Here is a 68,267-nt window from a genome sequence, read left to right on the forward strand (position 1 = left end):
TTGTGACGCGAGAGGGGGCGTGACGAGGGCCCAAAGGCAGGCAAGCGGTGGGGCGTGGCGAGGCCGCCCAGAAGCAAAGAGAGTAGGAAGCTGCGAGCATGCGTCGCGTTGGGGGGGCGCGGGTGCGCCGCCGGGCATCTTCGTAAGGGAGGGTTCCAGCCAATAGGCGACGGTTGCTCTGTCGCTGGGGGCGTGGCCATGCAGATAAGGCGCGGGTGGGCGGCCCAATGGGCGGGCGCCTATGCAGATGAGACGGTGACAGCCGGGCCAGCGGGCGGGCGGGCAGGCGGGCTGTTGGGGCGGGGAGGTGGGACCCGGAGAGGGGTGGCCGTGGGGCCCGGCCGGGCTGGGGTGGGGGGCCGCAGCCATGATCCGGGCCTTCTCGTTCCCGGTGAGCCCCGAGCGGGGCCGGCTGCGGGGCTGGCTGGAGGGCAGCCTGGCCGGGCTCTGCGAGTTGCACTGGCTCCGGGAGAGACAGGAGTACCGCGTGCAGCAGGCGCTGCGGCTGGCCCAGCCCGGAATGGGGGGCGCCGAGGCCGAGGACGAGGAGGACGCCGATGAGGACGAAGATGCCGCGGCGGCGCGCCGGGCCGCAGCGGCCCTGGAGGAGCAGCTGGTGAGGGGCCGCCTGTCCGTCCATCCCTCCGCCCCCGTCTGTGTCTGTCTGTCTGTCTGTCTCGGTTGGATGCTCAGACACCCGTTCCGGTGGGGGAGGGGGAATGGACAGGGGGTGGGGCTGGAGACCCAGGAGTATGGGCGGCGGGCGGGATCTGGTCTGCTCACCCCCGAACTGGGGAAGGGGAACCGCATCGCTTCCGCTGGAGCCTAGTGAAATGCACAGGCCCCTTCCCCAAAGAAGATTCTTCTGGGCGCTAAGTATGTGTCAAGCCTGGGCCGAGTATTTGGCATGCGTTGTCTTCTCGCAGCTTGCGGGGAGAAGGGGGTGATAGTCCCCATTTTACAGAGCAAGAAGCTGAGGCTCAGAGATGGCAAGTGACTCACCCAAGGTCACACAGCCGGGATCCAAACATGCCACCCCCCCCCCCCCCCCCCCCCGGCCCCGCCACCAGGGCTCCATCTTCCCTAAGTCCCGGTGTGCTTGGAGATCTCTGGAGGGGGCGGGGTGGGGGGAGGGGATCCTCAGGCCTCCTGAGGGAGGGATCACTGCTGAGAGGAAGCTTGCAGTCCTTGAGGACCCCGCGGTGATCTTTACTCTGCCGTGACACTTTCCCTCCTTTCCTAGCTGGTCCCAGCCTTGGTGGACCCCAGAAGAGGCAGGTCGAGGCAGCATGGGGGTCTGCCTTCTGAACTCCCTGAGTGCTCTGATGGTAGAAAATGAGGCAGAGGTCTCCAGAATGACTTCAAGAGCACCACCCCTCTCTCCTTCTCTGTCATTCTTTGATTCTCCTCTTCCTGGATTTCTCTCACTCTATCTCCCTATTGCCACATCTCTGACTTTCGGCGTCTGTTTCTGTCTTTCTTAATCCTCCCTCTCTCTGTGTCTCTCTATGTCCGTCTCCCTGGCCTTCTCTTGCCTTTCTGCACCTCTCTCTCTTCCCGCCCCACGTCCCTGTCCCTATCTCTCTTTTCCCCTCCCCCCAGCCTGCCAGGCCCCAGACCCTGGCTTCCCTTGCAGATCCCATCCCCAAGCCTGTGTGTGGTCAGAGCTTCCCGTTTGGGGAAACCTGAGCCATGGCGGCGGGGGAGGGGGCTCTCCCTGCTGCTGACCTCCACTGCCCCCTCCCCAGATGGGGAATGGGGAGGAGGACTGACGCCAGACTCCGGGGCTGCACGCACAGCCCCTCCCCCGACCGGGAGTGGGACCCTGCACATTCTTCTCTGGAAACAGAAACAGCTGTGGGAGGCCCCACCCCCTCCCAAAGTTAGAGACGCGTTGTGGGGGCCTTCACCAGCTCCCCCCCCCCACCCAAGCTGGCTGGGCTGGGGAAGGTACCTCCCACCCCACGTACGAGGAGAGGGAGAGAGCCTGGGGATGGGCGAGCTGTGTCCTTCCTTCCTGTCCCTCAGTCCCTCTGTCTGCCTCAGTCTCCCCTCTCTGCCCTTCAGCTTCCTTATCCCTGCCGCTGAGTCTCCCCCTTCTCTGCCCCTCTGTCTACCCCGCCCCCCAGGAGGTGGTAGTGGAGAGGCCTCATCCCCCCCACACTCTCCAGGCAAAGCTCCGTCCCAGCGTCAGGGAGGAGGCGGTGGCAGGCAGCGGGAGGAAGGCAGCGGCGCGGAGGGGAGGAACAGAGAAGCGCTAAATATAAACTCCTCTGCGGTTGGGGGTTCCTGGGTCCTTCTGAAGAGGGTGTGGGTCCCTCCTCTGATCCCTGAGCCTCTGTCTCATGATGCTAACCCCTCCCGCCCCGCAACCCCCTACCAAGGAATACACTCCCTTTGGAGCCGGACTTGATTCGTTCCTAATAGGAGTAGTGGGGACGCAGGTAAAGACCAGGGACATCTCAGAGAAAAGAGGTGAGAATCCTGGATGGGGGTAGGAGTTCTGTTCTCTCCCACCGAGAAAAAGGGTCCCCTTCCAGCAAGAAGGACTTAAGTTAGACTTGCAGAAGGACTTCCAAATAGCGATAAAGGGAACTGGATACAGACTAGGGGCATGTGAGCAGCGGGGAACAAAGGTCTGGAAAAGTTTGGGCCAAGGGGTCTCCAGGGGTCTTAATCACACGCATGTTAAACCTGCTTGAAAAAAAAAAAAAAATACCTGCTTGAACTGGACGGCCAGAGACGGCCGGCAGAAGGGCTTGCAAAAAAAAGGGGCGGGGGACTGAGGGGCATTGTGGGTACATAGGGAGCAGGATTCAGACCAAGGTCCTTCTGGTCTTTTTTTTTTTTAATAGAGATTTAATTAAATTAATTAATTAATTAATTAATTTGACAGAGAAAGAGAGAGGGAACACAAGCAGGGGGGGTGGGAGAGGGAGAAGCAGGCTCCCCACTGAGCAAGGAGCCCGACCTGGGACCCGATGCAGGACCCCATGCGGGGCTCCATCCCAGGACCCAATACGGGATCACGACCTGAGTCGAAGGCAGACGCTTAAGGACTGAGCCACCCAGGCACCCATCGCTTTGCTCCTGGAAGGGAGGGGGTCAAACTTACAAACAATGGGAGTGTGTAGACTTGGGGTGGTGTTGGAGGGCCCAGGCATGGGGGAAGAGGAGCCCTCTCCTCTCTGTCCCCCTAAGTCCTCCTCTTCCCTACAGAGCAAAAACTGAAATTAGGCCTGCAGAACTTACCCCCGGAATCCATCCTTTTATATTTATTTTTAATTACACAAGTAAAACATGACTTTATATTTTCCTTGTTAAGAAATTCATAGCTTTCATGTAATAATAAAAGCTAGCAATTATTAAGAGCTTAAAGGGAACTGCTGTTTTAAATCATATAATCCTCACAACACCCTGTAAGGGAGGGAGTTGAATGACGCCATGTTACAGACGAGGAAACCAGGGCCCAGGGAGGGGGAGTAACCTGCTAAAGATCACACAGGATCTCCTCTGAGATCACCACCACTGTCACCTTGGCGTGAGTCCCTCCAGACCTCTTACCAATGCATCTACTTGTAGGACGAGCTTACATGCCAAGAAACGTAGAGTTTTGCTTTGCTTCTTGCAAATTCCCGTCTCTTGGTTGAGGTCCCAGAGATAATGCCAGTGGTTCTTAAAGTGTGGCCGCTGGACTAAGCAGCATACCATGGAACTTGTAAGCTATGCAGATTCTTGGGCTCCAGACTGGAATCAGAAGCTCTGGAGGTGGGACCCAGGCCCTTCAGGTAAATCTGACTCCGGCTCATACTCTGCACTTTTCTTTTTCTGCTCAATGCTGTATCTTAGTGATGATTCTTTTTTTTTTTTTTTTTTTTTAAGATTTTATTCATTTGAGAGAGAGAGCGAGCAAGAGAGAGCAGGGTGAGGGGTAGAGGGAGAAGTAGACTCCCCGCTGAGCAGGGAGCCCCATGCGGGGCTCGATCCCGGGACAAGTGATCGTGATCTGAGCTGAAGGCAGACGCTTAACCCACTGAGCCACCCAGGCGCCCCCTCTTAGTGATGATTCTGTGTAGAAATGGCCTCCTTCCATTTTGACAGCTGTATAGTATTCCGCTATAGACATTCATTTTCATCAGCCATTTCCTGAGCACCTGCTTTGTGCTGGGCACTGTGCTATGCACTGGGGGGTGGGGAAGGAAGCTGAAATGAACAGAGCAGACAAAAAAATCTCTGCCTTCCAGGGATGACATTTAGCAAGACGGACAATAACCCAAGGACAACCTGATGCATCGTTTTGAGCCAGGAGGTCATTACTGCTATGTTGCAGGGAAGGGAAAAAAAGCAGGTCAACGGGTGCAAAATGACAGGGGAGCTATTTTGGAAAGACCGGTCAGAGGAGGGATCATGTAAGCAAAGATCTGAATGAAGCCAGGGAGGGAGCCAGGAAGAAATGCAGGGGGAACACGTCCTTACTGAGGTAGGAGCACCACACAGCACGGCACGTCCAGGGAGCGTGGCTAGAGCAGAGTGAGCAAGGGGGTGATTAGTGGGGGACATGACATGGGGTACATGGCTGGTCTGCCACATTTTTTTTAGCCACCGCTGACGCTGCACAATTCGGCTGCTTTCCTGGGTTCTGCTCCAAGATGAGGCCACCCTGAGCATCTCTGCACACCCAGGGCAGGAGCCCAACATGGAATGATTTGTTGACTTTCCTCCCATAAACAAGCCCAGATGGGGGCTTCTGTTGGGGGGGTGAGGGGTGAGGACGGGGGCCCAGGAGAGCAGCCACAGGAGTAGGAAGCTGGGGGAGGGGAGGGGACTGCGGGGGAGCCGACCAGTCTTTCTGCCCTAAATAGGCAGGGCTGGGCGCCTGGCCTCCCGGCTCCTCCCCCCTCCTTCCCTCCCTCCCGCCGTCCAGACAAGCTGCTTTTGTCTGAGGGTCAACCGTCAGCCCTCGGCGGCTGCCACCTCTAGCCTCGCCCAGACCCATGTGAGACTCTTCCTGGATCTGGCCCTGTTTTTCCAAAATGGGGTTAGGTCCTAGTGTCTCGGAGGCCCCATCTGCGTTGTGTTAGCCCCTAGCCCCGTCCCTGGTCACTGCCGCTCCCCTAAAAGGGTTTTCACCTTCATTTATTCGCACCTGATAAGAAATGGTCATTTCCTGCAGCAAGAAGGATCCAGGATAGACTCAACCGAACTTTCTCATGGGGATGAGGCGCAGCGGGCAGACAGTGGAGGCTTCTGGGTGGGAAGGAAGCAAGGGCAGGAGGAAGGTGTGGTTCCCTGGGGCAAGGGAACCTGCTGGGGCTCACTACTGTAATATTGCTACAGGCTAGACTCACAGAAGGACTTTCCAGTAGGCATTGTGGGGGGGGGGGTTCTTCCTGAGGGAAGGAGCAAAGGCTTATATGAGTCGTGGTCAGCCTGTTTTATCCATATGAGGGAAAGAATCGGTCTGCAGCAGGAAGGACTTAAGGAAGACTTGCAAAAGGGCTTTCTGCTGACGATAAGGGGCAGTGGGGGAAGATGGGAGCATCTGAGAAGAGAAGGTCAAGGACTGGGAGGAGGCAGACCAATGGATAAGGGATCTGCTAAGTCCTGGATACCAACTTTTAGCAGCGAACTGCCCTTACAGCGAGACCATCTGAACGGAGACTCCAAGAGGGACGTTCTAATAGGGGTTAAGGGGCTATGAGCACAAGTGGAGGGAACACTTGACAGAGAGGGGGCAAGGGATGGGTTCTTCTGAAGCTTATCCCACCTAAGAAAGGATGATGTAGCTGCAGCATGAAGGACTCGAGTTAGACAATCAGCAGGACTTCTAATGGGATGAAGGGACAGAGATCTTGAGGGGGATCCTGGGACTTGGGTACTGCTTTTATACTTTTGAAATCAGAGCCTCATTGTCAAAGTGAAACTCTGCCCATTGGCGGGTGGGGGGAGCGCCGGGGGGGGGGGGGGGGTGGGGGGACCAGGCGGAAGAGGATTGGGGACATTCTGACCATCCTGCTCTCCTTATGCCCTCAGGAGGCCTTGCCTGGGCTCATCTGGGACCTGGGCCAGCAACTGGGAGACCTGAGCCTGGAGTCTGGGGGTCTGGAACAGGAGAGCGGGCGCAGCTCAGGTGAGTATGCTTGGAGGGAGCAGGGTCTGCTTGAAACACCCCTATCTTTCCTACTGCCCCCTACCTCGCAGGTTTCCCTGTCTCTGCCTCTTGGTCTCTTCCTCTCCCCACCCCTGGTTTCCCCATCCAGGCCCCTGATTGTCTCTCCTCCTCTCCCTGGAATCCAGGCTTCTATGAAGACCCCAGCTCCACAGGAGGTCCAGACTCACCACCCTCTACCTTCTGTGGGGACAGTGGCTTCTCTGGATCTGGCTCCTATGGACGCCTGGGTCCCTCTGAACCCCGGGGCATCTATGCCAGCGAGAGGCCCAAGTCCCTAGGTAAGGTGGGTGGGGTTGGGGCCCCGAGAACCAGGGAATGGGCAGTAAGAGAATGGTTTTGAGCACAAGCTTCTGAGTCAGACTGACCTGGATTCAAACTCTAGCTGTGACCCTCCCTCCTCATGTGATTTTGAGCATGTTGCTTCTTTCTGGGCCTCTGTTTCTCCATCTGTTAAAATGGGATTCATAACAGCACCTACCTCATAGGGAAGTTTCGCATATTCAGTGAGCCTCAGCCCTAACTGCCATTCGACTTGGTACTTGGTAGCCACTTGTAAACAGCAACTGCTGTTGTTCATTTATGCAAGTAAGTCTCTGAGCCCCTGCTCTGTGCCAGCTCAGCTCTGTTTCAGTGGTGAGGGATACGACAGTGAAAAAAAAAAATCCCTGTCCTCATAAAGCTGACTTTCCAGTGGGAGAAACAGATAATATATGAGATAAATAAGATATAGACATATAAGATGAGAAGAAAGGGAAGGGGGCTAGGGAGGGCATCCCCTTTTGAGTTGGGGAGGAAGTTGCAATTTTAGGAGACATGGCTAGGGAGGGTGTCACTGAGACTCTGACATTTGAGTGGCGCCCTAAAGTAAGTGAGGGAGTGGGCCAAGCGGATATCCTCAGGGAAGCGTGTTCCAGGTAGCACGAACAGCAAGTGCAAAGGCCCTGGGGCTGGAACGTGACTGGCGTGTGCTTCCAGGAGGTCAGTGGAGCTGGAGACCTAGAATTATAGAAGAGAGGGGTTAGAGATGGAGGTCCGAGAGGCAGAGGCAGGGCAGTGAAGATTCAGGGTCTTGTGAAGATTTTGTTATGAACCCGGTACGAGGGGAAGGGTTTTTGATGACAGCGGAAGAGGACGGGGTAGGCAACTTGCCCCACCTAGACTCACTGAGCAAGGGCTTCGAGGGTCCCTCCACTCTCTTCCTTTTTTTTTTTTTTTTGCCTCCCTCCGTAGGAGACGCCAGTCCCAGCGCTCCAGAGGCGGTGAGCGCTCGGGCGGCCGTGCCGCGATCCTACTCGGCGCCCTACCCGACGGCAGCGGGCTCTGCGGGCCCGGAGGCCTGCTCCTCCGCCGAGCGGCGGGCCCGCGCCGGGCCCTTCCTGACGCCCAGCCCCCTGCACGCCGTGGCGCTGCGCAGCCCGCGGCCCTGCGGCCGGCCTCCCGCAGACTCGCCCGACGCCTCGGGTGCGGGGCGGCCCCTGGACGGCTACATCTCGGCGCTCCTGCGCAGGCGCCGCCGCCGGGGGGCGGGCCAGCCCCGGACCAGTCCCGGGGGCGCGGACGGGGGCCCGCGGCGCCAGAACAGCGTGCGCCAGAGGCCGCCCGACGTGTCCCCGCCCCCCGGAGGCGCGCGGCCCGCGCCCGAGCCCCCGGTGGAGCGCGCGGGGGGCCGTCCCGCCAGCCCGGCCGCCTTAGGCCGCGCCTGGGCCTCGCCGTGGGAGTCGGAGACGGCGCCCGAGCCCGCCGCGCCGCCCGCCGCTCCCTCGCCCCCCGACAGCCCGGCCGAGGGTCGCCTGGTGAAGGCACAGTACATCCCGGGCGCGCAGGCCGCCAGCCGCGGCCTCCCCGGCCGCGCGGCGCGCCGCAAAGCGCCACCACTGACCCGCGGCCGCAGCGTGGAGCAGTCCCCGCCCCGGGAGCGTCCCCGGGCCGCCGGCCGCCGCGGACGCATGACGGAGGCCTCGGGCCGCCGGGGCTCGCCCAGGGCCCGCAAGGCCGCGCGCTCCCAGTCCGAGACCAGTCTGTTGGGCCGCGCGGCCGCCGTTCCTCCGGGGCCCCCCAAGTACCCCACGGCCGAACGGGAGGAGCCTCGGCCGCCGAGGCCCCGCCGCGGCCCCGCGCCCACGCTCGCGGCTCAGGCCGCGGGGTCCTGCCGCCGCTGGCGCTCCACGGCCGAGATCGACGCTGCGGACGGGCGCCGCGGCCGCCCCCGAGCCCCGGCGGCCCGCGGCCCGGGGCCCGGCCCATCGCCGTCCGCTCCTCAGCGCCGCCTTCTCTACGGCTGCGCGGGCAGCGACTCGGAGTGCTCGGCCGGGCGCCTGGGGCCCCTTGGACGCCGGGGGCCCGCAGGCGGCGTTGGCGGCGGCTATGGGGAGAGTGAATCGAGCGCCAGCGAGGGCGAGTCGCCGGCCTTCAGCTCCGCATCCAGCGACTCAGACGGCAGCGGTGGCCTGGTGTGGCCGCAGCAGCTGGTGGCGGCCACCGCAGCCTCTGGGGCGGGGGGTGGTGCGGGTGGAGGGGCGCCCGCGGGCCCCGCCAAGGTCTTTGTGAAGATCAAGGCTTCCCACGCACTCAAGAAAAAGATACTGCGTTTCCGTTCGGGTTCTCTCAAGGTCATGACTACCGTGTGAGTTTGGGAGTTTGCTCGGGCTCCCCCTTCATGGCCTCTGCACCACCACACTCCCAATCACCGACCCTTCCATACCTCCCTTCCAAAGACCACCATTTTCTCTGCTTCCAAAGACCCTTCCTCACTGCCCCCCATCCACTGCAAGTCTTGGTTGAAAAGGCTCCCCCTCCACCGTAGGGAGGAATGGGGGAGGAGCCCTGTTTGACCCAGTTCAGCTGCTGGCTCTGCAGCCTATGGGCAAGAAAGTTCCCTTTGTCTGGGCCTCACTTTCCTCATCTGTACTATGGGTGTACTATGGTATGCAGAAGGGGTAATTCAGTTTGAATTTCCCCATTTTAGTTTAGACACTTAGTCCGTTTGTTCCCGTTCACTTCTGTCACTGAACCCTCTTACTCCTCCTTTCCATGCCCAGATACGGTGTCCCTCCCCACCCCCCATTCACAAAGTGCCCCCGTCCATGTCCCTGGATTCTTAGGATATCCCCTTGGCACCATGGTCAGAGATTCTGTGTCTGACCCAGGTGGTGCTTGCAGAGTGCCCTGGGAAAGGAAGGAGCACTGACTCTGGGGTTTTGAGGGTCAAGTAGGAGGTGGTAACACCTGGAAAGAAACACTCTTTCACCTCTATCCCTGGACAATTATGGTGGATTAGGAGGTAGAAGAGGGGAAGGAAGATGGCTTCTATCTCGTGCCCCCTTTCTCCCCAGCTGAGGGAGTTCAGGGAGCCCAGGAAGACCCTCAACTGTTCCAATCCAGTATTTTTTTCTTTTTTTAAAATTACTGTATTTATTATGACGATGGTGACTCCCCAGTGCACAGGGGGGCCAGACTGTGTGTTTCTCTAACCTCTTTGTAAATAAATGCACAATGTTACATATGTGGTGGACTCTTCTTCTGTGGTAAAATGGGACACATGATTTTCTTTTGGACTAACATTTAGTGAGCGACTACTGTTTGCTTTGAATATAGTAATGTCCAGAACCAGATGGCAGATCTCAGGGTGGGTCTCAACCTAATTTTCCTATCATCAGCTATTTTACTACAAGGAATCTGACCTCTGATTGAGTTGTGTTTGGGCATAAACATTGTTTCATAAAAACATAGGTAAAGGGACAACCCCAAATCCCTTCTCTCAGAAGTTATCATAATCAGTTTGATGTGTATCCTTGCATGTTTTCCTTTATGCATTTGCATACATATATTAATCTAAGTAATTATACAAATACATAACTATTATATACATATAGTTATATTATATATATTTACATATATATACATATATAAATTGAGCTTTATATTTGCCCTGTTTATCACTGTTTTTTTGGTGGTCTTAAGTCATCTGTGTCCAGAGATTTCTTTATGGGAAGGATTTCAATTAAGAATTGATTTCTTTAGGGGTGTCTTGGTGGCTTAGTTGGTTAAGCATCCGACTGTTGATTTCAGCACAGGTCATAATCTCAGTGTTGTGGAATTGAGCTCCGTGTTGGGCTCCACACTGGGCATGGAGCCTGCTTAAGATTCTCTCCCTCTGCCCCTCTCCCCCCATCCCTGCTCCTGTTCTCTGGCTCTTAAAAAAAAAAAGGATTTCTTTGATGGTTATGGTACTATTTAGCTTTTCTATTTCTTCCTGTGTCTGTTTTATTAAGTTGTATTTTTCTAGGAATTTGTCCATTTCATCTAAATTTAGATGACATGTTTTCCTGTCACTATATTATTATTTTTTAAAGATTTTATTTTTAAGTAATCTCTACGCCCAACTGGGGCCTGAACTCACAGCCCTGAGATCAAGAGTCTCATGCTCTACCGATTGAGCCAGCCAGGTGCCCCCATCACTGTATTATCAATAGCTGCATAAGAGGCCACTTTGGGATTGTCAGCTCTGCCAATTCTTGTGCTATTAGGAACTTCGCTGCAGCAATGTCCTTGCACCTACCTCTGTGCATATATGTATGTATTTCCAGAGGCCCCACTCCTAGAAATAGAATTGCTTGGTCATTATAGTATGCTCATTTAAAAACTTTTAATTGACATTGCCACACTTCCTTCCACTAAGCGTGCGCTCAATTGACATTTCCAACAGCAATTTCTGAGATGCCCATTTTTCCACCTGTTCACCGAATATTTTTGCCAATCTTCCGAGGGAAAACTGTGTTCTGTTTTATTTTTTTATTTTTTTAAAGATTTTATTTATTTATTTGACAGAGACAGACACAGTGAGAGAGGGAACACAAGCAGTGGGAGTGAGAGAGGGAGAAGCAGGCTTCCCGCGGAGCATGGAGCCCGATGTGGGGCTCGATCCCAGGACCCCGGGATCATGACCTGAGCCGAAGGCAGACGCTTAAGTGTTCTGTTTTAATTAGCATGTCTCCCTCCCTGTTTCCTTGAGGCACCACATACTTTTCTATGTTTGTTGGACCACTTTTAATTCTATGAGTTGCCTGTTCACACCCTTTGCCCATATTTCTATTGGGTAAGTTCGGTAATCATATCGATTTCATGGGTGGGTAAGTAGAAGTTTGGGGAGGGGCTGTTGCTAACCCTGATCGCACAGCAAGAAGGTGGGAGCTAAGGCTAGGACCCAACCCCCACCTGACTCCACAGTCTGAAGAATGGTATTTATTCTGCTTTGACTTTTGTGTCTTTACATGGGTGGGTCCACCTCTCTGTAGCTTTGAAGTCTGAGAGAGCAGAGACCAGACCTGCTACGCTCACCTGCATGCCCAGTGCCCACTGAGGCGGTGGGGAAATGGCAAGGAACAAAGCAGGGGGAAAAAAAAGTTCCTTCCTGCGGAGCTTCCTTCCGTTGTAGAAGGTGGGAGGGCAGTGTGTGTGTATGGATAAACACGTATTTCGTTTAGAGTACCAATAAATACAAGTCAGTTTTGAAAGTTAGCCAGGAAAAGCCATTGCTTGTCAGGCCTTTGGGAATATTTGCCCCATCTCCATTGAGTCAAACAGGTAACTATACTTGGGGGAAGGGACTTGTCAAAGGCTACACAGGCCACTTGGTGGTCATATGTCAAGGTCATATGGATGGCCTTCCTTCTTTTTAAAGATTTTAGTGCTTACTCATTAAAAAAAAATAATAATAAAATAATAACAGCGGGACGCCTGGCTGGCTCAGTTGGTAAAGCACGCGACTCTTAATCTCAGGGTGGTGAATTCAACTCCTGTATTGGGCATGAAGCCTACTTAAAAAAACAAAACAAATTAAAAAACAACAGCTAACAATAAATTGAGCATTTATTGCATGCCAGACTCTCGGTGACTCATTTAATGCTCAGAACTCGAGAGCCTATTAGATAGATATATAGATACTATTATGCCCATTTTACAGATGGAGAAACTGAGGCACAGATGTTAAGTAACTTGCCTGGAGTAAGTTAATAAGCAGCAAAGCCAGATTTAAGTTCAGGCTGCCTAAGAGTCCATGCTCTTAAGCACTGCCCTACATAGCCTATTTGCTATATGGATTATTTCTAGAAGGGTGCAAAAGGAACTGCTTACAGGGGTGGGAGCCAGGGAGGGGGGCAAGGGTGTTGACATAATAAGTAAATAAATTCTATAATTTGTTAAAAGTGATAGGGCCTATGGGGAAAAACTGAGCAGAGATATGAGGGAATTGGGTGGGATGGGGGAGCAGAGGAGTTTGTGATTTTAAGTAGAGTGATCAGGATGGTCTAGTTGAGAAGGTGACATTTGAACAGAGATCTGAAGGAGGTGGGGGAGTGAGGCTTGTGAATGTCTTGGCAGGATGGACAACAGTGGTGGGAGTAGCCAGGGTGGGGGGCAGAGAATGGTAGGGCCCACTACATTGCGTGGGGCATCATGGGCCTTAATGACGATTTTGGTTTTTACTTTGAGGGAGGTGGGAGCCATGGGAGAATTCTGAGCACAAGAGGGACTTGGGTTTTTTGGGGGGCAGAAGGGAGGTGAAAGGATTAACAGCTCTATTGAGATATAATTCACCTACCATAAAATTCACCCCTATAAGTACAGAGTTCAGTGGCGTTTAGTATATTCACAGAGTTGTGTCACTATCACCATAACCAGTTTAAGAATATCCATCCCAATAAGAAATTTTGCACCCTTAGCTGTCATCCTCCACTATCCCCCGCCCCTGGAAACTCCTAATCTGACTCACTCTCTGTCCCTATATATTGGCCTATTCTGGACATTTCCTGTCAGTGGAATTATGCAATATGTGGCCTTTTGGGACCGACTTCTTTCACTCAGCCTGATGTTTTCAAAGTTCAGTCCATGGCAGCATGTGAAAGTACTCTGGTTCTTTTTATTGACAAATGATATCCCACGGTCTGGACAGACCACATTTAGTTTTTCCACTCATCAGTTGATATTTGGGTCATTTCCACTTGGGGGCTATTATGAATCATGCTGCTATGAACGTTCATGTACAAGTTTTTGTATGGATGGGTGTTTTTGGGTTTAGGTAGATACCTAGGAGTGGAATTGCTGGGTCATATGGTGACCTTAACCTTTTGAAGAACGGCCATACTGTTATCTATGGTGGCTGGAACATTTTACTTCCCACCACAAGTGTGTGAGGGTTCCAATTTCGCCACCCCCTCGCTAACATTTGCTATTATCTGGGGACTTCGTCTCAAACAGGGTCCCTTCTGGCTGCTCTCTGGGGACCAGGATGAGGGAAGCCAGTGAGGAATGGTGGCTGGACCGGAGTGTGGGCGGCAGAGGAGGTGAGAAGTGACTGCACACTGGGGACAGCCGGAAGCCGGAGTTAATGGCATTTGTTACTAAGATCAGTTGTGAGGTGAGAGAGAGGGAGGGAAATCAAGAATGACCCCAAAGAGTTACTATCAGATGGTTGAGACTGCATTAGGAGAGGGTTTGGCGGGTGGAATCCAGAGCTCAGTGTCGGATGGCTGAGTGGGATACCCAGCAGACGTCCAGCTGGGAACATACAATAGGCGATGGGGTATTCGACCCTAGAGTTACTGTTGGCGTTCATTGCACATTTCTTGAATAATTAAAGCCAGAACTGAAGCCGAATCCAGGGTCTCAGTTTCCCCCTCCAAAAAATGGGCACAATAATACCACTGACTCCTAGGCTGTCACGAGGCTGGGGCGATTCCTTTGCAGCACAGGACAGCATTGCATACCTGGAAACTAAAGTTATGCGTCGGTGTTAAGACGGCTGAGGTCTGCAGCTCCGGCGAGAACTGGAGGTTATGTACGGTTCAAGCAGCGTCGGTCAGTCCGTCTCCCCCGCCCCCCAGCGTCTGGCTGCCGTCAGGGAGGGGGGATAGGAGACTGGGTCGTCACCCTGTCTTCCCCCACTCTAAGCTGGGTTTCCTCCTTAGGGGCGGCCCGGGCCAAGACCGCTGATGGAAACCAGCTGCGGGAGGCGCAGAGGCTCGGCGCAAGCCCAGGCCCCTCCCCGGCGCCGGCAGACCCCGCTAAGGGGGAGGACGAGGGCGCCCTAGCTCCCCTCCCCCCTTCCGCAGCCGGGCCCGGGGCCCTGGCACGTCCGGCGCGCCTGATGCTTTCCAGATGTGAGCCCTGTTCCCCTCCCCCACCTGGCCCCGTTGCTCCTGTGGGGTTGGGGCGCGGGGAGTCAGGGTCCGATACCCTCATATGAAATCGCTACCAGGCACCTGGGCCGGTGTCCCCTCCCGGCCGGTCTCGCTTCCCCATCCAGTCGGTAAAAACCGGATTGGGATGCGCTGACTGGCGGAGACGCTCCTTCCAGGACCTCCACCTCTCCCCAACACCCGCCCCTCCGGGCACGACTCCGCCAGCCCACGCCCCTAATGGTCCGCCCCGGGACGGGCCCCTTCGGAACCCCGCCCCTAACCCCGCCCCTTCGACCGCCCCGGGCCACGCCCCTGGGGCGCGCCCTGCAGGCCCCGCCTCCGCCACCATCCCCTGTGGGCCGCTCGGTGTGCGAGTTCGTCTGTCTGTTCGCTTCTGTGTCTCTGGGTGTCTGCGTTTCTCGGTCCCTGTCTCCGACTCTCTACATTTCTGTCTGTGTGTCTCTCCTATACCCTGCATGTCTCTGTCTCTGCAGTCCTCTGCCTGTCTCTGTTGCACCTAGTCCCTAGGTCTCTATCTCCCCAAATTTCTGTCTCTGCCTCTCTCTCTGCCACTCTGCATCTCTCTGCATCTCTCTGCATCTCTCTCCCCGCCTCTTTGAATCTCTCTTGTCCCAGTCCATCTTCAGTTCTCTCCCTCTGGCCTCCAGCCCCCTCCACCTTCTGTGTCCGGGTCTCCCTCCCGGGTCTGCACCCCCCGCCCGCCCACCCGGGCGCCTTGCCCTCCCAATTTCCACCTCCGCCTACGGCTTCGGCGTCGGCGGGCCGCGGGCGCCCCCGTGTGGCCACCAGGGGGCTGTCGCGAGAGGCCCGAGGGCTGAGTGTGGGCGCCCGCCCGGGGCGTGCCGAGGGCGGGAGAGACACCGTGGCTGCCCCTGGGTGACACCGGGGAATGGCGTGTGACGCCAACAGGCTGTGTTAGTGCGTACTACCGTGAGATTGCGCGTGACGCCAGGGGTTGGTGTGTGGCTGTGAGATTTTGTGACCACCAGACACAGGGTGTGACGGTGAAACCATGTGTTACACGCAGAGGTTGTGTGCGACTGTGTTGTGGGATGAGAGATGACATGCAGGTGACTGCGTGGGACCCCGTGAGGTTGGGTGTGCCTGAGACACTATTCGGGGAACTGGTTGTGACATCAAGAGACTATGTGAGAGCGAGAGATTGTGTGGCACAGTGTGCAACAGGGGGCGGACACGAGCGCTGTGCGTGTCACACGGGCAGACGATGTGTGACAGAGGGTGAGACCGGATGAGTGGGACGCACTCAGGTGGCGTGAGAAGGCGTTGTGACAGGCCCCGCGGGGAGTGGGGGTGACAGAGGGACCATGTGAGTGTGACAGTGTATGTCAGCCACACTGACGGACTGTGAGAAACTGTGTGACTCTGTGTGACACAGATCAGATCGTGTGGGATAGTGAGAGACTGTCACGGTGTCGTGACAGCGCGTGAGGGCGCGTGTCACTGTGCGGGGCACTCGGAGATGAGAGGATGAGCGAGATCTTGTGCCCGTCAGCACGTGGGCCACTAGAGACTGCGGGGTGAGGGCGGGGACGGCTGTGTGTGGCGTGCACTGCGCAAAGCTCAGCAGGAGCTTGTGTGCATGACAGCGTGTGGGGGGGACAGTCTGTGAGGGACTGTGTAAGGCTGTGTGTGACACCGGGAGACTGTGCAAGAGCGAGTATGACTGTATGTGGGGGTCACTGGACGTGTGACCCCACGGAATGTCGTGTGACAGCGCTCAACAAAGACGTCGTGTGAGTAACTCCATGTCACCGTGTGAGACCCTGACAAAGTGTGGGTGAAGTTGCTGTCGGGGGCGAGACAGAAGTTTCAGCTCCTCGTGAATGTGTGTGAGGGACGTCTTGAGAGATTGCGTGTGACACTGGGTGAAACTCTGCACACGGGACACTCTGCGATAGGATATCTGTGCTTGTGCGAGGTGGCATTGGCGACGATGTGCCACCCTCTGAGAGATTGTGAGGGACCGTGTGTGGCGTTTTGAGGGGTCCCGCGGCTGTGTGTGCAGCGCGCCGGACGGTCGTGAGACAGTGAGGTAGTGTGCACCTCTGTGTGAGGGGCTGGGGTGGGGTGAAACAGGGGCAGGTGTGACGGGGGAAGAGCACGTGTGATGGAGTGACAGGCTGTGCGGGACTCACAGGAGAGATCTGTGCGACCGTGGAGTAAGGGCGGGGTGTGGGGCGCGCCAGGAGAGCCTTCCCGCGTGTGTGTGTGTGTGTGTTTCAGAGGGACAGAGACAGAGGCAGGGGCAGAGACTGAGAGGGGAGACTGGGAGAGAGAAAGGGGGAGGACAAGAGACACAGAACAGGAGCGACAGAGACACAGAAACAGAAAGACAAAGAAGGGGACGGACATAGAGAGGGGACCCACAGAGACAGACCCAAGGCGGCCAGGGCGCAGGGGCCGGCCGCGGTGGCAGCAGGAGGAGGCGGGCCCTCAGGGGCTGCTCCCCGGGGGAGGGGGCGGGGCGGGACTGGCGGGGGGGGGGGGGGCCCAGACGCGGTCTCCCAGCCTCCGCCACCTGCCCGCCATCCCAGCCCGGAGCAGCAACAGGTAGGGGGCTCGGGTCTCCACCCCACAGCCGCGGTCTGTCCGCCTGGGAATGAATGAATGAATGAATGAATGAGCGAATGAATGACTTTCTACTTCTGCGTCTCCATCAGCCTGTCTCTCCCCCAGCCCCTCCAATGGCTCCCTCTCTCTGTCCCCCTGTCCCTTCTCTCCTCTGTCCCTTTATCCCCGCTGTGCCTCTCTCTGCCCCTTCCTTTGTCCCTCTCTCTCTCCTTTCCCACTCCCTCACTCCCCTTCCCAGTCACCCTCACCTTCCCAGTCCCCGCTCTGTCCCTTTGTCCCTTCTGTGCCTCTGTCCCCCTGGATCACTCTGTCCCTCTATCTGTCCTCCCCTCCCTCTACTCCTTCCCTTGCTTCATCCCTCCATCTCTCTCTCCCCCGCCCCAGTCTCTTTATTTCTTCCGGGCCTCAGTCTTTCCCTCTGTCACTTTGTCACTCCCTCTGCCCCTCCATTTGTCCTTCCATCCTCTCTGCCCCTCTCCCAGTTGTGCCTGGGTTACCCGCCCCCCCCCAGCCCTCTCTCTGGCTGCTAATGAGCAGAGGAGCCTTTGAGGTGGCCAGGGCTGGGGTGGGGGAGCTCCCCAAGGGGGCCGGAGGGGGCAGCTGCTGCCAAGGCCCTAATGAGGCCCCCTCTGCGCCTTTCCCGCCGCGATCTTAATTCCTTGTTCTCCCCGGAGTCACCGCTAATTGGCCTGGGGAGGGCCCCCCTCCTGGCTCCTGCTCTATCCCCAGGGGCTGAGGACACCTGGATCCTGATCCAGCACCTGTGGCCCTGTTCTTTGGTTCCCCCCTCCACCTGCCTCTAGGTCCCCCATCCTAGGCACCCCTCCACCATCTCCCCTTGCCCCTCTCCTCCCTGTTCCTCTGTCCCTCCTTTGGCCTGCCTCTTGGTCCCCCATCTGTACGTCTCTTCGTTCCTCTTTTTTTCTGTTTTCCTGTCCCTCCCTCCACCTCTGGGCACCCCCTTCGTATGCTCTTCCATCCACAACCCTGTCGCCGGGTCCCACGACCACTGCCACCCTTACCTGGGGACCCAGACTTGCCCTAGCCCAACCCTCTCGGCCCCCCCCCTCCCGCCCGGCTTTTAAACTCTTCCCCGCCCTCAGCCATGTCCAACAACATGGCCAAGATCGCGGAGGCCCGCAAGACGGTGGAACAGCTGAAGCTGGAGGTGAACATCGACCGCATGAAGGTGCGGGGTGCGGGTGGGGAGGAAGGCGGGGGCTCCGGGGCTGGGGTCTGGACCCGGCGCTGTTGGGAGTGGAGCCCGTGGGAAGATTCCCTTCGGAACGGGGCCGGGGCTCGGACAGGGGGCGTGGTCACAAGGGGGCGGGCCGGATCCGGGGAGGGGCTGGGGGCGGGCCCGGGCAAGAGGCGGGGCCTTGGGCGGAGGACGGTCATCACGCGGGCGCCCGCAGGTGTCGCAGGCGGCGGCCGAGCTCCTGGCCTTTTGCGAGACGCACGCCAAAGACGACCCGCTGGTGACGCCGGTACCCGCCACAGAGAACCCCTTCCGCGACAAGCGCCTCTTTTGCGTCCTGCTCTGAGTCTTCCCGACCGCTTGCCCTCCCCTGCCAAAGTATGGATCCAATAAACGTGGCGATTGTGGTGGTACCTGTGCTTTTGGGGAAACTGAGGCACGCCCAGAGCTTGGGGCCATCATGGGGGAACCTGTGTCCCTTCTCATCCCTTCTGAGTGTGTGTGGAGTGTGTTGGGGGGTGAGGATGTGCGGGGTGTGTGGGGCGTGGTGTGTGGATGCAGAGGCTTGTGCAGGAGGAAATGAGCAGTCTGGGCTCTGACCTCCACTGAGCACTCCACGATCCTGAATTTATTTATTCATTCCAAGAGCCCCAGAAGGCAGCTGGCTGATTGTAGAGTATCCATTTTGCAGATGAGGAAACTGAGCCAAAGGAGGTCCCTTACTCCAAGTCACACAGCTAGGAGGTAATGAGGTGAAGACTGTGGCCTCCAGTGCCGAACCCCCGAACCCCTGAGCTGGCCTCTCTCCTCTCTTGGGTTGTAGATTTTTAGGAGCCCCTGTGCCCATTGCACCTTCCTCACCCCCTGGATGATTCCACCCCCTGCCACAAGCTTACCTCACCTCTGTCCTTAGCACTGATCTCTGTTGTTCATTCATTCCTGTGGTACCTGCTCTGTGACCAGCCCCGTGCTGGGTGAAGCTGGGAACATGGTTGTGACTGAGACAGCCCTGGCCTTGCCCTCTTGGGGCTCAGAATCCAGTGGGAGAGACAGACCTGTCCCCAGAAAATGATGACCCAGAGTGGGCAGGGCTGGGGTGGGGGAGCCCAGAGGGTATACTTGACTCAGCTTAGGGATCAGGGAAGGCTTCCTGGAGGAGGGGACATCTGAGCTGAGACAGGGTGGTAATAAAACTTGGGGACCAGGAGGAGAGAGAAACGTGGCTAGAGGGAGAGGAGACAATTTAATGTGTACCATTCTTTCCTTCAACAGTTATTTCTTTGTTCCGGGGACACAGGGGTGACTCTAACAGCTCTGGCTCCTGCCCTGTGTTTCCCACTTCGCACATGGCTGGCCCACAGGACATTTATAGCCTGCAGTTCTATTTATGTTATGTTGTCTTTTATTTATTCACTTATTTTGGGTTCTCTACATAATGTTTAAAAATGTTTTTGACTTGGTTGCCAAATTGAAAAATAGGAGTCTTTCACTTAAAAGTCCTTATTTCCAGCTTCTCCCAAATTGGATGTTCGGGTGACCTCAGACCCATATACCCCTCAGGGTGACCCTAGGCTGGGAGGTGGGATCTGGGCTTTCCAGCTCACCGAAGTCTCCACCATGCCCTAATGTCTCCTGCTTAAGAAGGCTGAGTGCCAGGTGTTATTTATCAGGGGCTTCTTCCAGTGGAATGTGTTATGTCTTGAATGTCTGTTGAAAATGAGATGCAGGGGACGCCTGGGTGGCTCAGTTGCTTGGGCATCTGCCTTCAGCTCAGGTTATGATCCTGGGGTCCTGGGATCGAGTCCCACGTCAGGCTCCCTGCTCAGTGGGGAGCCTGCTTCTCCCTCTGCCTGCCGCTCCCCCTGCTTGTGCTCTCTCTCTCTCTCAAATAAACACATAAAAAATCTTAAGAGAAATTGAGATGCAGATTGGGTGAGCTGTGGGTCTGGTCAATCATTTTACCAGGTTGGCTGGAGGGCCACAGAGTTTCTAGAGACCCCTCTCCAGTCCCCTCACCCCCACTTCCTCTTTTCTCCCGACTAACACCTGTGCTCCCCAGCTTGGGGCAACGGGGGCTAGACCCCTGGATCTGGATGGAGCCAGCTCACCGGGCCATGTGTGTTTCTGGTGAGTGCTCCATTATTCACATTGGATTAGGGTCCCCTGGGCCCCAACTCTGAGCTTCCTGTTGGGTTGAGGCAGGACAAGCTGTAATTACATCTCCCTCCTGCCTCCCACCCCTCTCAGCTGGCTCCAGCCTAGTTGCATCATGTCTGTGGGAGCCCCTGGGGACACCGGGGACAGACAGAGCCAAGGATGAGCTGGGGGGGGGGTGGGGCTGGGGAGGAGGGATGCTGGGAGGGAAGTTGCCAGAGGATTCTGGAATTTCTCAGACCCAGCATCCTTGCATGTTAGAACCTGAAATGCAGAGGACTCTAGAATCGCAGGACCTCAGAGGGCTGGAATTCTGGAGTCTTTCGACCCTGTGGGGCTAGACTCCTGTTCCTTTGTCCGGCTAGGACCCAGAGCTCTGCACTTCAGGAGTGTAAGGATTTCTTGAGGCTCGACTGTTGGGATTTAGACCCTTTTAGCCCTGAAATCTTGGGGCTGTGTAGTGTGGATCCTCCCTCCTTCACATTCCTGGTCTTGGGGAATGGAAGTCAGGAGAAGCAAGGGGGCTGGCTGACCCAGTGTGGGGAGGGGAGGGTGGGCAGGAAGGAGGTCTACCTGGAGGAGGTGTGGGAGGGAGGCTGGGGGTGTGGAGGGTGCCAGATGAGCTAGACAGGGCAGGTCCTGGGTGAGCAGCATCCACGCATGCAAACCTGGGTAATCTTGTTAGCGGGTATGACTCGGTAGTACCAGCTTCTGGTTACCCGCTGCTCTGCTCTTTCCGGCCAGCCTCGCTGTGAGCTCAGCCCTGGGGTCAGAGCCAGGCCAAGAGGCAGAGAGGGGACCACCTGGGGAAGTGCCTGCTGCTATCGGTCCCCTTCCACTTCACCCCAAACCCTGAGGGGTGCCAGGCTGCCCCTCCCAGGCTGTCTGCCCTTTGCATCCCACATGCTCTGAGCGGTGCTTGGCTCTGCTGAGGGGATTTGGGGGAGGGGTGGCCCTGAGCCACAGCTATGACCATCACATATTGGAATCCCGTTTCTGAAGCCCCACCTCACTTAATTCTCCGATGACCCCCCAAAGGACTCTGTTTATCCCCATTTTATAGACATGGAGTCAGGCACAGCGAAGTGACATCACCTGGCCAGTTGGGGCTTGAGGTTGGAGTGGGCACCAATGGGTGAGGGTTCAGGAGGGGCTGGAGGTGTTGTGGGGGGCTTGAAGGACAGAACGGGGGTATCCCAGGGGAGGGGCCCAGGCCCAGGCAAAGGCAGGGCAGGGGTGGCAGGAGGAGAGCCCCCTGGAGCAGGGACGAGAAGCAGAGACTGGTAGGTAGGCAAGGGCCCATTTGGGGTGCAGGAAAGGGTGGTGGGCAGAGACAAATGGCCTGTGTCTGAAAGTGTTGGCACCTGCCAATGAAGGACAAGTCAGGATGGACACGCAGCAACTTCTTGCAGCCACGGGAGGGCACAGGTGGACAGGTAGGCTTGGCAGGTGTGAGCGGCTGATGGGGTGCGCGTGCACGTGCGTGTGTGTGCGTGTGCGTGTGGGGCCAACCTCTGCCCAGGGCAGGGCCAGGACACCAGGGAGTCAGGAGAAGGTCAGGCCCCGGGCAAGCAGGGTCTTAGCTCGGGGGCAGGTCCGGATGCGTGGGCAGGCAGCTGGAGGCACTGGTCCCCAAGCAGGTGTGGGAGAGACCCAGGGCTGCGGATGACTCAGCAGAGGACCTGCGTGCCCAGGCTCCCCTTCTGACCTTCCCCGCCACTTGGGAACATGCGTCCGTCGGATGGTGCCCCCCCAGCCCCGCTGCGTCCCCCTCCCTCGGCCCCCAGTAAGTGGGTGACAGTTTGTTGAATGAATAATAACAACGCCAGCAGCTGTTTGAGGGCTTCCTGGAGGCAGGAAGGGGGAACCCGGTCTCTAATCTTCACACCACACCCCAACAAGGGCAAGGCAGCCATGTGAGGAAGAACATCAAGGCTGAGCCAGGGGAAGTCATTTTCCAGGGTCACACAGCAAGTGACTGGTGAGGGGTGGAGGGGCGCTTCCAAAGCCACTCTCTTCCCCCTGCGCCAGGCAGCCCGTCCGCAAGCAAACATACACACACACACACACACACACACACACACAGGGAGACAGAGCCATAAAGCAGCGCAGGGGTCCACAATAAACACACAGGCGCAGACCCACAACGAGTGCATGAAGGGACACAGATGTACAAATAGGCTGTCGAGAAAAATCATGCCCACTCACCGCCACAGTGCACACAAGCACACGCACTCGCGGTGCGGCTAAAATGCTCCCGTAGGGGGCGCCTGGGTGGCTCAGTCAGTTGGGCGTCTGACTCTTGGTTTCTGCTCGGGTCATGATCTCGGGGGTCGTGGGATTGAGCCCCACGTTGGGTTCCACACTCAGCGGGGAGTCTGCTTGTCCTCCTCCCTCTGCTCCCCGCCCCATAAATAAATAAATTTTAAAAAATGCTCACTTCAGTTCCACAGGCCCCACTAATATCACACAGACCGACGCCTGAAGTTCACGTGTCTGCGACAGCCCCTTGCACGTCCCCTCCCCTGGTATGGTGCTGGCCATTCCCTGTTGTCTCTGGGGCTGTCCTCCCTCCTCTGCCCCTGTCCATGGTCCTTCTGGGGATGCCTGAGTCCTGTTCAAGCTGTGGGAGGGGAGGGAGGCTGACTCGCCTCCCCGAGCTGTTCTTTCTCACAGTTCCCCCACCCCCAGCCCTGGAAGCCACCCCCTCATAGCCCAGCTCGGGTGGCCTCTCACTCCAAGGCACCTGAGAGAAGAGGAACCCTTTGTGGCTCCAGCTGTGAGCGTGGCCACAGCTGGCAGGATGCCAGGGTTCCCGGAAAGTGAGTGGAGGGGGTCCAGCACTGACACCAGCCCCAGGGACCTCTCGTTACAGTCGCTGCCACCCCTACCTGCCCCGAAGCATATAACGGGATGCCAGGGTTGCAAGGGCTCCCGGCCCCCAGTGGCACAGGTGGGTAAACTGAGGCCTGGAGGGGGGCAGGGTGCGTGAGGCCAGGCCACACTGGGCCTGGGAGCAGAGTGGACTTCCTGAATGCTCAGTGGTCCCTGGTGGGGACAGGAAGCCAGGGGGAGGGAGGCTCCAGGAACCCGAGCTACCCCGCCCCTCCCCCCAACTCCCCTGATGCTGCCACAGGACGTAAGCCCGCCAGGCATCATCCCTCATTAATATGATATAACTTCCTGAGTTCCCTCTGGTCTGCCTGGGGATTGCAGAGCACAGGGCGGTGGGGGGAACCGCAGAGCCAGGAGGCCTGAGGCCCATGCACCCAGGCACCTCTACGAGCCCCTGGTATGGCTGGAGCTGAGGCCGGAAGCTGGGGATGCTGTGCTCATGGGTGATAGGGAGAGGGGGAGAGGGGTGAGGCAGTTGTGGTCACCGAGGGGCCTGGGTATAGAGAGGGGAAGTCTGCAGCTACCCCATGTCCAGCCCTTGGGATCCGGAGCATCCCTCCTGGACTCGGACATGACACATGTGCGCACGCGCGCTCCTTGTCACAAAGAGAGCTCTGGCATGGGCCACTGGCCATAGTTGGCCGCCTGGCCCATGAAGCTGGGGTCACCCTATTGTACAGATGAGGAAACTGAGGCACACCGGCTTCTCGTTCCCACCCTGGTCATCACGTCGCAAAGAGGTGGTGGAATGGGGACAGGAACTCGAGTCAAATGAGTGAGCCCCTGAGTTTGTAATCTCTCCATTTAAACTGCCTCCCTCAAAAATAAGGGGTGTCTGAGAGGGGCTCTGGCTCTTCTGGGTGGGGAGGCTACATGGGAAGCCATTGACTCGGTGGGACCCGGGGCTGGTGACCGCTGTGTCGGCAGCTGGGACATGTGGGCTGAGCACACGGGCCCGAGGGTGGTGGCTGGGGGTGTGTTTGGGGGGGTGTGTTTGGGGAGGTGTGGGGGAGATGGATGTGACAGTGATCTTGGAGTCCTGAACTGTTCGTGGCCAAAATATTATTTCTGGAAGTCAAGGTCTCTGTAGCTTGGCCTGGGGCTTGGGATTGCTGGAGCCAGAAGCAAGAGGGCGGGAGGGCACTCCCCTTTGATGCTCTTGGAGGTCCTGGGGCCTGTCCCCGACAGACTGCTGGGCACCAGGGCCCTCCTCCCTGGAATCCCTCTTCCCAAGACTCAGCCGGGTCGACGGGCTTGCACCCTAGGACAGGCTCTGGGACTGGTATTCTTTCTCTAGCCTGGTCACCTCCTTCCCCAGCCTTCTGGAAGGAGTGAATTGTGTCCGGGGAACAGAAATCTCAGTAGTGCCTGAAAAACACTACATCGGGGAGGAATTTCCTGGTCATTTCTCAATCCCTGGTCAATGTCCTAACCCCGGGGCCTGGAGCCCAGAATAGATCTCAGAGGCCACCCCCAGACAGCCTCTCAGACTGGTCAGCTGTGCCCCTCAGGTCTTGTCCTGGTGTGCTCCAGGGTGCGATGACTCAGTGATCCCCACCAGGGGCCACTGGGAGAGCTGGGGAAGGGAGAAGGGCAGAGACCAATGCGTGGGGCAGGGGCAGGTGGCTCAGGGATAGGACCACGAGAGGAAGCAGGGAGGGGAGGCAGAGGTAGACTGGGCTGCACTGGGCAGGGAAGTTGGAGGGAGCGTGCCAGGGCAGGGGGGAGGGAGCGGGGGGGGGGGCCCCGCGGGAACAGGCGGGGGGGGGGAAGGCGGGGCAGCGGGAGGAAATGAAAAAGCCGGGGCGAGCAGGCTAGATGAGAAGGGAGGAGGGAGGAGGGAGGAGAGAGGAGGGAGGAGGGAGGGAAGGAAGGAGAAGCTGACTCGCAGAGACCGGTGTAGCCCGCAGAGCGGAGAGCAGGGCACAGAGGAGGGGACTGAGAGAGAAGGCAGAGGTGCGGTGAGGAGAGGGTAGAGGGCTGCTGGGGCGAGAGAGGGAGAGGCAGAGGGGGAGGTGAGGAGAGGGTAGAGGGCTGCTGGGGCGAGAGAGGGAGAGGTAGAGGGGGAGACCGGGTGGGCAAGGGGTGGGGGAAAAGGACAGAACTAGGGAGAGGGCAGGACGAAGGAGAGAGGGCGAGAGAGGAGAGGGGCGGACAGACGGCCAGCCAGCCGCACACACAAGGAGAACTGGGGGTGGCCCATGGGGAGGGCGGTGGGCATGAGCGGGCCTCAGGGCGCCCCCCCCCCACCGGCTCCCCCTTACCCCCCCTCCCCCCTGGGGACCGCTCTAGTCCAGGCCGCACCAGAGGTGAGGGGGATGGCCGACTCGTGCAGGAACCTCACCTACGTGCGGGACTCGGTAGGCCCGGCCACCAGCACCCTGATGTTCGTGGCGGGCGTGGTGGGCAACGGGCTGGCACTGGGCATCCTGGGGGCGCGGCGACGCTCACGCCCCTCGGCCTTCGCCGTGCTGGTCACCGGGCTGGCGGTCACTGACCTGCTGGGCACTTGCTTCCTGAGCCCGGCCGTGTTCGTGGCCTACGCCCGCAACAGCTCGCTGCTGGGCCTGGCCCGGGGCCACCCCGCTTTGTGCGACGCCTTCGCCTTCGCCATGACCTTCTTCGGCCTGGCCTCCATGCTCATCCTCTTCGCCATGGCCGTGGAGCGCTGCCTGGCCCTCAGCCACCCCTACCTCTACGCTCAGCTGGACGGGCCGCGCTGCGCCCGCCTGGCCCTGCCCGCCATCTACGCCTTCTGCGCCCTCTTCTGCTCGCTGCCCCTGCTGGGCCTGGGCCAACACCAGCAGTACTGCCCCGGCAGCTGGTGCTTCATCCGCATGCGCTCCGCGGAGCTGGGCGGCTGCGCCTTCTCGCTGGCCTACGCCAGCCTCGTGGCCCTGCTGGTGGCCGCCACCGTCCTATGCAACAGCTCGGTCACCCTGAGCCTCTGCCGCATGTACCGTCAGCAGAGGCGCCACCAGGGCTCGCTGGTCCCCGGCCCCCGGGCAGGGGAGGACGAGGTGGACCACCTCATTCTGCTGGCCTTCATGACGGGCATCATGGCCGTGTGCTCCCTGCCCCTCACGGTGAGTCCCCTCTGCAGGTGGGGTGGGTGGCCGGGGCGGGAGGGCAGCACCCAGCTCCAACCTCCAGCGGGGGGGGCCTAGTTCCCAGACCGGGGATGCTGAAGCCCCAAGAGGTCAGAGGCTTTGGGCGCGGTCCGACAACTCCCAACTTTCTGGAGAGGTCTCTCCCCATTTGCTTCTGCCCCACTGGACGCCTCCTGAGCCCTTCGCTCCCCCCCCTTTCGTATCTCCGGCACCCCCCCAGACACACCCCAACCTTCCCGCACCCCTGTAATGGTACTAAGATCCACCAGTCCTTGAGCCCTTGTTCTGTGTCTGTGGTTTACAAATTCTCTCTCAGATCATCTTCAAATGACCTTAGGCACCCATTCCACAGCACTTAGCAAGGAATGGACCCAAGTTCCTGTCCGGTCCCTATTCTTACAGATGGAGGGCGATGTGGCTTGTCCACAGTCACACAGAGCCAGCTCTGGACCTCAGGCTTGTCTGATCGCAGAGTCTGATTTCCCCACCACCTCCCGCCCCCGCACCCCGCCCCCCCCCCCCCCCCCCCCCCCCCCCCCCCCCCCCCCCCCCCCCCCCCCCGCCAGGGACTCTCCGGGCCTTGCTCCTTTCGGGCAGAGCTCCTGCCTGCCTCCCAGGAATTGAGCGGGGCAGTCCCCAGTCATCACCCGCCCACCCCACCCCGCCCTGTACTCTGGGCCTCCAATTCTCTTTCTGTAAATGCAAGGGCTGGTGGTCAAAGCTTTGGGGGGATTACGGATGACTCACAGGCTGGAAACTTGGAGAGAGACACACGGCCATAGCCCCAGGACTCACCCACATGACCTCCGCTCTGTTCCTCTAGGCTAGTGGTTTCCTGGGGCTTTCTTTCTCTCTGCTCCCCGATGCATCTCTCACTTACTTTTCATCTTATTTCCTTCCCCTGCTGAAGGGCACCCCTCCCTCATTCCTGCCAGTAAGCGCGTGGAAGGAGGGGAGCGAGGGTGGGGTGGGTGTGCTGTGGGGGTCAGAGGATTCCTGGGTGCTTCCTGATGCCCCCGCCCTGCCCCCAGATCCGAGGCTTCACGCAGGCCATCGCCCCGGACAGCAGTGAGATGGGGGACCTCCTTGCCTTCCGATTCAACGCCTTCAACCCTATCCTGGACCCCTGGGTCTTCATCCTTTTCCGCAAGGCTGTCTTCCAGAGGCTCAGGCTCTGGTTCTGCTGCCTGGGCCCCAGGCCGACCCACCGTGACTCGCAGACACCCCTCTCCCAGCCCGCCTCCGGGAGGAAGGACTCGAGGGCTCCCGCTACTCTCGGGGGGAAGGAGGGGAACTGGGTACCTTTGTCAGCCTGGGGCGAGGGACAGGAGGCACCCGTGTCTCGGGCGCAGCGAGCTGGCAGCACCGTGGGAATGTCATCCAAAATGGGGTCCGCAGCCGCCTGCTCCCCTGCTGACATCTGCTGCCCATGATCTCCTGCCCAGTCTTCTGGGAGCAGAAGCCTGAGGCTCAGGGGCACGGCTGCTGGGTGGATGAGCAGAGATGAGACCCCGGAGTCCTTGCCTGCCAGAATCTTGACCCCCCTGAAATGCGGGGTGGGGGGGCGATCAGCTGCTATTTCCCTTTTTCTCCTCCTCCAGGGTGGCCCCGACAGGCTCTGGTAGAGAGGGAGGGAGACAAGGAACGTTTATCCTGGAGCACAAAAAGAATACTTCTCTCAAAATAACCAGGGGCCCGGCCGGCCCAGTCTGGCCCTCGCTTGCCCATCCATCTCGCTGTCTAAATATTTAGAAGGCAGAAAAGTTTCCCAGAAGCTTCTGTGCGCCCAGGTCAGCTCTGGTTTGGGTTCTGGCTCTGACCCTCATCCATTCAGGGTGCCTTGCTGCCCACCCCAAGCCCCCCCAGGGGACAACCCGGCCTTCTCCCAGGCCACTCCAAAAGCCAGCCCCTCTCTGCCTCCTGGGAGCCAGGGATTCTTGGACCAGCTCCCGGCCTCCCCTCACTCCTGATTTCCCATCAGACTTGGAAGCCCCCGCCCCCCCAAGGCGGGAGGCCGGAGGAAGGAGAGACTGCTGCATTGTAAGTAGCCTTGCTGGACACGTGCCTGGGAATCCGCATGGCTTGGTGGGCTGCAAGATGTGGACCGTGGGGGCCCGGGTGTGTGTGTGGGGTGACCAGAGGACAAAGGCATGGGAGTTACGGATCCCAGGGACCCCTCCACACCCCCTGGGGGACACAGCCTGTCCCTGGATGAGGAGCTGTGGCTCATACACAAAGCCCACCCTCACATCCTGTGTCCTCCAAGCCCTCGCAACAAGTTCATTCATTCATTCAACAGCGAGCGGGCCCTGACTTGGCAGGTGTTGGAGATAACAGACCGGTCCCTGCCCCGCCCTGGACTCCGCTGGGATGATTTCCAGCCTTCGGGCTTCTCCTGCCCTCAAGGGAGACCCAAGATCAAGGGTGCTCGGGACGGAGCTGACGGGCAGGAAAGGAAGTGGTGTTTAGGGTAACCCGGAAAGCCCTTTTCTCCCTTCCCACCCTCCCCCCCCACCCCGCCCCACCCAGTTCCCCTTATGCGGTTGCTCCAGGGTTGAAAGCACTTGATCCGGGGTTAAAAGGGTAAACGTGAACCTGGGGACAGGCCTGGTAGGGAGGCATGGACCTCTGGAGAGATAACAGCACCTCACATCAGTGAGTCCTGGCCCTGATGTCCTTGGAGCCTTTCCACTGGAAATCAAGGTCCAGAGAGGGTAATCACCAGTCCTAGGTCACATAGCGAGGAGGAAGCACGGTCTGAGGGGGAAGCTGACCTTTCTGTCTCCAGAAGCCAGCTCCCTTGTTTGGCCAGGGGCTTTGCTTCTCTGTGCCTTGGCTTCCTTTGGTGCAGAATGGCGATCATAATCTAGAATTCAGTTTACAGGGTGGTGCGGAGGATTAACTGATTCCCTCTGATAAGCAGCCGAGCACAGGGCCAGCCTGGAATAAAAACCACAAAAATGTTACTGTTACTGCAATCTTGTCGTTGCTGTTGTTGTCTGTGGCTACTGGGCAAATGTGGGCTGAAAAAAAGCAACATTTCGCTCCATTGGTCTTTCGACCGCTATGATTCAAATCACGTTCCAGAAGAACAAGGGTGTGTCTGGGAGAGTTAAAAATTGGTCAGGATGACTGATTTATTGGGTATGGGTTTCCTTTTGGGGTGATGCAAATGTTCTGGAACCCGATAGCGCTGAGGGTTGCATAACATTGTGAATGTACTAAATGTCTATGAATTGTTCATGTTCAAATGGTTAATTCTATGTTATGGGTATTTTGCCACAATAAAAAAAAAATGTGACACTAAAAAAAAAAATTGCGGGTGTTTAGAAACTTTTATGAGTCTTGCCAGAGTGACATACTGGTTGAATTTGGTAATGAAAAAGGTTGACCTGTACAAAAACCCAAACGGGGCAAGAAACATCAGGTGGAGTCCGGCCTTTGTCACCAAACCTGGCCCAGCTTCAGTGGGGACCGACCCAGAGGGCCTCCTCGGAGGGTGGTGGGGAAAGGATGGGGTAGGTGGAGGGGCCCCAGAGGGGCATTTGGAGCGGGAGGCCAGAGAACGGGGCCTGCCTGCCTGTCCAGGCAAGACCCCCAGGGGGCGCTCGCCTCCACTCTTTGTGCCGGCCCAGAAAGTGGGTCAGTCTGTGTCTCTGGCCTCTCAGGGCTCACTAAATGAAGGTAGCACAGGGCTGGGCATTCGAACCCACAGCATCCAAGCCTCAGGTGGGTGCTATTATCATCCCCATTTTTCAGATTTGGATTAAGAGGAAGTGAGGATTCAGCGCGGAAGCTGGTTTTCTGCTGGCTTTTACCCGCCAGGCCTAATATCTCAAGAATCCATCCGCCCTCGGCATCCCCCTGTAAAGTCGCAGACCCCGCACCGCCCCTGGCCTGGCTGTGTACACCGTCTTCCAGCTCGGGGGTTCGCAAGCATTTCCCGCCCCATCTATCTACACGCAGCCCCTGGGGGAGGATTTGGAAACTCCTCTCCTAGCTGGTGTCCCGACCCCCCGAGCGGCCGTGTGTCCTCTCCGCTAGCTTCTGGAGTCCTCTCTGAGCGGTCGCTCCCCTGATTGCCAAACTCCGAGGGCCCCCACCGCCTGGAAGCCGAGGGCCAGCTCCCTCGCTCCCTGCTCAGCCCCAGCCAGACAACCGAGGATTCTCCCAGAGCCTGTGCGTGACCTGTCTGGCTTCCGCCTCTTTGCTGATTGAGCTCACCCTTCCTGAAACAGCGTTTTCCCTTCGCCGTTCGTCACAAGCACCCTGGCCCTTCAGGTCCCGCTTAAACTATTTCTTCTTCTTCTTCTTTTTTTCTTTAAAGATTTTATTTTTAGGTCCTCTCTACACCCAGCGTGGGGCTCGAACTCACAACCCGGAGATCAAGACTGAGCCAGCCAGGCGCCCCTATTCCTTCTCCTTGCAGACTTATTCGCACCTATCTCAGGCACTCGGGGCACTTTTGGGCTCCATGATGGTCCTCCCTGCAGCCTGACCTGGCGCAGACATTTGCTCATTCCCTCAGCAGGCTCTTATTGAGACTGTGATGCGGGGGACACGGCGGTGACAGAGACAGCCCTGGCCCGCTCTCCTGGGGCTCTGAGTCCAGAGTGGGCAGAGCTGCGAGATGGGGTGGGGTGGGGTGCAATCTAAGGGGACATCAGGGAGGGCTTCTTGGAGGGGATGGCAGAGTGGGACCTGAGGACTGGAAGAAGGTGAGCCCAGGAACTGTGCTCACGGATCTGACTCTGACCTCCTAGCCTCTTACTCATTCATTAACTCGACAATTCCCTGGAATCTTCCCCCGGGGGCCCAAGGCTGCTCTGTACCTGCTGGGGATAGAGCGGTGACTGACTTGGCCTTGGCCTTCTCTCACTCACATTCCAGTTGGATGACAACTTAATAATCACAGAACTAAGTATTCCAATAAGCAGAAAAAAAAAAATACAAATTTGCGAGCTGGGCTATGTGCTGAGAGCATAGCCGAGGGGCCTGCCTAGCATGGAGTGGGCGTCAGGAAGCGAAGGAGACTTTGTGCATTTATCACTTCGTTTTATTCATTTTGGACTTCCTAGAACTGGGCCCCGCCCACAGATGGGACTCAAGCGCGCGCGCGCACACACACGCACTGTCGGGTCCCCAGGAGTGGCAGCTCTCCGGGGCCTTTTGTAGTCACTGCCCCACCTGCTGGTCACATGGGGAGTGACATTTAGAAGTACTCCCAGTGGCCACTACCCTGGGGGGGGAAGGGAGGGAGCCCTGGGTAGGACACCTCCCACTGTGTCCCTCGGCTAGTCGCCCGCTAAGGACAGGTGTGAGCTGGTCCAGTGGCCCCGAGAGCCGGAACTGGAAATGATCCCCACTCTCAGCATCCCGCTCTGGGCTGGAGTCCACTCCCTCAGGGCCCGCCCCACGTCCATTAGAAGCTCCGAGTGCCGTCTATGTGTCTTTGATTAATAAAGCATGGGAAAGAGAAGTCATGATTATTTAATAAGGCAGCCTGTCCAGGAGTAAAAGTCTTTCAAAACATAGGGCCCAAGGGGAAAAACTAATGATAGGAGCTAGAGTCACGCAGGCAGCGTGGGGCGTTTGGGATCCAAACGATCTGGGGTTTTGAGACCCAACTCAGCCACTGCCAGGAAGTATGGTACAAGAGCCTTTCCCTGCCCGGGGCCCCCAGTTCTTTACTGTCAGATCTCCATACTTATGTCACGCCTATGCGCACCCTCCATGGCCTGCGTGCCACCCGAATGAGACAGGTCTAGAAAGTGGTTGGCACAACCCTCTGAAGTGGGTATTTTCATGATCTTCCTCCTATAGGGTCATTATTCATCTCCATTTTGCAGACTAGTAAACTGAGGCCCAGAGAAGTGAAATCACCGCCCCAAGGTCATCAAGGGGCGGGTGGCAGAGGTAGACCTTGAGGGTTAGGGAGTGCACAGACTCACGAATGAGTGCTCACATGGGGCTTGGAGCCCAGTTCTGTGGGTCACCAGAACTTGTCTTTCTCTCAACCACGAGCCTAGAATTTTCCACAGGGGTCCTGGCAGCTCAGAGGGCAACTCCCATCTTAGACCTGACCACTGTGACCCCAGACTCAGCCTACCCCTCCCACTGGCTTAGGCTCTGGCTCTGGCCTGCCTGAAGTCAGTTTTATTTATTTATTTATTTATTTTTAAAGATTCTATTTATTTATTTGACAGAGAGCGACACAGCGAGAGAGGAAACACAAGCAGGGGGAGTGGGAGAGGGAGAAGCAGGCTTCCAGCAGAGCAGGGAGCCCGATACAGGGCTCGATCCCGGGACCCTGAGATCATGACCTGAGCCGAAGGCAGACGCTTAACGGCTGAGCCACCCAGGCGCCCCTGAAGTCAGTTTTAAAAGTCTAATGGCGGGAAGCTGAGAGCCTGGACTGCTTGGGGTCAGCTCTGGTTCAAATTCCAGCCCTGCCACTTTTGAGGTTTGCCTCAATAACCTGGAGTAGCCTCTTCACTCTTCTGGGCCTCAGTTTCCTAGTCTGCATTCACAGCGTCCGGCCCAAATGGTTGCTTGCAGGCCTCACCCGCATGGAGCCTGAGAGGTGCGCCCGCGGCGTGGGAGCCTCCAATGAAGACTGAACAGCGCTTGCTGTACCCCAGGGCGAAAGCAAGTTTGTTTCTTTTTATTCCACTGGATTCGGTTTCTGCTTCCACCAGCCCAGCCGCTGTGGTCGCGCGTGAGCAGGTCACAAGTTAGACAGTGTCCGTTAACCGTTCATTCCCTGCACCCCTGAACGGGTGAGCGGATGGGATTTGCAGTTGGGGGCGGGGCTTCTTTATTTTGGGAGAAGCCCCCAAGGATTCTATGCCTTCCCTACAGAACCACTGGCCCCCAGGCCTTTCTTCTTCACATCCCCACTTGTGGCAGGGAAGTTAAGGGGCTTTCTGTGGTTTGCAAATGTTTTGGGTTGTTTCAAATCTCCCTGTCCCGTGCCCTCTCCGGGGAGTTCACTAAAGCTCTGTGAGCTCAGGTCCCCAGGGTGTGCAAGCCGCTTGACTGACATTGACTCATTCAGTGAATGTCACCCCTTCCCCAGAGCACCCGGAGAGTCCCCGACCCGGGTCTCACCCCCAGGGTCTGCCTTCTTGCTGTTCCTCTGGATGACGCCCCTCCCTCCCACTGTGTGAGTGCTCAGCCTTCAGGTCTCAGCTCAGTGGGCTGCTCTCGTGGCCCTGGACCGGCCAGTCCTCATGGCGCATTCATTCATGTGACGGACACGCTGGTCTCCGCGCTTCTGTGCTCTGCCCCCTCCCCTCCCCACCCCCGGGCCCCAAGGCTGATGGGCTGCACGGCCAGATCAGCATCCAGCTCAGAGGTCCCCTCTCGGCTGCCATGACCAGGACAAGGCTCCAGGGTGAGCCTGCAGGAAAGGCTCTCCCAGGGCCGGGCTGCAGGGCCCACGCAGAGAGCAGGCCCAGAAACAGAGACAAGAGGGGAGGAGCCACGTCAGGTAGTCACTGTATTTTATTGGAAAACATTGATATATATTTTTCTTCACAGCTTGAACTGAACACAATATTGCCCGGTTTAAAAAAAAAAAAAAGAAAGAAAAGAAAACCAAAACCAAAACCAAAACACTCCGAAAATGTCCACAGCCTCACGCCTACCTGCCCTTACCCTCAGCTCTTGGCTGGGTCTCCCACTACGCCCCGTCCCTCCCCTCCCCTCCCCTCCCCTCCCCCGGAGGCTGGGTGCCAGAGGGTGGATGAGGAGATTCTCAAAGCTGGGCAGGTCCCAGGAGAAGCCACTTGAACAACCTGGGTGGGGTGGGGGGTGGGGCAAGATGAAATGAACAGAAAAAGGAAAAGAAAAATCCAGACGACCGAACTGCCCACATTGACTTACTTGTCCCAGAGGCGAAAATCAGAAGCAAGGTCACGGATCATGCTCTCCGCCGGGGGAGTGGGGGGGCAGGCAGGCGGGCGAGGGGGGAGAGGGCACAGAGACAGCACAGGTGTTCAGGAGCCAACCGAGTCACCACGGAGAAGCGGGAGGGGCCGGCTGACCAGGGAGCAGAGCTGCCCTCGGCCACCAGTCCCCCGGGCAGCTAGCCCACAAGACTGTTTTATTGCAGGTGTGTTCTCTCGAGAGCATGGCGGGGCTCATCTTCCCTCTCCCACCCTTCAGCTAGCCCGGCATGGTTTTTGACAGGATCAGTTTTAAGGGGCATAAAGAAAAAAACCAAAGGATAACCTGTACATGACAAAGCAACATCCCCACATCCGCTCCAACGAGGGGACCTCGGTGCGGGCGGGCAGGTGCGTCACGGAGGAGCGGCTGGGACGTTAGCACCAGGTATTCACAGAACAGCTCGAGATCGCTTTAGAAACATGGGCACGTACAATTTGTAGAGTGACCAGCTGAGCAGCCCCCACCCAGCCCAACCTCAGGAAGTCAATCAGATGGTTTCAGAATAGCAGCCAGTGGGACCTGAGTGGTGTTCGCTCTATCCGTCCCCTTCTGTGAGTCGGCCCCCTCCAGTGGTAAAAAGAATGCCAGCTTCCAAGACTCCCTTGCCCCTCGACCCCATCCTGGACCATATCCAGTCAACACCACAACTCCTCAATTCCCCCCAGTCCTTCTGGAATGCCTCTCTTGGCACCCCTGCCCCAAAAGGTTGCTGGGATGTGCACACAGAATCACAGGGCTGGTTGCATGCAACAGCAAAAGGCATGCTCTTCTGCCTGGGCGAGGCCTCATCCCCTCCCTCGCAGGTCCTGGGACAGGGCTGGCAGCCACCCCAGCACCCAAAATAAGATGACACACGAAAGGAAACAAACCAAAACAGAGGAGAGCCACCCGGGCTGGAGGAGGAGGGCAGAGGCTCCCCTAAGGGGAAGGGGGCTTCATCTCATGAATGCATCAGGCCTTGGAAGATGTGAATGGAAGTGGGGAGGGCAAAAGGAAGAAATGAGGGGCATGGGAGGAGACTCAAGGAGGGAGAAAGAGCAATCATGCAGCTTGGGACAAATCTTTTGTTGCTTTATCAGATTCTCAGTCAATCAACTGGTGTTTGCTAGAACCGGGGAACGCAGGGGAGTGTTGAAGAGAGCGCGCGCGCGAGAAGAGAGAGATCACGAGAATGGGCATCACCAGCTGCCCAGGGGCCTTCACTTGGCAGTCATCATCTGTACAAACTCTGTGAAGCAAAACAGAGAAGGAGCAGGTCAGCCGGCGAGGGGCCGAGCCAGCCGCCCTCCCTGACACGAGGGACCTGGGGCTCGTTCCTGACGCCGCGACTCGCACTTGCAGCCGGGGACATGGGGCCCCGGCGACCGCTCACCTTCATAATTGACCTGGCCGTCTCCATCGATGTCGGCCTCTCTGATCATCTCATCCACCTCCTCGTCAGTCAGCTTCTCCCCCAGGTTCGTCATTACGTGACGCAGCTCAGCAGCGCTGATGTAGCCGTTGCCGTCCTGGGTGTGGGGACAGGGAAGGGCTCTGAGCGGGAGGCTCCGCTGGGGGCGGGGGTGGGCGGGAGCGGCAGCGGGCAGGGGAAGGGGGCCTCCTGAGGTCGCAGGGCAATGGCGCTGGCACTGGAACCCAGGCCTTGGGGAAGGTCCCCCCCGCCCAGCTCTGTCCCTCCGCCGGAGTCCCTGAGCCACTCTGGCAAGCGACTACCTACCTTGTCAAAGACACGGAACGCCTCTCGGATCTCCTCCTCGCTGTCTGTATCCTTCATCTTTCTGGCCATCATGGTCAGGAACTCCGGGAAGTCAATGGTCCCATTCCCTGGAAGGTGGGGAAGGGAGTCGGGAATGCTCTCGGCCTGGAGCCTGGGAGACCACCCCAGAGCCCTGGCAGAGGAGGTAACGGGCTTGGACGTCGCCCCGAGGACGGCTCCCGGTGGTCACGAGACGCGATCGAGAACAGGGCCCCCATACACCCGCTCCGTGGGGCTCACCATCTGCATCCACCTCATTGATCATGTCCTGCAGCTCTGCTTCGGTGGGGTTCTGTCCCAGGGATCTCATCACTGTCCCCAACTCCTTGGTGGTGATAGTTCCATCTCCATCCTTGTCAAAGAGGGAGAAGGCCTCCTTGAACTCTGGGGTAAGAGAGGGAAGGAATCAGAGGTCAAGGACCACAGGGAAAGCCCTCTGTAAGAGAAGGTAAAGGGAGTCCTGTCGGAAGGAGCCAGAACAAGACTTCCAGTCCAGGCCCCCCGCTTCGGTGCTCAGGGCAGACCCCTTCCTTCCTTCGGTCAACGTTTACTAAGCACCTACTCTGTGTCAGGGAAAGCTACCTGTGGGGCCAACCTGGCTCGGGGAGCACAGCGGGGAAACAGGCTGAGAGCAGTCCTCAGAGAATTCTACATTTCTTGCTGGTCCCTGGCTTAGACCTCTCCTCCAATGATGAAATGGACTAATGTCACGGGGTGGACAAGAGCCGAGAGAAATCTCCATCTGAGGTCTGCCAGCCAAGGTCACCCGGCTGGGACGGGAAGGGGAGGCTGCGAAAGCCTTCGGGGGTACTCCCAGCCCAGCTCCCCGAGCCGAAGCTGCCGGCTTCCGGAGGAGGAGCCGGGCGGCCGCGTGCGGTGGGGTGCGGGGGTGCGCAGCGGCAGAGCGCGGCTGGCGGACGGCGCGTGGGGTAGGTGGGGGGATGGAAGGAAAGGGGACGGCTGCCAAGCCGGGATGAAGAGCTAGTGGCGCCGAGTGGGAAGGCCACAGCTGGGGACGCATCGGGCGCGGGGAGAGAAGCACGTGGCTGTGGCCCTCCCACTGGGCCCATTTTGGCGCCTGATACTCCCTACCCCCAAACCCTCAGAGAACAGATGCCTGGCAGCCTATTCCCAGAGAGTGTGGGCTGGGGTGAGGTGGTGGACAGTTTGCTAATGGGGACAGGGTGGAGAGTGGAGTCTGTGTTTGTGTCACATGAGGGCAGAGTCGGGGTGTGGGTGGCAGGTGCAGCGGGAGACACGCACACAGCCGAGAAGCTGTGTCCCCGAGCCTCTGGGTCACAGGGAGAGGTGTCTCCTTGGGGATGCCGGGACCTCCCTGTGCTGAGGCCTAGTTGTTCTCGTGGAGGGCACGGAGTGGGTCATGGGGACACCCTGAGCTCATGATCACTGAACAACGAGGTGGCACTCCAGCTTTCCTTGGTGGGTCTCCGTGGCCACTGGGGGCCAGAGTTTAGAAACTGAAGGTGTGACTGTGCGCTGGGGGGTGGGGGAGGGGAGGAAAGGACAGAAGGCAAGTCCACTCCTGCCTCGTCCCGCTTCAGATGCGGGGCATTCAATACTTATCACGCAGCCTGTCGGACGTGACAGCAAAGCTGGGGTTGGGGCAGCTGCTGGGGCCCAGGGCCCACTCCGTGAATCCTTCCTCCTGTCTGCTTTGTGCTGCCCCTGACTATGGAGAGAAACCGAGAGCTGGTTTCTCTCCTCAGCAGCTCACGGTCTTGGGAGAGGGAGACTGAGAAGCCCACCGAATCACAGGACAGTTCCTGTAGCGGTGACCTTTCTGGGGTGGAGGGGCCAGGTGGCTACAAAAATGAATTACATGGGATTCCAGGATTTCTTCTGGCTTACTGGGGGATATACAGCCATTCCTTTATTCATTTATTTGGCCAACAAAAATTTACAGAGCACCTACTGTATTCCGGGCCCTGAAGGTACAGCAGGGACCAACAAAAACAAAGCCCCGAACTCAAGGAGCTCACATCTAGTGACAGGAGACACAGCAGGTGAAGACAGAAAAGACTTCCAGACAGTGAGAGAGGCTACGAAGGAAACACACAGAGTGACAGGACCAAGGGTCCAGGAAGGCCGTCTGTCGGGGCCGGGGAGTTAGGGAAGGCCTCTCCAAGGTGACATCCGAGCGGAGGCCCAGATGATGGGAAGGAGCTGCTCGTGCAAGGAGCTGGGGAAGAGTCATTTCTGGCAGAGGAAAGTGACTGCGAGCACGTGCAAAGGGGAGTGCAAAGCACAGGCGAGTGCAGAGGTGGGAGTGACAAGCCATCTCCTGGGTGGCTCCTAAAGTGGGACAGGAGCTCTGCAGCCCCACGGGGAGGCTCACGTTTGGAGCCCAACTGGCAGAAGCTGGGACAGAGAGCCGGGTTCACCCTGCAGCCACCGAGCAATGAAAGGCCCCCGATGACCCACGGCCAGGAGAGGAACAGAGTTTTGGCATCTGGTAAATGCCTGGCTCAGGACCCTGGGGGTTTGGTGTCACTGGGGTGCAGTGTGCTCTTATCCACGGTTCCCAACGTTCTAAGCACAAGGCCCAGCATTAACTGAGGTAGGGGCCACATGAGTTCATCTGTCAGATGCCACTTCTGGCCGGAGTAAGATTTGACTGGGGATGCAGAGGCCCTCCCAAGGCAGGAGGAGGAGGAGGGTAGGCAAGCTCACCTGCGATCTGCTCCTCAGTCAGCTGGTCAGCCTGGAAAAGCGAGAAGGAGAGAGTCAGTCACCAGGCTCGCCAGCCATGGTCCGCACGTCCTGCCTGCTCAGCCCAGCCCCCTCTGGTGAGGCCGGCTCCACAGGGCATCCCATGCACCTGGGCAAAGGGGGTGCATGCCAGGGTCAGGGTCTGCAGGACAGCCAGGTTCTGGGAGAAAGTCTGGTGATTCAGGAAGCTGGGGACTAAAGTGGACCAGAAACCCAGGCCTGCCTGCTACGGGCCCAATTAAGTTGCCCAGACCCAAGGGCTTCCAATCCTGACCCAGTGCTTGGGAGCCACAGTGGGTGGGGAGACATCCTGCCCCAGCCCCAGCCCAGCTGCGCCCGCACAGCACGGGTTCGTGTCTCCGTGTCGCTGCTGCCGCCGAGAGCCCCAGAGGCTGAGTGAAGGGAGCAGTTGCCCTAGAGGCCTAATCAAGCAGCTCTGGAAGGCTCCAAACTGAAGCAGGCCAGTCCTTGGGGAGGACGGAGGGAAGATGTCTGGGGCTCTTTGCTAGTTTCTGTGTCACCTATTTGGACGCAGCCGGCAAGAATTCTCCTAACTGGTAGCTCTGAATTGCCCCGGGTACTCGAAAGAACCCTGCTCAGGCCAGAGGCAGCCGCTCCGCCCCTCCCTGCCCACAGGGCAGGCGCAGGGCACCGTTCTGTTCTGTTTCTTTGGGGCAGGAAGGGCCAGTGTCGGGGAGGGGACCGCAGTGAGCGGCAGCAATGGCGGCAAAGGCTGGAGGACTGAAGTCAGCTTCCCCAGCTTCACTGCAGTTTTTAACCCCTTCCAGCCCTGGCCACTCTGGGGACTGGCCAGTTGGTGGCAGGCAGCCCTTGCTGCATGCGGGGTTTGGGGGTGGGGTGGGGGAGGGGAGAGGCACAGACGAGCTTTTTTGGCACTGGTGTCCTCCGGAGGAGCTGGGCGGGGGGAGTGGGAGTGGGGGGGGGGCAAGTCCCAACATTTAGCTCTAGGCCCCAAATGCAGGAATTTTCGTTGGTTTTGGCAAATGCTGCCAAGAGGGCACCACCCTGCCTGGTGCCCAGACAACCGTCCCCTCCTTTACTCCCTCTTACAATCAGGGGAAAGGGGCTGCACACCCACGGCAGGGCTCTAGCCTTGAGGCTGAGGGCGCCCTCAAAACTAGTGCAAACTGGGGTGCCTGGGTGGCTCAGTTGGTTAAGCGACTGCCTTCGGCTCAGGTCATGATCCTGGAGTCCCGGGATCGAGTCCCACATCGGGCTCCCTGCTCAGCGAGGAGCCTGCTTCTCCCTCTGACCCTCCTCCCTCTCATGCTCTCTGTCTCTCATTCTCTCTCTCGCAAATAAATAAAATCTTAAAAAAAAAAAAAAAAAAAAAACTAGTGCAAACTGTCTGCACAGCGGTTCCAGAGCTTCCACGGGAAGCTAGCAGTGACCCTCCCGCCCCCACCCCGTCCCAAATACTAAGAACCGGTCACGTAAGAACTGGTCTAAGATGTCCTTTACCTTTCTTCTTTTTTTTTTTTAATCTAAGGGAAAAGGAACTTGAGGCCAAGCCCCAAAAAGGCAGAAGGGGAGGGGAAATCGAAGTGATGATGACAGAGGAGAGAGGGCTAAGAGAGGAGGGAAGAAGGAAGGTAGAGAAGGAAAAACACCACACACGCACATTCTGGAAAAGGCCAAAGTCTAAAGGGAAGGTTAGGAGGCCAAATGGAGACGCTTCTGCATTGCCTTCAAACAAGACGTGGGGCTGCCGGGCTCTAAACGCCAAGCTGGCAGCTCCGGCCCACGAGCCCCCTGCTCTGGCCGCTTCCCTTGGCTCCCACGGGCCGAGAAGCCTGGTCGTGACACTCGAGGAAGCTGCTGGGGGAAAGCGAGAAGACAGGATGGGCTTCTGGTTACCAAGGCCAGGCAATGCCAGGGGAGAGGGAAAAGAACCGAGGGCAGAGGGACAGTGTGGGGAGGAGGGCTGCTATTTCATCTGCTGCTCAGCCTGGCCCAGAATGGAAGGAGCCAGCCCGATCGGGGCCCTTCCCACCCCCACCGCCCCACTCCGCAAGAAGCCCAACTGTTCCCCCCTTTGGGCAGCACCATCAGGGTCTGGGACAGGTGGCCCCGCAGGCCCAGGAGCGGCTCTGAAGGCCCGTGGCTGCCACTCCCGGCCGACAGGCACGGAGGAGGCATGCCACACGGCCACGCGGGGCTGCTGCAAACAGGCGTGGCTCTGCCTCCTCCTGGTTAGGGGACCCTCTCCTCCACCCCCTCCACTCCCACCCCCGCCGGGGTGGAGAAGCAAAGGTCCCAGCTCCGAGCTATAGCCCTCAAAGCATGGCCGCTTGCCCACAGAACTGATCACCCGGGAAACTGTCCTCGCCAGGGACCCCTTCCCGGGATTTCTTCCCTTTCCAAATCTGAAGATTTTCTGCTTTCACCAAAATTGTCTCCAAAATAACCCAGCTGGTCTCCTTCCTTACCCCTCATCTTCCTTCGGCTCCAGCAAGGGGCCGGACAAGAAAAAAAGCCCTGGGGTGGGGGAGGGAAGAGGGTATTATTTCTCTGCCCTGACCCAGCCCCCAGCCAACGCCAGAGAGCAGTGTTAGATGAGATCAGAAACCAAGGCCAGGGCCCCTCACCCGGGCCAAGGAGGAGCCACAGGGCTCAGGCCAAAGTCCAAGGCCGGTTACCAGGGACTTGTCCCACCCATACCTTGCTGATTACAAGTGGGAAGAGAAACTAGCTGCGGCCAAAGCTCAGGTCCTATGTGGGAGGTGGGGGGCCTCCTGGCACCGGCCAGTAAGTACTTGAGGGCCCCTTCAGCGAGGTCGCACTGGGGGAAAATGGGGTAGTGGCAACCGGAGCTACCAGCTCTGTGTCAGCAAGTATGAGATCTGATCCACAGCAGCGGCTGCTTGTTCTCCCCGGCCTTGCCAGGGGGGAGGGCTGCGCACGGTTCCGAAGCTGAGCCTGGGGGGGCTGTGAGTGTTGTGGGTGGCAGGGCGCAGGAAAGAACTAGTCTGCTGGGTTTCTCTCAAAGCTCCAGCTGTGCGAATTAACAGAGGCACCCAGTGAGGGGCCCCGAACGGAACAAGTGGCCCTCAGGCAGATGACGGGGTCCCTCTGGAGGTCCTCTCTGTTCAAGCTCTGCAGCCCCCCACCCCGAGGCCCCGGGAACAGGCGTCCGATTGTCACCGACGCCACACTGTACTGCACTGTCATTTGGCACAAGTGAGGAGATGCAGAACAGTGCACGGAGCTGGAGACCACAAGAAAACCAGCACTCCTGTTTGGAAAAAGCCGCTCTCTCGGTCTGAAAGGGGCAGCGAGGGGGTGAGATTCTAGGCTTAAAAGGCTGGCTCGTTTGATGCATCCCAAACTTTGGTCCCCCACCCCCATTTCATGCGGCTTCAGTGCGCAATAGGGGCCCAAACAACTCCGCCCACCTGCTCCCACTGCCGGGGTGCCTCCTGCCCAGCCCCATTCTTCCTGGGGAAGGGGGACCGTATGGCCACTCCCTTCGGCCTCTGCAGCCCACTCCCCATCTAGACTGAACAGTCTTTGTCCTGGTCTTTCCCTGGAGACTTCCAGGGAGCTGCCCACATCCACCTCCAAATCAAATCTAGGCCCACCCTGGCTGCCATTCATTTTCTCCTCCTTCCACCCCCCCCCCCCCAGGCCTCCTTCCACCTCACCTCCCACCACCCAAGCCAGGCTCCTCTCCTACCCCCGCCTTCTCAAGGACCCAACACAACACTCCGCCCCAGCCCCCTCCCATGAAAACCAGCCTCTCTAGTTCAACAGCCACTAGTAACCTCAGAACCTTTTCTGGCCGCCCCCCAAACCAACCACGAGGCCTCCTGCTCCCCCACCACTGCCAAGCACCAGTCTTGCCATTCCCTCTTAACCACCTCCCCGACCCCAATCCTTTTCAGTCCCTGCAGGCTCCCAGAACATCTTCTAACCTCCACTGCCACCCACCCCTGGCTCTTCCTCCCCTAAGCTTGCACCTCACCCTCCTCCTCCTTCCTCTGCAATGCTGGTCTTCCCAGAACACCCCCCCCCTCCCCTCCCGGGTCTGATCTGCAGAAGTCGCCCCCATCCCTGCCCCTCTCCCCACCCAGGTCCAGCTACACACGGCCCCCTCTCGGGAGCGCCCCGGCAGCCTGGCCTTCCTGTGATCTCCCTTCCCCGCATCCTTTTAGGATCCAAAGTGTTCATTAGGGCCCGAATACCCCCTTCCCGGCCAATGCTTCTTACCTCGCCCCCCAAGGGGTCCAAACACCCCACCTCAGAGACCCAACGCCCCACCCTGCGTCCAAAAGCCCTTTTTGGGGTCCAAACGCCCCCTCTGAGGGTCCAGATGCCCCCTCCTGGGTCCAGATGACCCCTCTGAGAGCTCGGGTGCCCATTTTGGGGTCTAAGCACCTCACCTGGTATTAAAAGTGACTTTTGAAGCCCCTAACCCTCTTTTGGGATCCAAACATCCCGCTCTGGGGTTCTAATGCCCCCGACAGGGGGGCCGAGAGCGGTCCAGGGGCGCTCGCCGGGGCCCCGACACCCCCTATGCTGGGTCCGCTTGCCCTCTCAGGAATCCTGCCCCGCCGTGCCCGCCTCAGAACCCCCAGCCTGGGCGGCCCCCAGCCTCACTCACCATGGCGAGGCCGGGGTGTCCGGAGCGCGGGGATCAAGGTTCCTCCGGCGGCGGCAGCAGCTGCAGCTCGAGCTCCGCCGCGCGTCCGCGCCTCCACACTCACTTCCCGCAGCGCGCGCCGCCGCCGCCGCCTCCCGCCCCAACGGTCCTTCAACGGCCGCCGCGCGCGCGCCCCGCCTCGCCCGGCCCCGCCCCGCCCTGCCCGCGTGCCGCCGCACTGCGGCTCCCGCGGATCCCTCCGCGCCCCACTCTGCACTGACGCGCCCGCGGATCTCTCGCGCCCGCCCCACACAGAGCCGGGCTTTGCTTCCGGCCGCGCGCGCGCGCGCACCCGCCGCGGGACTACTTTCCGTCGCCGCGCGCTCCGCCCCCCTGCGCCCTCTCTACTTGCCTCCCCGGCGGAGGGGCACCGGTCGGCGGCGCGTGACGCGTCCCTGTGTGAGCCGCGCCGCTATTGGGCCCAGGCCATGGCGGAAATGAGAGCGCGGTGCCGATTGGTCCGGCCTTCCCTGCAATGCGTCAAACTGGGGCGAGCCACTGCGTGGTGGTGGTGGGGAAGCTTGAAGTGTGTGCCTGCGGGGAGCCGTGAGGTGTAAGGAGGCGAAGGGAGAAGCTGGGTGGCTGTTAGAGACGCAAATACATCGTCTTGGCGGCCAGGGAGAGGTAAAGGGCTGGCGGAAGATGCAGAAGGACTATCTCGGCTCTCCCCTCTAACAGATGGAAGATGGTGCAATCCAAAATTCTGGGGTCTGGAAGCCCCGCCCCCATCTGGGCCCTAAGAGGTGGCGGGGTCTTCAAGGTTCTGCTCTTCCAGTAGAGGTTCCACCTGTGGGGGCAGGTGTCTGCGCCCTGAGACGCACTCCACAGGTGTGCGGGACCCCTACCCCCGCTTCACGCTTGATCAGCTCAGAGTCTATGAAATTGGGGCGGTCACAAGACAGCCTCTGGGAACAGGTCACTCATTCATTCATTCAATAAGCATTAATGGGGCGCCTCCTGTATGCACGGACTTGTGTTGGGCTGCGCTGGGGAGACCGTACTTCCCAACCATTCTGATATCTCCTAGACCAACTTGATTCTTGCACGTCTCGTTCCAAGGTTCCAGCCGTAGGAGGAAAAATAATGAAAACTGTTTACTGGAGCTCAGAAACAACCTTCTTCTTTGGTTTAGAATAGGAGCTGCCATTCCTTTATGTGCCCCGCCCCTCATCCCCCTATCATTGGCCGAGGAATGGGCAAGTGAGTCAAGCTGGGCCATTCCTTATGTCCCACCTGGCACAGAATGTAGGTTGAATCAATGAGAGTCCTTCCCTGGGTTTTTGGATCTGGAGTCTGGGGGCAAGAAGCCTTTTCATTATGGGGGTGCCTGGCTGGCTCAATCAGGAGAGCATATGACTCTTGATCTTGGGGTTATGAGTTCAAGTCCCACGTTGGGTGTAGAGATTACTTAAAAATAAAATCTTAAAAAAAAAAAAAATTTCTTTATGGGTGGTGAGGCTTTGAAGGAATAGGTCCAGAGTGTCTGTGGCCATTTTCCCACTTCTGGAGGAGAGAATAAAACTGACACCAGGGAGAAGCAAGTAAGAGATGGAGTGAGAGTCCCTTTGGCATTTACTTCACTGGTTCCAGTACTCTCGAGGCCAGCTGCACACCATCATGCAGGACTTCGAGTACACAAACTATTAAAATTTCCCTCTTATCCCAAACTAGTTTGAGTTCAGTTTTTATCACTTGCACCCAAAGAATTCCTGATGGATATGAGCTGGGCTAAACTCTGTCTTGGTCATCAGCACTGGCCATGAAACAGAAGGCCAAGGACCCCAGTCAACATTTGCTGAACAAATAAGCGAAACAAAGGCATGCTCATGCTCTCTCCTCCTCTCTGTCTCTCTCTTGACTCTGAATTTCTACCAGGCAGATCTTAATTCCTGAATTACTTGGGGTTATGAAATAGCAAATATACTACAAGTAACGTCTTTCAGCACTTACTCTGTTCCACACACCGTTCCAAGCACTTCGTGTGCATTAGCTCATTTAATTCTCAGCCTCTCTATGGATTTGTTACTTCCATTTTTTTTCATTTGATGAAACTGTTACATTGCCACTGGAGTTAGATGAGACCAGAGAGATATGAAGGCTTGACCAAGAACAGAATCAAGTCGCTTGCCGGTGGTCAAGGAGGTAGAGTCAGGATTTGAACCCAAGCAATTTGACTGAAAAGTCCACACTCCTAAACACCATTACACTACCAGTGAGAGAGATTGGATTTGTCTTCGATGATCCATTATCCCTCTCTTCAAGAGTAATAGAAGTGTAGCTGGGCACATTGCCACCCTAAATAAAAACTACATTCCCCAGTCTTCCTTGCGTTTAGGCTCATCCTGTGAACAAAGGAGAGGAGCGCTCTTTTACAGAGGAAGGGGGGCAGGTTGGCGAGGGGTTGTTACAAACCAAAGGTCCATTGGAGTAATCCGGGAGTTTGAAGTGTCGAGGCTGTTCATTGGCTGAGTTGTGACCGCTCTCATTGGCTGGGCTGTTGCTGGGCAGGAGAGAATCTTTCTTCCTCCCTGCTGGGGTTGTGAGGGAAGCTTCTGCCTGCTGGGAATGCAAAGTACTCTCTTCCTGTTGGGGTCTGCAACTGGAATGGTAGAGAGTGGGAGCTCCCCCTTCCGGCCTCCCGACCTCATTTTATTTTATTTTACTTTATTTTTAAGATTTCATTTATTTATTTGACAGAGAGAGACACAGCGAGAGAGGGAACACAAGCAGGGGGAGTGGGAGAGGGACGAGCAGGCTTCCCACTGAGCAGGAAGCCTGATGCGGGGCTGGATCCCAGCACCCTGGGATCATGACCTGAGCCGAAGGCAGATGCTCAAGGACTGAGCCACCCAGGCGCCCCTCCCAACCTCATTTTAAATGAGGTTTCCTTTTATTGATTTTCACACTGAGTCCAAGGGACCCACACCACAATCTGGTGACCCTGTGATTTCTCTGACCTCACCTGCCTGTGCTTTCCCCCTCACTCTCTTTGTTCCAGCCACACCAGCCTCTTTGCTGTTCCTTGAATATTTATGTCTGGCTTCTGCCTCAGGGCTTTTGTATTCTTTCCTCTTCTTGAGATGTTCTTCTCACAATAGCCACAGGGCTTCACTTTTCCTTAGCATCACCTTTCCTTATTCAAATGACACATTCTCAGAGCTCCTGGCTGGCTCAGTCAGTACAGCATGTGACTCTTGATCTCAGGATCTTGATTGTAACCCAACGCGGGGAGGGGGAGAAAAAAAAAGAAAAATAAATAAAATTGTAACCCAACGCTCCCAATCCCCTTTACCTGGCTTTATGGCTTTTCATAGGAGTGACCACCTTCTCAAATATGAGATAATGTAATTCTTTTTATAGTTTGAATCTTCCACTGTCATTTAAGCTCCATGAGGTTCGATCTTCCTGTCTTTTGTGCTCACTGTTATCTGCAGTGTCCAAACTAAAGCCAGGAATGTAGTACGTGCTTAAACGTGTTTTGAATAAATAAAGAAAAACGAGGAGATGGAAACTCTCCTACACTGTTGGTGGGAGTATATGTTGATAGAATCACTCTAGTGAGTGTATCAGTTAGATTGGACTAGGCTATAGTGCAGTAAGAACTGCAAAATCTCAGTTAACACAATTAAAGTTTCTTTCTCACGCAGTCTACTGTGGGTCTCAGCTGCTTTGCAGGACAGCTGTCCTCCACGTGGTGATTCGCTAACCTGGGCTCTTTCATCTCCCCCCAAGGTCTCTAGGCTGCCGCAGCTGGGGAAAAGGGAGATCAGAGAATCTCCTGGGGAGTTTTCATGGACTCAGTCTGGGAGTGACACCTCTTGATTCAGCTCACATGTCATTGTCCAGAACTAGCTACGTGGTCCCATGTGACTGTTGGGGGATGGGGAAGTATGTTTTCTCACGTGCTCCAGAAGAAGACACGGGAAGCAGAATTTGATGACCATACCATGGTCTTGGTAACAGAGAGCCATTTGGCAATCTCTATAAGCAAGTCAACGGTGCACATTTGCTAAAACCTAGCAATTCTACTCTTATATGTATCCCGATCAGTCACTTTCAAGCTTTTTTGAATGAGGTTCATAATAAGAACTAGTCTTTTTTTTTTTTTTAAAGTAGGGGAAGGGGAATTTTTGTTTTTATTTATTTTTTTGAAGGTCTGATTTTTAAGTAATCGCTATACCCAACATGAGGCTCGAATTCACAACCCCAAGATCAAGAGTCCCATGCTCCTCCAACTGAGCCAGCCAGGCACCCCATCTTTCTTGATACTTATTTGACAAACACATAAAGCATTTCCGATGTGCCCAGGACTGTTCAAGTACTTTAGAGGTCTGTGTCCAATATGGTAGCCACTAGCCACACCTAGTCATTGATCTCTTGAAATGGGGCTACTGCTACATAATGAAAATATATTATCTTGAACATATTGGGTTAAATAAGATATATTATTACATTGACTTTCATGTATTTTGTTTTACTTTTTTAATGTGAGTCCTAGAATACCTAATACAATACATGTGGCTTGCATTATATTTCTATTGTCAGCACTGCTCTGAGGTAGGTACTGTTATAATACATTTATAATCTCCGTCCCAAAGATGAAGAAACTGAGGCACAGAGAAGTTATTTGCTTAAGGTCATACAGCTAGGTAGTAATAGAAACAGTATATGAACCAAACAGACTGGTTTCAGGTTCCATGCTCATAACTACTACATTATACTTCCAATCCACGGTAGGTTTTTGTCTAAGATAAGCATTTAAAATTATATTTCCCTCTAAGCACTGCTTTAGTTGCATCCCCCAAATTTTGGCATGTTGCATTTTAGTTTTATTGAGTTCAAGACGCTTCCTAATTTCCCTTGTGATTTCTTCTTTGGTCTCTAGATTATTTATTATTGTGTGTAATTTTCAAATATTTGGGGTTTTCCCATGTATCTTGTCATTGATTTCTAATTTAATTCCATGATGATCAGAGAATATACTTTTCAGTCCTTTGAACTTTATTGAGACTTGTTTTATGGGCCACCAATATATGGTATATATTGGTTAATATTCTATGAGCACTTGGAAAGAATGTGGTTGTTGTGTGGAATAGTCTATAAATGTCAATTATGTAAAATTGGGTGATAGTGTTGCTCAAGTCTTCTATGTCTTTACTGTTTTTTGCCTACTTATTCTAGCAACTACTGAGAAAGCAGTGTTAACACTTCCAACTGTAATTGTGAATTTGTCTATTTTCCCGTCTACACCTGTCAAATTTTGCTTCATGTATCTTGAAACCCTGTTATTTGGTACATCTACATTTATGATTGTTATGTCTTCCTGACAAATGATTTCATAAGTATGAAGTGATCTTCTTTATTTTTGATATTATTCCTTGTTTTGAAGTCTAGTTGGTCTGATCTCAGTATGAACACTCTAGGTTCCTATATTTTCTGTTTGCATGGTATATTTTTTTCTACCCTTTTACTTTTGATGTGACTCTATCTTTATATATAGAGTGTGTTTCTTGTGGACAGCATATAGTTGGGTCTTGCTTTTTTGTCCAGCCTGACAATCTCTGTATTTTGATCAGAGTGTTTAGTTCATTTATATTTAATGTGATTAATCACGGTTTGAAGTTTGCCATCTTGCTGTGCACTTTCTATTTGATCCATCTGCTATTTGTTCCTATTTTCTTGTCTTCTTTTAGGTTAACTGTGTATTTTTTAGTATCCCATTCTTTCCTCTGTATTTTTTTTTTAAAGACTTTATTTATTTGACAGAGAGTGACACAGCGAGAGAAGGAACACAAGCAGGGGGAGAGTGAGAGGGAGAAGCAGGCTTCCCACTGAGCAGGGAGCCCGATGCAAGGTTCGATCCCAGGACCCTGGGATCATGACCTGAGCCAAAGGCAGACACTTAAGGACTGAGCCACCCAGGCGCCCCTTTCCTCTGTATTTTTAAAAGCTTTGTATTTTAAGATAGTTTTGGATTACAGAAAGGTTGCAAAGAGTACAGAGAGTTCCCATATACCCCACACCCAGTTTCCCCTGTTATTGATTTTACATGAGTATGGTACATTTGTCACAAGTAATGAACCAATATTGATATATTATTATTAACCAAAATCCAGTTTTTGGCATTTATCTCATGTCCTTTTTCTGTTCCAGGATCACATCACTTTTACTCATCATGTCATTAATCTCCTCTGGGCGTGGCAGTGTCTCAGATTTTCTTGGATTTGATTACCTTGATGGTTTTGAGGAGTACTGGTCAGGCCTTTTGTAGAACAGCCCTCTGTTGGTGTTTTCTGATGTTTCTCATGATGAGACTGGGATTACGGTCATTCTCATCACATCATAAGAAGGGTACATGATTTATCACTATTGATGAGCACCTGGCTGACATCGTTGTTCATCAGATTTCTCCCCTATAAAGTTACTGTTTCTCCCCTCCCTCCCCACACTGTACTCTTTGGAAGGAAGTCACTCTGCATAGTCTATACTTAAGAAGTAGAGAGTTATGCTCCATCTCCTTGAGAGGGTAATATCTACATACATTTTTGGAACATATAGTCCACCCAAGAAATCTGTACATTCTCCCCTATTTGTTTACTTATTCAATCATTTTATTTATATCACTGTGGACTTGTGGATATTTATTTTATACTATGTCTTATAATACAATACTACATTATTTATTTTCTTGCTCAGATTGTTCCAGCTTTGACTACTGGGAGCTCTTTCAGTTGCCTTCTGTGTCCCTTTGGCATCCACTCATCGTGTGTGTGTGTGTGTGTGTGTGTGTGTGTGTGTGTGTTGGCACATTTTTACTTTCTGGCACTATAAGATTACCCAGGCTCACTTTGTACATTTCGTGCTGCAGTCCTAGAATCAGCCATTTCTCCAAGGAGCCTCCTTTTATTGGAGAATGTTAGAAACCAGATCTGGGCTCTGAGGTGCTCTTTGCTACTGATGATTGGTTTTTTTTTTTTTTTTTTTAAGATTTTTTTTGTTTGACAGAGAGAGACACAGTGAGAGAGGGAACACAAGCAGGGGGAGTGGGAGAGGGAGGAGCAGGCTTCCTGCTGAGCAGGGAGCCCGATGCGGGGCTTGATCCCAGGACCCTGGGACGCTTAATGCCTGAGCCACCCAGGCGCCCCTGATGATTGTTTTTCTAACTCTACCTCTTCACATTCTATTTTTGTGATTGCTCCATGTATCCCTAAATGGTCACAATTGGTTACCTATCTGTAATTTTTGTATCAGATTAAGTTTTTATTTAAAAAAAAAAATCTAATATAATAGAAGATCAGGAGGCAGGGTCAGCCCAGGACTGGGTCAGTAGCTCAATGATGTAACTAAGGACCCAGACTCTTTTTCTGCCTCTAGTCTGATATCCTCAATATTTCCTACTTTCAGGCTCTTTGCTTCATGGTGCAAAGTGGCTGCCATAGCTCCAGACATTACTTCCCAAGATAGTAACACAAGTCAGGATGAAAAGGAGTAGGGCTCTTCTGTTTTTGTTTGTTTGTTTGTTTTTATCAGAGAAAATAAACCTTGCTCCCAAATCCCTTCAAGTTTCACTGGCCCAAAATGGGTCACAGGATCACTCCTAAAACCAATCACTAGCAAACAGGAGCAAGGCTCAGACCAATCAGGGTTCAGTTTTTGGGGCAAAGCTCACCTTCCTTGAGCATGCTGTTACTTAGTAACAGGACAAAACCAAGGCTGGTTTAGCGAGAGGGGTGTGTGGTGGGGGAAATTTCTGCCATGTGGAAAAGTCTAGATTTTTTTCTTTGAAAATTCTGGAGGAAAAAGAAGAGGAGAGTAAGTTGTCCATCACATGGAAAAACATTCTTAATCCCCTTCTCTTTACACATTTCTATTCTTTCTCCCAAGTTTTTCTCCCAAAGCAATTTCCTCAAACCTCACCTTTCTCTTATAATGACTTGTAGTCATTTCCTGCAGCTGATCCAGCACTAGTGTTGCTCTGTGAGGTCATCCAGGGCTGGTGGCTTGGCCCTGCCATCCTCCACATGTGGCTTCCATGTCTGCATCCAAACAGCTGCTACAGCTGTTGCAACTTCCCCACTGGCAGAAAGGAGAAAATGAGAGGCTCCTGGGTGGCTCAGTCGGTTGAGCGTCTGACTCTTGGTTTCTGCTCACGTCATGATCTCAGGGTCCTGGGATCGAGTTCTGCATCAGGCTCCCTGCTCAGTGCAGAGTCTGCTTGTCCCTTTCTCTCCCCCTCTGGTCCACCCCCCCACCCGCCACCTCCTGCTCGAACTCTCTTTCTCTCACAAATAAATAATAAAATCTTAAAAAAAAACAAAAAGAAAAGAGAAAATGAGGAAGAAGGGCACTTACTCTTGTCACTAGGAAGGTGCACTAGTTACAGTGAGTGATGTAAACTATTGTAACAAATAAGCTCCCAAATCTCACACAAGGCAAATGTGTATATTTCATTCACACAATGTGTAATGTGTTACTTCCTTTTATGCAGATAGCCTTCAGGGACCCAGTTTCCTTTTCTCTTCTGGTTCTGTTGTCCCCTGCACACTCAGAATTCTCTTCTGGATCCATTGTCCAGCCAGAACTTGGGGGAAGAAAGAACATCGAGGACCATGTGGGTGAATTGTCCCGGATGCAGAGCATGTGTTTTAATTGCAGTCCATGGGCCAGAACCCAGCTCCGTGGCCAGATGTAACTGCGAGAGGCTGGGGAACATAACTAGCTGTTTACCCAAGAAGAGGAAATGAGATTTGATGAATGTCGAATATTCTTTGCCACAGCCAGAATGCTAAAATGAGTAGCTGAGAACTGATTAGATAAGGCACTATTATCCATATATATGTTTACATATAACATTTTCTGGGGGCGCCTGGGTGGCTCAGTCGGTTAAGCGTCTACCTTCAGCTCAGGTCATGATCCCAGGGTCCTGGGATCGAGCCCCGCATCAGGCTGCCTGCTCAGCGGGGAGCCTGCTTCTCCCTCTTCCTCTCCCTCTCCCTCTCCCTCTGTGCTCTCCCCCACCCCTCTCTCTCTCAAATAAATAAATAAATAAAATCTTAAAAGATTTTTTTCTGAATCATTTGAGAATAAGTTGGCGACCTCATGGCCACTTTGCCTCTAGATACTTAAATGTGAATTTCCTAAGAACAAAGACCTATCGAATCACAGTACAATGATCAAAATCAGAAACTTCAACATTGATACAATGATCTAAGCTACAGGCCTCTTCAAAGCTTGCCAATTGTGCCAACACTGTCCTTTATAGGAAAAGAAACATTTTCCTTCTTCCTTCCTTCCTTCCTTCCTTCCTTCCTTCCTTCCTTCCTTCCTTCCTTCCTTCCTTCCTTCCTTCCTTCCTCTCTCTCTCCCTCTTCCTTCCTTCCTTCCTTCCTTCCTTCCTTCCTTCCTCTCTTCCTTCCTCCCTTCCTCCCTCCCTCTCCCTCTCTCCCTCTCTTTCTCCCTCTCTTTCTCCCTCTATTTCTTTCTTTCTTTCTTTCTTTCTTTCTTTCTTTCTTTCTTTCTTTCTTTCTTTCTTTTTCTTTCTTTCTCCAACCAGCATCACCTATTCCATTTAACTGCCACATTGCTTTAGTTTCGAGCAGTTCCTCAGTTTTTGTGTTTTATGAAATTGACAGTTTTGAAAATGTTATGTCAGTTACTTTGTAGCATGTCCATCAATTGGGGTTTGCCTGATGTTTTCTCATGACCAGATTCAGCTGATACTTTTTTTTTTTTTTAAAGAAATATCCTAGAAATAACTCTGTGTCCTCAATGCATCTTATCAGTTTGTCCTGTTACTGGTGATGGTGACGTTTCTCTCTGTGAAGTTAGTCTTTTTCCTTTTGGAATTAACAAGGAATCTGTGGGGAGATGCTCCAACACTGTGTACCTATCAGTTCTCACCAAACCTTCATCTACTAACTTCAGAGGACTTCATTTTTGCACAGACTGCTGCTCTAGAACCAGCCAGTCTAAACCCCAGGATCCTCAGATGTGCAGAGCTCTTCAGAGTCAGGGCTCTCATTAGTGCCTTTCTGTCTTTATGTAAATCGTAACCCTCATCATATCTTTTTCACTCAGAAATGTAGGACAACCTAATCTCAATCCCTTTATGACCCTCTCTTCCCGAGCACAAGAGGCAGGGACTATGTCCAGTGAAGATATCTCCAGGGTTCCCCATGCAGGTCTGTGACCCTTAGGCTGCCGTGCACAAGACCGTTTGCACGGATTTCCGCTACCTGCTATTCCTTTCTAGAAAGGGTGTCACAGGGACGCCTGCGTGGCTCAGTGGGATAAACGTCTACCTTTGGCTCAGGTCATGATCTCAGGGTCCTGGGATCGAGCCCCGCATCGGGCTCCCTGCTCCGCGGGAAGCCTGCTTCTCCCTCTCTCACTCCCCCTGCTTGTGTTCCCTCTCTCGCTGTGTCTCTCTCTGTCAAGTAAATAAATAAAATCTTAAAAAAAAAAAATAGAAAGGATGTCACAGGCACCAGCTCTCTCAGCAATCGGCTTTGTACTCGGTGAGCTCACTGCGTGTTCCGCCTTGGGGCATGTGTTGTTCTGGGTTATACTGATGTGGTTTATTCCATTCACATTGTGCCAGTCCCAGCTTGTGGGCAGTTCTGATGGGGATGGGGACTGTGAGCCTGGGTGACCCAGTTGTAGCAGCTGTGAGCCCACAGGGGCAGGGAGTGGCTCTGGCACTGATGGAAATAGACGCCGGCCACAGAGGGCCTGAGGCACCTGCCAGCCACACCGATTCTGGGTCTTGTTCCCGATCCTGCTCTGGTCCATACACCTGGTTCTGCAGGCTTCACCTGACTCCCCTCCCTCTCCACTGGATATTCTTTTGATTCCCATTTTGCAGATGAGGAAACTGAGGTTACAATGGACCAAGGATACACAGATGGTGACAAAGCTGGGATTTTGGATGCTGGCCTGTTTGGCCCTGAAGGCCGAGACCTTGGGCTTGGTGCTATTCTGCCTCCAGAATTACCCACTGAGTTATCCAGAGGTCTTTGGTAAGTCACCCAATAAAAGGCAGGTCCAACCTAGGGATCCTTAAATACCCTCCCCCAAAGAGATACCCTCTCCCCAAATGACACTTTCTGTCCCCAAAACAATTCTTAGATTCTTTTTTTAAAAAAAGATTTTATTGGGGCTCCTGGGTGGCTCAGTCGTTAAGCGTCTGCCTTTGGCTCAGGTCATGATCCCAGGGGCCTGGGATGGAGCCCCACATTCGGGCTCCCTGCTTGGTGGGAAGCCTGCTTCTCCTTCTCCCACTCCCCCTGCTTGTGTTCCTGCTCTGTCTCTCTCACTGTCAAATAAACAAATAAAATCTTTAAAAAATAAATTAATCAATTAAATAAATAAAATAAATAAAAAAGAGTTTATTTATTTATTTGAGAAAGAAAGAACATGAGCAGAGGGGGAGGAGCAGAGGGAGAGGGACAAGCAGATTCTGCGCTGAGCCTGACGCAGGGTTCAATCCCACAACTCTGAGATCATGACCTGAGCCGAAATCAAGAATCGGACGCTTAACCAACTGAACCACCCAGGCGCCCCCGATTCTTAGATTCTTGTACTCCTAGAGCTCCAAGGCCATGGCTACGCAGGCGATTCAGCCTCCCATATTCCTCCCAGAATGGGTAAGGAGAGACTGAGGGGGACCTTTCACTCTAACCAACGCTGCTTTTATTTATTTTTTAAGTTTTTATTGACTTTTTTTTTAAGATTTTACTTTTAAGTAATCCCTACACCTAACATGGGACTCGAACTCATGACCCCGATATCAAGAGTCACACGCTCCACCTACTGAGCCAGCCAGGCACCCCTATGCAGCACTGCCTTTAAAAGTATGGCCGATTTTATTTTCCAAAGGTGGCCACAGCAATGTGGCTCATCGCACATCCTCTGCTAGAGCCTTGCAACTCCGGCATTAAGAGGTGGGGTCTGTGTCCCCTTCTCTGGAACCTGCGTGGACCTTGGGGGCCGCCTTGAGGAGCAACGTAGAAGTGAAGCCGTGTGATTCTAGAGCTCACCCATAAAAGCACCACGAGCTTCTGCCTTGTTCTCTTGGCATCTAGCTGCCATGCTGTGAGGAAGGTCCAGGAGCCAGAGGGAAGGGCTCCTCGTGGATAGGAGGTGAAGCCCCAAAGCCCTCAGGTCCAGCCCAGCGCCCAGAAGACAGCTAGCATGAGCACGCGACCTTGAGAGCAGAGTCTGATGCTCTCCGGCTGACACCACGCGGAGCAGAGAACTGTCCCTGCCTTCTCCAAGTTGCCGATTTGTGAGCGAAATGAATAACGGTTGTTGTAAGCCACCAGGTTCTGGGGGTGATTTGTAATGCAGTGACAGATAACTGGAGGAAAGCCCCCAAAGCAGCTAAATCAGAAAATTGCACAGCCCTAGCCTGGGCCCAGAAAGCATTTCTGCACTGAGTCAGGGCCAACCTCACATCCAAATCCTGCCTCTCTTCCTAAACAGTGTTTTGCAGAAGAGTAGAGACTTTGGAGCCAGGCAGACGTGAGTTCATAACCCTGGTCCCAGTACTTCTCAGTCATGAGACCTTCAGCAATGGAATGGTCCTCTCTGACCCTCTGGCTCCTCCTCTGTGAAATTGGCACACTGATAATAATTCTCCCTAAATTTGTCAGGAGGATTTAGTGAGATTATACTTCTAAAGTGCTTGGCCAAGAACATAGCACGAGGCAAGAGCTCAGTAACTATGAACCAGGATTTGCCATGACTATTATATATAGTTGAGAGCCTCTTGCTGACAAACCCAGTCGGTACCAGATAGTCTCTCTTGAGATTAGAAGCCTCTGGGTCCCACCACACTTGGTTTATGCTAAAGTTCTCTGCCTAGAGTCCAAGAGACCTGGGTTTAAATAACTCATGGCTCCTCCAGTTTCTGGCTGTGTGACCTTGGGCAAGAGACTTAACCTCTCTGTGTTTGGAGTCCTCATCTGCAGGAAGGGGAGAGGTCAGAATTCCCTCCTTAAGGGGTTGCAGTGAGGATGGCGTAGAGGACAAAGCACAGTGCCCTGCATACAGTAAATGTCGTAGTGTGTACTGGGGGCGGGAGGGAATATTCCCCCACTCTCTGCAAAATCCCCAGGGATCTCTGTCCCCCCTGCGCTCTACCGCAAGCCTGGCCAGGTGGGTGGTGGTGGTGAGCTGCCCAGAGACCAAGGGAGGGAAGGGGTGTTTTAGGAGAGCCAGCCCTGTTGTTCTCCCATCTCCCACCAGTGGGCGCTCTGGTGAAGTTAAGAGCGCAGCTTACCGCACCTTTTGTGCAGATCTGTGCTCAGGAACCAGGGCTTCGGTTTATTTCAATGACACGGGACTCAATGTCTTCGTTAAAAATAAGAAATCGAGCAGAATCACAGGCTTTTATTTCCATTATGTTTGTGGGAGAAATGTGCAACGATCCTCTTCTGACTGAGAGCAAGGGGAAAAAACAAAAACAAAACCCAAACCCTACAAGCATTTATTCCTTTTAATAATAGAAAGATGATGTTATCACCATGGCAACAAATGATCAAAGAAGACAACCAATCAGAATTACGGGCTTCTGCGGGAGGTTATTTTTCTCAAGAGATAGCAACAATTTCTAGGAGACTCTCACAAGACTCTCTTGTTCAAAATAGTCCTTTCAAGGACAGTCTTAAATGAACAGACCAGGTTGGTGCCAGGGACTCAAGCCTCGGGACGGCACAGGAAGACAAGATACCCATTCCTGGGAATGTCCTCCGTTTGTTACCTTAGGAGGCAGCTTTTTTTTTTTTTTTAAGATGGGCTTGATTATGCAAAATAGTATGTCTGTGTGTAGCTGCAGAGAAGAGAGAACCTCTTCACCTCTTTTTTACATTTTAAAGATGATTTTTGTTAAAAACACTTTTTAGTCACTGTGTAACACTCCCTTTGTTAACAATTGCGAGTCTTGCATTTTAAAGAGCTCGGTCTCAATTTCCCTGTTAGCATCACAGGCAAAAAGGTAGGCCAGGGGAGCTCAATTTTACTGGTAGCCTTTTGAGCATTTTCTTCCAACCGCGTATAGACATCCATGCAGTCGTTCCTCACTGTCCTCACCGCTCCTTAGAAGAGCGGCGCTCAGCGTGGCCATGGGTGGAGGTGCCAGATAACGTGAGATGCCATGACACGTGGTCCTGGAGCCACACTGCTTGGATGTGAATCCCAGGCTGTGTGACGTCTGGCAAGTTACTTCACTGCTCTGTGCCTCAGTTTGCTCATCCGTAAAGTGGGCATAAAAATCCTCACTTCTTTGTGAGGATTTTAGAATGTGTTCGCAGATTCTTTATAGTCCTTGTGTAAGAAGGCAGATTCTAATATCCCCAGGCTCTTGAATATGGGCTGGCCCTACTGACTTGCTTGTCATGAATAGAACGCAGTGGAGGAAGGGCACCTGGGTGGCTCAGTCGATTAAGTGTCTGCCTTCAGCTCAGATTGTGACGCTGGGGTCCTGGGATCAAGCCCCGCTTCGGGCTCTCTGATCAGCAGGGAGTTTGCTTCTCCCTCTCCCTCTGCCCCCCACACTCGTGTGTGTGTGTGTGTGTGTGTGTGCACGCGCACGCACTCTTTCTCTCTCTCTCCCTCCCTCTCCTTTAAATAAAATCTTAAAAAAAAAAAAAAAAGAATGCAGTTGAGGGAATTGCAGACTGACTTCTATTTCTGAGGCTAGGTTAGAATAGGTGACACAGCCATGCCTGGGTCTCTCTCTCTCTCTCTCGGGACTTGTGCCTTGGGAACCCTGAGCCACCATGCTGGAGAGACCTCATGGGGACAGAAGAGAGACCAAGGAGCCACGGGCACCAGACAGGTGGATGAAGAAAGCTTCAAGGCAGTCCCAGCCTCAGCCACCACCTGACCGCAGCCTCATGAGAGACCCTGAGCCGGAGCTGCCGTGATGAACTGCTTCTGAATTCCTGCCCACAGTCCCCGAGAAATATAATAAATGCTTGCTGCTGTTATTCTGAACCACGAAGTCTTGGGCTTATTTGTACCCCAGAAAGAGATCGCTGACACACGACTCATGATCGTGATCAGTGAGATCGTATACATCAGCTGTCTGGCCCATAGAAAATGGCACACCGAAGAGTAAAGAATGATCATTACTATCACTTTCTACCCGATTGAGTGTTACGGATTGAAGGTTTGTGCCCCACCTCCCACCCCGCCCAAATTCATATGTTGAAGCCCTAACTCCCAACGTGATGGTATTTGGAGGTGGGGCCTTTGGGAGATAATTCGGTTTAGATGCGGTCCTGAGAGCAGGGACCCCCAGATGGGATTGGTGTCCTTATAAGAAGAGAGACACCAGGGTTTTTTTTCTCTCTCTCTCTGCTATATGAGCACACTGTGAGAAGGCAGCCGTCTACAAACCAGGAAGAGGGACCTCACCAGGAACCAAATCTGTTAGCGCCTTGATCTTGGACTTTCCAGCCTCCAGAACAGTGAGAAAATAAATGTCTGTTATCTAAGCCCCCCAGCCTGTGGTATTTTGTTAATGAAGCCTGAGCAGACTAAGACACAGGGTCCCCTTCTTCCGTCCACAGGCTCAGCAGCTCCTCTACCACCGTCCCTTATGCACCCCTGAACAAAGTCATGTTCCAGATCAGCCTGAGTGGGCAGGGTTGAAAAAAATGTTCTGTGTTCCTAGAATTCTTCCTCGATTGTGGAAGTCAGAACAATCACCCTTCCTCTTGCTCCCTTTCCAGCTGGGCTCTGCCCAGAACAGAGTTCCTCACATGGAAGTCGAGTTCTGCGGAGCCACGGTGTCTGAAGAGGAGCTGCTCTAGGTATTTCAAACAGTGGGAATTTAATGCAGGGGATTTATCACAATGGTGTTGGAAGGGCTGGCAGAGCGAGAGCGAGAAAAGGATGTGGGGGGGGGGGTGGATAAAAACAGGGAGTGATTTCCAGAGGCCAGGAGCTGCTGAAACAATTTTGCGAAAGATGAAACCATGTCCCGTTTACCGCTGCCCCAGCTGAGTACTTGCAGCAACTGGGAGGTTACAGGTCTTCCCGTTTTAGGGACATCTCCCAATCTTGAAATTAAAAAATAAAATAAAATAAAACACTGTATGGGCAAAGAACACTCATCTATGAGCCATCTCTGGTGCATGAGGCTGCAGCACGTGGCTCTTCATTGGAAGGGGAAGCCTCCAGAAGGGGCTGCACTGGGGTTTCCTCTAACTGGAAAAGGCAGGGAACCAGAAAACCCCAGATCCGACTGGATTTGAGAAGCCAGTTTCCCATGCTGGGAAGGGTTCCTCCCATCTCCAGCCACCGTGGGTGCTGCAAGCTCCCCGAACGGGGGGTGCCTTTGGTTAGAATACAAATGATAATTGTGGCAAGAACAGAAGCCCCAGCTTAGGTAGAAACTTACCAAGGGCCAGGCTCTGCCCTGTGGTTAAAAATGAAGCTGCTGTTAAGACAGGAAGTAGATTAGTGGTTGGCTGGGACTGCGGGAGGGCACTGGGGGTGAGTGGGGAGCGACTGCTAATTACTAGTGTTTCCTTGTTTTATAGTGGGGAGGTACACAGGACACGAAATGTACCATTTTAACCATTTTAAAGATTACAGGTCAGCGTCATTCAGGACACTGTTGGACAGCCTTCACCGCTATCTCGTTCTAGAACATTCTCTTCACTCCCAGCCAAAACCCCTGTACCCATCCCACCTCCCCAGCCCTTGGCAAGCACTAATTTACTTTGTCTCTATGGATTTGCCTAGTCTGGATATATCATGTAAGAGGAATAATGTGTTATGTGGTCTTTTGTGTCTGTCTGTCTTCTTTCTTTCTTTCTTTCTTTCTTTCTTTCTTTCTTTCTTTCTTTCTTAAAGACTTTATTTGAGAGAGTGTGAGAAAGGTAGCATAAGCAGGGTGAGGGGCAGAGGGAGAGGGAGAAGCAGACTCCCCACTGAGTAGAGAGCCAGATGAGGGGCTCCATCCCAGAACCCCGAGAACATAACCTGAGCTAAAGGCAGACTCTAAACCAACTGAGCTACCCTGGCGCCCCAATTCCCTTCCAGTTTTAAAGGTTAGAAGTCCAAAATGGGCCTTCATGAGCTAAGATCAAGGTGTTGGCAAGGCTGTATTCTTTCTGGGGGGGCTCTAGTGGAGAATCTGTTATGTGTCTCCTTGTCTTTTCCAGTTTCTAGAAGCCCACTTGCTTTCCTTGGCCCATGGTCCCTTCCAGCATCCTCAAAGCAACAGGAATGGGCCTAGCCCTTCCCATGCTGCCCGTCTGGTTCTCCCTCTTTCCACTGAGATTATACTGGGCAGACTCGGGGGATCCAGGACAGCCCCTGTATCTTAAGGTCAGTTGATTCAACAGGCCTTCATTTCATCTGCAACCTCAGCCCCCCCTCTGCCATGTCACCTAACACATTCATAGGTTCTGGGGACCAGGACTTGGACATCTGTGGGGGCTGTTGGTCTGCCTACCATACGGCGGGATTATTCTTTAGTGTGTGTGTGTGGACGCGAAGCATCATCCCTGGCTTCCCCCCACTAGATGACAGTAGCCCTGCCCTTGACCCCAGCCATGACAACCAGAACACTCTCATTGTCAAATGTCTCTTGGCGTAACCACCAACTTTTGAGACCCACGGTTCTAGGCTCTGGGAACCCAGAGGTGAGCAAAGCAGACAAGGGCTCGCTCTTGTGGATTTTCCATTTTCACAGTTGAACTGGCACATGAATCACAAGGCACTGGGAGACACTGTGTCCCCAGTCTCTCTATTCACCTCTCTTGGTTATACCTTTGGAAACTGCCACCTATGGGTTCCATGTAAGTGTAACTGAAGCCGAACGGAACTTGGGGCCCCGGTGACAGGGCTGGGCAGGAGAGCCACACGGGAAGCCATCAGCACAGAGGTGACACTGGGACCTTCCCTGTGAAGTGGGAGATCTGCGTAGCCTAACGAGTGACAGGTGTCAGCCCCTGGCTTTTGTCCTTCGTGTCTCGTGCCTTGTCTTCCGTGGTCTGTGCATGGCACGTGGCTGCCCCAGGGCCAGGCCCTAATGCTGCTTTACCCTGCGGCCCCATGACACTCACCCCTATGCTTCTCCTCTCTCTCATACCTCCCCTCCCCGCCTGCCCCTTTGTCCTCAGCCTGCTGTGTTCATTTCCTGAGGCTGCTGAGACACATCACTGCAAACTGGGCAGCTTAAACCAACACGTAGGAATGATCTTACAGTTCTGGAACATAGCCGTCAGACACGGGTCTCGGGGAGCTCATTTTAGCTCTTGGCAGGGCTATGTTGCTTGGGGAAGCCCCAGGGGAGAACGCACCTGTTAACCTTTTCCAGCTTCCAGAGGCGCCTGCCTTCCTCCTCGGCCAGTGGCCTCCCCACTTGCAAAGCATCTTCCTCTCCTCTCCAACCTCTGCTCTCTTCATTACTCCCCACCCCGCACCCCTCTTTCCTTATCGGATTCGTTTGCGAGGGCTCCTGGCACAAAGTGTCACAAACCAGGTGGCTTGAGACAACAGAAATGTAGCGTCTCGTGGTTCTGGAGGTTAGAAGTTCAAAGTTGAAGTGTAGGCAGGGTTGCTCCTTGCCTCTTCCGGCTTCCGGTGGTGGCCTTGGCAGTCCCCGGCTTCTGGCTGCCTAACTATGCTCTCTGCCTCCATCGTGTGGAAAATGGGCCCACCCACCCAGATTATCTCGAATAATCTCTCCATCTCCACTAACCTTAATTTAAACATAGCCACACATTCTTTTCTTGCCATGGAGCGTAACATTTGTGGGTTCCAGGGATTAGGATGTGGGTATTTCTTGGGGATCAGGATTCTGTGTACCACACAGCCCTCTCTCTGAGCTCCAGGCTTAGGTTGCCAGAGGCCTCCTGGATGCCCTTCCCTGGATGTTCAAGGAGTTTTTGTTTTGTTTTGTTTTGTTTTGTTTTAGTATAAGTATATCCCAAACGTTGCATGGGACATACTTATACTAAAAAAATTTTTGTTGTTGTTGTTTGAAATTCAAATTTAACTGGTCATCTTGTGTTTTTTTTCTGGCAATACAACCATGGGAGTCAAAATTGTTACCAGTAAAACTTCCCATCTTGTCACAGACCCTGTTGTTTGCCATCCCTTCCCACCAGATGGAGCCCTGGTCACATTGATGATGGCCTTAACTTGTCTTCTTGGTAGGCAACCTCTAAGCTATGGGGTAATTTGTTATGCAAGAGTAGATAACCAATATACTTGTTTAGTGTCCCCCTCCCCCTCACATGGACTGTGACATCTGTCAGGGCAGGGATGGGTCAGTAATGTCACCTCCTTGTCCTGGGACACAGCCCAGCAAGGGCATGCTTATGCTGGGTGCTCAAAATCCCCCATTCTGGGGGTGACTGGGTGGCTAAGTTGGTTAACCATCTGCTGGGGGCTCAGGTCATGATCTCAGGGTCCTGGGATGGAGCCCCGCGTCAGGCTCCTTGCTCAGTGGGGAGTCTGCTTCTCCCTCTCTCTCTGCCCCTCCCCCCTGCTCATGCTTTCTCTCTCTCAAATAAATAAAATCTTAAAAAAGAAGAAGAAGAAGAAGAAGAAGGCGGCAAGGCCAGCTTTTGGATCCTTAAGGACCATTCAAAGAGTGACACCCTCTTACCTAATGTCCCCTGTCTTCAAGTGGCCCTTAGAACTGCAAGGCCAAAATGATGCCAGGTCTTCAGCTTTCTCTCTCCTACATAAACTCCCTTGGCATGGACAAATCGGCGTGAGTGGGAGAAACTCTGTTCTGTAGAAACTCTGTCTCTAAGACTACTCTAATCAATCAGAGGAGGGGCAGCCCCTACAGGGCCCAGAAGGCCCCTTCTGCCCTCAGTCAGACTCCTGCTGGTCCAAAGCCTGTCTCTCTTCCTAAATAGTGTAGTGGGAAAGAGCAGAGGCTTTGGGGCCAGGCAGTCCCCGGTTCATAACCCTGGTTCCAGCACTTCCCAGTTGTGTGGTCCTCTCTGGACCTCAGTCTCCTCCTCTGTAAAACGAGCACGGTAATGATTTCTCTTCCTAAGCTCGTTCATGATTTTGTGGGTGAGGAATTTGGAAAGGGTTGGTCTGGGGGTCCTCTCCGCTCTGTGTGCCATGAGCTGAGGTGGCTGGGGCTAGAGGATCCATTTTCCAGATGACTTCTTCACTCAGGGGGCGGAGCTTCGATTCCACGGGGCCTTCTCATAGCAGGATGCTCTTACGGCTTTAAGAGACTAAGATGGAAGCTGTTTGTTCTCTTAAAAGCTAGGTCCAGGACTAGCATCCTGTCACTTCTGTCATATCTTGTTGGTCAAAGTAGTCAGGTGTTCTGGCTCGGCCTAAGAGCACCAGGAACAAAACCTGTGGTATTAATTTGCTAGGGCTGCGCGGTAACCGTCCACACAGCAAACTGGGTGACGACCGCAGACGCAGTCCTGTTGTTCTCCCATTGACCGCCAGATGGCGCGCTGGACGTAATATTAATAATTGCCATCAGCAGGAGCGCGAACTCCACGTTGTGCTAAGTGCTTTTGTTACCCTAGTTGAAAGACTTTCAATTTCTTTGTTAAAAAACACATCTAGGGGTGCCTGGGTGGTGGCTCAGTCGGTCAAGCGTCTGCCTTCGGCTCGGGGTCCTGGGATTGAGCCCCTCATCTGACTCAGCGGGGAGCATGCTTCTCCTTCTGACCCTCCCCCTGCTTGGGCTCTCTCTCTTTCTCAAAAGTGAATAGATAAAATCTTAGGGTCGTCTGGGTGGCTCAGTCATTAAGCATCTGCCTTTGGCTCAGGTCATGATCCCAGGGTTCTGGGATCGAGCCCTGCATGGGCTCCCTGCTCCGAGGGAAGCCTGCTTCTCCCTCTCCCACTCCCCCTGCTTGTGTTCCCTCTCTCACTGTGTCTCTCTCTGTCAAATAAATAAAATCTTTAAAAATAAAATAAAAATAAAATCTTAAAAAAAAAAAAAAAACAAATCTAGAAGAGCCTCGGGCTTTTATTTCAACATGTTCGGGAAGAGAATTGATCATTGCCCGATTTGATAGAGAAGACCTAGCATTATTTATTCTTTAAAAAAAGAGTCTATTTGCCCTCATTATCACCATGGCAACAAATAGTCAAGGAAGACAGCCAATCAGAAATGTAGGCTTCTTGGGGAGGTCATTTTTCTTCAAATATTGCAACAATTTCTGAGAGAATCTCCCAGACTCTTGTTCAGATTCTTCCCAAGGACAGGCTGAAATGAACAGGGAATGGAGGAGGTTGGTAAGGGAGCCTATTGTCTGCACAGAGAACAAGACGGATGTTTTGGGAATGGTCTCAATCCGTCACTTTCTTGAAGCTGGTTCTTTTTTTTCCCCCTCCTCTCCCTCCTCCCAGAAGCTGATTCTCTAAATGGATTTTATGATGCAAAATAGTATCTATCCCTCCCACTGCAGCTGTAGGAGAGAAGGGGTATCTCTCTCTCTCTCTCAGTGTTTAAAAATTATTTTTGCAGTAGGCATGAATTCACCTCAGTCACTGGTAATGTTGATTGGCTGATCTGTCACTTCCAACTCCTCTCCCATTTACTACCTCACACAAAAGAGGTGAAGAAAGCCCGCTCCCCTCTTTCCCGGACTCCCCTGCAGCCAAAGGTAGGCAGTGGCCCAGTTCTGACCACTGAGTGTGCTGGCCACTTTTGGGAAATATGTCTGCTACTGGATAAGAGAGGAGAAGCAAGAGAGGAGAGGACTGTTACCACCCCACCTACCCACTCTTTGCCCATTGTGTGAGAAGGTGATGCCTGGGGCTTGGCAGCCATATTGTGACCATGAGGCAACAAACTGAAAGGCAAAGGGCAACAAGTGGAGGAATAGACAGATTCTGGATTCTCGATAACGTACTTGACCTGCTAATTAAACCCAGAAGCCTCTTTCCTCCAAAATTTTAATTAAGAAGCTAAGAAAGATCCTTATCTTTTATACCTGCTGTCGGTTTGGTTTTCTGTAACTTGTAGCCAAAACATCCCTGGCTGACCCATGCTGCTTTCCAAATGACACTAGAGCAGGGCTCCCAAACTCAAGTATCCACAGAGACCAGGCAGCGGATGTGAGGGGGAGAAGTGGGCCAGACAGGGACTCTGATAAGTAGAGGCTTTGTGGCCCCCACCCCCACCCCCCAAGGGACTCAGCTCAGTAGAAGTGCCGGCTTACTGTGAGGCATCTCTTGATTCCCAAATGTTGTGAATTAAAAATTTAAGAACACGATATGGCAATGAAGACTTGTCTGTGGGACTCTACAAGCCTCCCTGGATGTGACTCAGTTTGAGAAGGAAACACCTACGCTGGGGAGTCCTTTTCCCATCTCTGGCGAATGCAGGTGTCCTTGTGCCCTGGAGAGATCCCTCTGATCATCATGCAGAGAATAATCTCGTGAACAACAGCAGCTACGCCTTCTGCAGAACTCACTAAATGCCCGGCTCTGCCTTCTGTCTAAAAACGAAGCTGCTATAACCTTAGTTTACTTCTATTCACAAAAATGTATGAAAGGAGTGAAAGCACACAGATTTGTTTCTCACTCTAGAAGATTCTTCCCACTTCCGGATAAGGTGAGTTAATTCTGATAGGATTAGTAATGCTTTATTCGTTAAATATTACCAGTTTCAGGGGCGCCTGGGTGGCTCAGTCGTTAAGCGTCTGCCTTTGGCTCAGGTCATGATCCCAGGGTCCTGGGATCGAGCCCCGCATCAGGCTTCCTGCTCAGTGGGAGGCCTGCTTCTCCCTCTCCGACTCCTGCTGCTTCTGTTCCCTCTCTCGCTGTCTCTCTCTGTGTCAAATAAATAAATAAAATCTTAAAAAAAATATTTCCAGCTTCAGCAATAACTTCTGCTTCCTATTAAAAATGTGCAACGATCAGGGCGCCTGGTTAGCTCAGCCGGTAGAGCGCAGGACTCTGGATCTCGGGATTGTGAGTTCGAGTCCCAGGTTGGGTGCCGAGATTACTTAAGAAATAAAATCTTAAAAAAAATGTGCAATGATTAAATACAATTTCTCATCACAAACATTTGAAACAAGATTCATAGGCACTATGGCCTCAGGATAAAGAGCTAACATTCCAGAAGGGATCAGTGCAGAAACCAGTGGGGTCAAAGTGTCTTCTTGTAGGCGAGCTTCCCATTCATTCATGTATTCATTCAGCTAACATGTATTTTTCCCTCTGTGCTAGGCACAGTTCTAGGCACGGGGGTTGGGGGTGGTCCACACTGTGAACACATCGGACACTGGTCACTATTTATATGGACCCTACATTCCTGAAACCTAACCAGAACCTTCCCCCCACCTGCCAGGGGAAACCCTGTGTTTGCACTGTGTCCAGTTCAGAGTTTCCCATTGTTATGGGCATCTGAATTGCATCTCCCTGCAAATTCATACGTTGAAGTCCTAACCCCCAGGACCTCCGGATGTGACTGTATTTGGAGAGAGGGTGTTTAAAGAGGCGGTTGAGATAATGTCCTCATTCGAGGACCGTCTGATCCCAAACCTTGGTGCAAACACAGTCTAGTGGGGGAGACAAGACCTGGAAAGTCACGAGAAAAGTGGTTTTGCCTTTTGCTGTGAGGCGATGGTGGGTTAGATTATTCTACCGTTGCGTTCCCTGCCTTTCTAAGGAGGATACGCATTCCTGAGTGTGGCCAAGTCGCTGCTGTTGGTATCTCCTGTGGGGGAAGCAGGCGCCGCCACCCCAAAACATCAAGGCGGTTTGTGACTTGCCTTGGCCCACGGTCGGTCGTGCGAGGGCAATGTGCTGAGTGCCTTGTCGGAGTAGAAGCGACAAGAACCACCTCGAGGTCTGGCCCTTGTCCCGCAAACCACCAGAAGAACATATTCCAATGGGAGCTGCCCCTTTGGCTTCTAGAATCAAAAAGACGTGTAATAATAGGTGTGAAAAATCAACCTGTGTTGCCGAGAGCCACTGAGATGTCAGGGTGATTGTCCAGCGTCGACTCCTGTGGTCAGGGCCTTCAAAGCCAGGAGGGAGTTGGGAAACCCAGGCTGCCCCACACCCCACCATCTCCAGCAGGTGGCAAGTAACTTGTTGCTAACTCTGTATACAAGTCAGCGACGGATGCCCCTCAATTCTATAAACTGGAACAGATTCAGAGCTGTTTCCTAGGCAACCACACGCTCACTCACGTTCGTCGTAATGTGTTCCGGAGGGGGCAGGTACATCCCGAGGGCTGGGGATTACTGAGCTTCCTTGATGAGGAAGTCTTGGGAATCCAGGAGATTGAGGTTCAAAGCCCGGCTCTGACACACGCCCATTGTGTGAGGTTGGGGGATCCTCCAAACTTCTCAGTGCCTCAATAAGATGGAGATCCTAGTAGCTCCATTATATGAGGTCCCGTGAGGTCGGGCTATCCCCATCTTGCCAACCATGTGGGTCTTAGAAAAGGATCCTTGGCTCTCAGTAGAGGCACCCCCACATGGAGAAGAGATGAGTGCTGCTGTTGAGTCCTGCCCCGATTACATTTGTGTGCAAAACAAGTGTTGATTTTTTTAAAAAATTTAAAGATTTTATTTATCTATTTGAGAGAGAAAGAGAGTGAGAGGGAGAAGCAGACTCCCTGCTGAGTGGAGAGCCGGGTGCAGGGCTCGATCCCAGGATGCTGAGATCATGACCTGAGCTGAAGGCAGATGCCCAACTGGCTGAGCCACCCAGGCGCCCCAACAAATGTTGATTTAAGCACTAAGTTCTGGGGCAGTTTGTCGTGCAACTATAGATAACCAGACACGTATGAAATACTGTTTAGTGCCTGCCCACAAAGCTATTCCCCACCCCTATTCCTCCTTAACAGAACCTAGATTTTGTTCAAGGGTA

At 54.3% G+C, this 68,267-nt stretch overlaps 4 protein-coding genes across 6 annotated transcripts; 3 read left to right on the forward strand and 1 right to left on the reverse strand.

The window, feature by feature from the left end:
• Positions 1-283: 283 nt before the first annotated feature.
• DACT3 (dishevelled binding antagonist of beta catenin 3) lies at positions 284-9,674 on the forward strand. Its single transcript, XM_032388648.1, has 4 exons — positions 284-616; positions 6,034-6,130; positions 6,298-6,450; positions 7,403-9,674. The coding sequence occupies exons 1-4, from the start codon at positions 368-370 to the stop codon at positions 8,797-8,799; spliced, it is 1,896 nt and encodes a 631-aa protein (XP_032244539.1). The 5' UTR covers positions 284-367; the 3' UTR covers positions 8,800-9,674.
• Positions 9,675-15,982: 6,308 nt separating this feature from the next.
• GNG8 (G protein subunit gamma 8) lies at positions 15,983-18,559 on the forward strand. Of its 3 annotated transcripts, none has more exons than XM_032388858.1 (3): positions 15,983-16,423; positions 18,066-18,151; positions 18,378-18,559. In XM_032388858.1, the coding sequence occupies exons 2-3, from the start codon at positions 18,068-18,070 to the stop codon at positions 18,504-18,506; spliced, it is 213 nt and encodes a 70-aa protein (XP_032244749.1). In that variant the 5' UTR covers positions 15,983-16,423; positions 18,066-18,067; the 3' UTR covers positions 18,507-18,559. The 3 variants fall into 3 exon arrangements, with proteins under 3 accessions (XP_032244749.1, XP_032244750.1, XP_032244751.1); XM_032388859.1 differs by having other exon boundaries at positions 15,983-16,124; XM_032388860.1 differs by lacking the exon at positions 15,983-16,423 and adding an exon at positions 16,894-16,941.
• A 6,968-nt stretch (positions 18,560-25,527) lies between these two features.
• On the forward strand, positions 25,528-28,618 carry PTGIR (prostaglandin I2 receptor). Its single transcript, XM_032388949.1, has 2 exons — positions 25,528-26,295; positions 27,351-28,618. Exons 1-2 carry the CDS (start codon positions 25,528-25,530, stop codon positions 27,750-27,752), a joined length of 1,170 nt encoding a protein of 389 aa, XP_032244840.1. The 3' UTR covers positions 27,753-28,618.
• A 5,189-nt stretch (positions 28,619-33,807) lies between these two features.
• On the reverse strand, positions 33,808-43,604 carry CALM3 (calmodulin 3). Its single transcript, XM_032388353.1, has 6 exons — positions 43,383-43,604; positions 38,720-38,750; positions 36,269-36,412; positions 35,990-36,096; positions 35,645-35,780; positions 33,808-35,500 (listed from the first exon to the last, which is right to left on the reverse strand). Exons 1-6 carry the CDS (start codon positions 43,383-43,385, stop codon positions 35,472-35,474), a joined length of 450 nt encoding a protein of 149 aa, XP_032244244.1. The 5' UTR covers positions 43,386-43,604; the 3' UTR covers positions 33,808-35,471.
• Between the last annotated feature and the right edge of the window lie 24,663 nt (positions 43,605-68,267).

Source organism: Phoca vitulina, unplaced genomic scaffold (genome assembly GCF_004348235.1).
Source record: "Phoca vitulina isolate PV1807 unplaced genomic scaffold, GSC_HSeal_1.0 scaffold52, whole genome shotgun sequence".
NCBI lineage: Eukaryota > Metazoa > Chordata > Mammalia > Carnivora > Phocidae > Phoca > Phoca vitulina.

Excerpts from the sequence above, each read along its gene's own strand:
- DACT3 (XM_032388648.1), top strand. The coding sequence starts at position 368 with ATGATCCGGGCCTTCTCGTTCCCGGTGAGCCCCGAGCGGGGCCGGCTG. Across the intron at positions 617-6,033 it reads CGGCCCTGGAGGAGCAGCTG|GAGGCCTTGCCTGGGCTCAT; the intron begins GTGAGGGGCCGC and ends TTATGCCCTCAG. Across the intron at positions 6,451-7,402 it reads CGAGAGGCCCAAGTCCCTAG|GAGACGCCAGTCCCAGCGCT; the intron begins GTAAGGTGGGTG and ends CTCCCTCCGTAG.
- GNG8 (XM_032388858.1), top strand. The coding sequence starts at position 18,068 with ATGTCCAACAACATGGCCAAGATCGCGGAGGCCCGCAAGACGGTGGAA. Across the intron at positions 18,152-18,377 it reads TGAACATCGACCGCATGAAG|GTGTCGCAGGCGGCGGCCGA; the intron begins GTGCGGGGTGCG and ends GGGCGCCCGCAG.
- PTGIR (XM_032388949.1), top strand. The coding sequence starts at position 25,528 with ATGGCCGACTCGTGCAGGAACCTCACCTACGTGCGGGACTCGGTAGGC. Across the intron at positions 26,296-27,350 it reads TGTGCTCCCTGCCCCTCACG|ATCCGAGGCTTCACGCAGGC; the intron begins GTGAGTCCCCTC and ends CCCTGCCCCCAG.
- CALM3 (XM_032388353.1), bottom strand. Across the intron at positions 36,413-38,719 it reads GACTGAGGAGCAGATCGCAG|AGTTCAAGGAGGCCTTCTCC; the intron begins GTGAGCTTGCCT and ends CTCTTACCCCAG. Across the intron at positions 35,781-35,989 it reads CGTTCCGTGTCTTTGACAAG|GACGGCAACGGCTACATCAG; the intron begins GTAGGTAGTCGC and ends CCCCACACCCAG.